We start from the raw sequence: 52123 nt of genomic DNA on the forward strand, positions 1-52123 counted from the left end.
AGAAGAAGAAGAAGAAGAAGAAGAAGAAGAAGAAGAAGAAGAAGAAGAAGAAGAAGAAGAAGAAGAAGAAGAAGAAGAAGAAGAGACCTTCTAAACATAGCAGGAGCTGCATGTGCACATATGAATTCACAGATACTATAACAGCATGCACTAGTCCTTCACAGGTCTAACTTCTAATACTGAGAGGAGAAATAGACAAAAGGTTCTATCCTTACACAGAAGGTATTTCCAATTAATAATCACTCACAAAAGAAAAACTAGTTCACCCCAAGAAAGTCTCACTGGAATCATAAACTCTAGATGGCCAGGACTAAACAAACTCAATGGTAATTTTGGAGCTTCTTCTCGTAATGGTTTCTCTAGGCATTTTTTTTAACCTTCCAACTCATTTACATTGATATTACACATATACGATATCATCTGGTTTTGTGTTTTTGTGAAATTCCTGTGTGTATGAACATGTGTATCTCTGCCTTTTTGGTTTTTATTCTTTTCCTTTTATCTTGTTTGTTTTTTTGTCCTATTATTTGTTATTTTGTTTTTTGTTTTTTTTTTTATTCTTTAGATGTTTGCTTTATAAGGAGAAACAGAAGTGTGCAGATTCAGATGGAAGAAGATCTTGGGGAATTAAAACTGTAACCAGAACATATTATACAACAAAATTCTATTAATAAAATAAAATAAAACATATCATTTTATTTGCATTTCTAAGATTGCACCTTCTACCACAAATATTTCCAAGTGTGCTTAGAAACAAAGTAAGTGAAGCTGACATACATGCACATATACATATATGTACACACACATGCTTTGAATTATTGTCTTAGAAATTATCTTCCATATTTAGTTCCTAGTCAAGGCATATATATCCCAAGTTAAATGTGAACTGATATTTCCATGGTACCTTTTCTATCAGTCATTGTCAAAGGAGATATGTAAACTATTACAGGTTGTCAGATAATTTCAATTTTTTGTTCTCAAATGGTGTGAAAAGGAGAATAAGATTTAAAATCTGACTTCTATAGCCAATGCTCCATGCACTTTTCTGGCTCCTCTTTTTGTAACTAGTGTTGTTCCCTGAAAACGAACCAGGATTTAATATAATTCCAGCAGAAACTTGACAGTCTCAGTCTTGGCTTTTTTATGACACTGCCTGTTTCTTCCATCTCTGGATCCTTTTGGAATGAGACACAGGCTAGGTCCTGAAGTTTCTGTAGAACGTACACCCTCTGTTTTCCAGATGGGAAATTTTTATTAATATGCACACCAGTTCTCTGTTCAACTGAAATGCTGAGGTACTTCTTTTGTCCTGTTTAATCCTTTTCATGCTGAGTATCATTACTGGTACTCCCTGGAAATAATCCCTGTCTTGTCCTTTTCCCCTGCAATGCCCTGCTCTACAGTGAGTTTCATGGACTTGGAGTAGAGGAAAAATCCCCTCTCTGTGAATCACATGAAGGGCTGTCATATAGAAAGGAATTTCAATTGCTACTTTGTTCTCCCTCTCCTGTTCTAGATCCCAAGTTGTGTAACTTCCTGGGCAAGTGATTAAGGTGGTTCATGAAAAGCTTTAGGAAGGTAAGGAACTCAGAAGTTGCTTAGCTGGGCACCACTGAGTCAGCCCAGTCTAGCCAGTCAAGATATGAGTGTGAGGCTTAACCTCATGTGCCTTCCTGGGGTGACAGGCTATTTCTAGGTGTTCATACCCAGGAGTCAGTGCTGATTCTCAGTCAGATGCCACTGTCTTTCCCCCACATCTGCTTCCAAATTGGACTATATAGGAGTCTTTATAACATGAAGAATGGCTTCCTCTGAATGAGTAATTCAAAAGCAAGGCACGTGCTGGAGGGCCTTTTGTGACGCCAGCAGGAAGTTGTGATTCTACTTATGACTTAGAATCAAATTCATCACATTCATCACACATTAGATTAAACAGACCAGCTGTGAGTCAGCATGGGGAAAGCCAGTCAGGGTATCAGTGTCAGCAGGTAAGGAAAGGTGGAGCAGTCATTTGGGAGTCCCACCACCATCTCGAATTCTTCATCAATTTGTTGCTCCTTTAGGTTTACATGAAATTGCTTGGTTAATTACATTTATAATTATTCATTTCTGTGTGTGCACATGAACACCCTGGTGCACCATGTTGAGTCCAGAAGAAGACTGAAGTGTGTCAGTCCATCCTGTTGCCATGTGAGTCCAGGGAGGAGCTCAAATGTAAGAACCTTTACCCACTGAGCCATATTTCTGACCTAAGATCTCTACTTTGACTTCCCCTATCCTGTCTCTCTTTCATTTTTGGAAACTTATTTCCAATTACACAATTATATGATGAAGGTATCTCTTTGGAAAAGATGTTTCTTGTTTTCCAAATTCTTATAACTTATATAGGATCAAATAAGGAGATGCGACTACATTGTTATCCATGTCAGTTGTATGGTTTTATTCCTTTGATTTCTTTTACCTAAGGCATTGCCCTTCCTTACATCTCTATGTGTAAATCATTGCCTATTTCTGAAGTAAGCTGAAGAAAGGAAAAGTCCTACGCATGCTATGTATGTGTCTTTATGCATCGTTCCTCCTTACTAGTTCCTGACTAGAACACCAGACACAGACCTACAAATATTAGTCAGTCAAAAACATAAATTAAATGTTCATGTGCTGACTGGAAAGCATAGCATCATAGTCCCAAAGTGTCATATTTTACTACTCTCTGTTCACGTGAAGTCATCATGCACAATATTCATGTTAACCAAAGCTCCCAGGATAATCAACCCTACCTCAGAAAGTTAATGAAGGGCATAAAGGAAGTGACTGTGGTCTGTTTCTATCTGGACAGATGTTTACATTCCATATGCAACACAAGGCATGAGCAAGTCCCTGGTGAGGTTCACTACTATGTGGCCCACAAAAAAGCATGGCTAGAACTGGTAAATACTGAGACTAATTTCCTAATCCCAGGATGGGAAGGTAGCTTGTATGTTCATGGGAGCAGAAGCCCATAAAGGCAATCAAGATGAGGTATAGGAAGGAAGAGGAACAATGGTCTATTCACAACTTTTTATTTGAATTTTTCTTTAATTCACAAAAAGCTCTAAAGTTCCCAAAGATGAATACAGAATCTGATTGAACTGTAGATTTATTTTAAATAACACATAGCCAAATTTTCTATTAATTAAACCATCATTTAATAATAAGTAATCACACAAAAGTCTGACCTTCGGTGTCTCTGAAGATCTGTCAACTGTACAGAAGAGAAGAGGCCTAACTGATCATACAAAAAATAATGAAAACAGTCTGTATTTTAAAGAGAAAATTCTACAGCATGGAAAGTGAAGGAGCTCATCTTTCTTAAGCAGGAGGGTCATGAAAGGGTGTGTGAATAGAAAGGGCTTTGTCATGGATCTGTGTAATTGTATTTGGATAAAAAGAGAAGGAAATGTGTGCAGGGAACTTAGAACAAATTTTCTCATTGTCAAAGCAGAAGAGAGTTTCAGGAGGAAAGAAACATTTTTTAAGGAAATTGAAAGTGAGTGAGTTTACAGATAGTTCTAATGACAATCAGGAGCCATTTGGGCACTTTTTTCTTTCTTTTTACATTTTCTCCTTTTATTCTGTCTGTATTGTTATCAGTCCTTTGTCTTGATTAATTTTTGTGTTTTTTATTATAATTCTTTATGTATATTGGACTCAAAACACTATAAGAATGGAGAAAGCATGAATCTCTGACATTTATAAAGTTTACATTTATCTTACATATAACAGTCACTTAAGCCAACTTAATGTAATTTTAAATTTGGAATTTTCTAATTCCAAACCAACAATATAAGGCATCCCTCTATAAATGGTAATAGACTACATTAAGTTCCCCAGGAGATAAGGAATCAGATGCCACAGCTGTCAGTCACTCTTGTCACAATAGTGACAACACTGATTACTTCATGTTCTAGCACATAAATGTTTCTAGATTTGATTGCTGGAATCCTAAGTTCTGAACAATATAAAATCCTAGCTAGTACCCATGACGCCATATCCTGTTACAACCAATCAATCATTCATAGAGAAAACTCTATTTAAAACATCGGAAGTTGGAGTGGGGATTTCTGGTTTTGTTGGAGACTCAGTTGTGTCATGTGATGTTTTTCTGGAAGCTGTCTTATGAGAGGTGTTTTGCAGAGAACAGACACATGGTGTTTTCCTGGAGGCTGCCTGGTGTAAGAACATGTGATGTTTTGCTGGGGATGATGCTTGATAGGACATGTGATTTTTTGGAAAGAGTATAAGTATAACCCAAGAGACAATGGATGATATTCTCGCATTGGTCTATTTTGCTGGTCTTCATCGAGCTCTACCGTGCTGGTCTTTGCTGATGATGCTCTGGCATTGGTCCACCTTGCTTTCTTCATGGATCTTTGCTTGTCTTGACTTCTAAAGGAGAATTGCACTAAATTACTTTTAGTGGTGTTCTGGCTGCTTCTTGATGGTTTGGCAGACTTGTGCCTATTTGTATAGCCTCACAGTTTCTTCTGAATTGCGCCACTGCTGCTGATTTGTGCTTGGTGTTTTGCTAATAGACTGGACTTCCAACAACAAAGACTGGAATTGTCCCAAGGAAAAATTCTAAAGAGGTCCACGTCCCACTTATCCTAGCCAATTTCCTCCTCTACCTTTGGTCAATGGACTGTGAGGGAGGTTAAAGGACTTAAAAACCATATTAAAGTTTGGTTTTTAAAATATAAGCCATCAGGGAGTGTTTATGATTGTTATGTTTATGTTTCAGTTTTCATTAGAAAAAAAGAGTCTATGTCTGTATTGTCTGATAACAGCAACTTACAAAAGGGAAGGGCTATTCTATTTCACAGTTCATCATGGTGGGAAAATTGAGGCAGCAGGAACCTGACACAGCTGATGTCAATTTATCCATGGTTGGGAAGCAAAGTCAGAGAAATTCTGGTACATTGCTTGTTTTCACCATCTTATTCAGTCCAGTTCCACTGCCAGTGGAAAAGAGCTACCCAGAGTTAGGACTGCTTGCCCTCTCATACTGTACATCAGCAAATAATACAATCTAGGAACTCTTTAACAAACATGCTTAGAATACTGTTTCCTACTTTATTCTAGATCTTTTCAAACTAAAAATCGGTATTAAATATCAAAAACTCTTACCAATGTAGATTCAAATCAGGTTTTTTAATGTCATGCATTTGGTGAACAGTGCCATAATATAATAAATAGGTGGTTAAGAACTAGGACTTTATCTCTCTGGAATCCCAGAAACAGGAAATGACTCATCCCTGGAGGACAAGTCAATATTCAGCTAACTCTGGCTCTCAGTTTTCAACTTAGAATTTAATCAGCATGTTGTATATGCATGTGACAATAATAATTAAAGAAGAAGAGGTCATGAATTTGAAAATGTATAGGGTGACAATGGAGAAGTTGGAAGGGTGATGGGGTAGGAGTAATGTATTACTCATATATGAGGATATCAAAAATTAAAATGCAGGTGGAAAAGTCTTTAATAAAACTTCTTGTTGCATACAGAGCTTTTTCTACTCTTTCTGGGGCTCATATCCTTCAGGAAAAGACCTGCTGAACGGTTTCATCTAGGATATTAACAAATGCTTCCCCCACACAAATTTTTATGTCCCTCTTGTCAAGAACAATGACTATAGGCTGAAAAGATGGTACATTTGGTAAATCTCTTGCTGCAGGAGCCTGAGGACCTAAGTTTGACACCCCTGTATACATTTTTTTAAAGCCAACATCGTTATTTGTAACCCAAGATCTCATTGGATTATAGGGAGACACAAACAGAAGTATACATGTAGTCCATTGTATAACTCCTCTAGCCAAGTTGGCGAGTACCAGGCTCACTGGGAGACGCTGGCTCAAATATAAAGTGAAAAAGCAATTTAATATGAGACATAGCATTAATCTCTGACTTCCAAAGATGTGTTTACATGTGTACATGTGCATGCATACACAGAAAACATACACACACACACACACACACACACAAATCTGACATTCATACACTCTCTAATTCTAATGAAAATGGTGGCCATTTATAGTAACAGTAAACAGTAGAATGCTGTTAAATGTTAGGTGAGAAAAAAACATGCAATTTTTCTGTTTGATGATGCCACAGGAGAAGCCCATCAGTACTTGGAGGTCAAGATACAAAAGAGGTCATATATGTGCTCAGGTCAGTCACCTTCTAAAAATGACCTCCAGTATAGACTTCCAGCCTGAACCATCATCTACTCCCCAGCCTCAACAGATGAGAAAGAAGCAAAGTATGAATTCATGGAATCCCCAAATTTCTCACATTCAAAATGAAAAATGCAATAAAATATCAGCTGAAACCTGTTACATTGAGGAATTTTCTCCTCAGTAATTTCCTAAATAAGCATCCATTACTTTTTGTTTATTGGCCTCTGAGTACAATACCAAAAATGATTAATGCAGGTTATGAAAGGCATGTATTCAATATGAAAACTATACTTTTTATATGTTCAGTAATAGAGTTGGTAGCTATAAAAGATGAATTCTTGACAATGGAAGAAATCAGAAAATACTCATATGACCATATTTTTGAAGAGTTGTTCTAGGAATGAAAATATCTGTTACACAAGGAGGAAGTAATGCTGATTACCAACTCAATTAATGGTTACATGCAAAGCAATACTACAATTATAGCACCACATCTTACTAAATTATCACTTACCAATGTGGCCAACAGGGATGTGTATTGAATGTATACTCCAGAAGACCCTGTAAAGTATATTGAGACATTCATTGTACTTGTTAATAATAACAGTGGATAGAATGCTTATTAAATAACTTCTGATTATCCATATTTAAAACAAATATTTGAGATGATAATATAGTTAAATTATATAACTACCCTATACAATACACCCCACTGCCCTCACTCCAGAACAGGAAAGGTTATAACAACTATCCAAAGACACATAGTATGACAAATAAAAGCAGACTCTAGTTCCAATTGTCTCGCTTCAGATCTTGTACTCTTGCTGTTATGAACAGATCTTGTACTCTTGCTGTTATGAATTGGCTTGATCTGAGTGCATCAGAATGCACATTGACTGCATGCATACATCACCACAATAGTGATAAGGATGATTAACAGACATGATTTGTTTCTTCATGCTTGAGGGCATTTTGAATTGTTTCCTTTAGTGCTAAGTTTACATCTATCCACATTGCACATCTGCCTACACATGTGTATATTTAGGCAAAGTATCTGTTAATCCTATTTTTTTTCTTTTTTCTTTTTTTCTTTTTTTCCTATTTCTTGATAGAGCCAACTCACAGCAGAAATGTGTTCAGTTTTCTTAATACCATCAAAGTAAGACAAATAGAATAAGGGGTGATTCTCTCTCCCCCACCTCTGTCACTCTCTCTCTTCTTCTACACTTCTCTGTCTTTCTCTCTCTGTTTCTCTCTCTGTCTCTCTCTCTGTCTCTGTCTCTGTCTCTCTCTCTCTCTCTCTCTCTCTTCTCTCTCTCTCTCTCTCTTTCTCTGTGACTGTATGTCTGTCTCTTTCTCTGTCTCTCTCCTTTCCTTCTTCTTTACCTTCTTTTGTTTCTCTCTTCTCCTCCTCTTTTTCCTACTCAAATATGTTTATTTATGTTCATAAATATACTTATTAAATGTTAAATATATTAAGAGATATAATTATTTTGAATTTTCTAGTGAGGTAAGATGGAATTAGATATAAGGTCTGGATATGTAAAAGTTGAGTTTTAAGGCAACATGAATTTGAAACCACGTTTTTCTAAAAGACATTATTTTGGCAACTTTAACCATATATCATTACATAAAACAACTTACCTCCAAAAATTTAATACTACACAAATATTTTTAAGGATTGGTACTCATTTTTAATTCTGACATAAATAAGACCCTACATGATTACACTATATTTATACTTTATTTAATAATTTTAAATAACCAAATAACTGATTGTGTTTTCTTCTCTGATTAAGTAGAGATGTACACGTACTAGCTATTCTCACATAAATAATAATTTTTGACTCAATATTCAATCATTAACTTTAACTTGTTCAATAAGCACTCATGTGATCATGTGGTGTGATTTACTGTGATATACACATTCCTCTTTGAAAATTCCATTTCTAGAAAGCATTCTAATTTTGACACTTTGCAAAATGCCTATAACATCTCCAAAACCTCATTTTTTGCCTTCTTAAAAATAGTATTTTATTTCCTGACTCTTGACATTTCATGAGAATTAAATGAGAAAACTGTCAATGAGCATACTGTCCTAATAAAAATAAGTACTATATGCTTGCATGAATACACTTAAATATTTGAATGAGAAGTGCCTTTGATGGTCTTAGGCATATAACTACTTGTGTGCCTATTGATGGCACTCTTTTGGTAGGTGTAGATGCTATGACTTTTCTAGAGGAGAAACATCACTAGAAGCCAGCTTGAGTTAACAAAGGCTTGCCTATGTGTCTTTTGTTCTCTGCTTCATGATTCTAGTTCAAGTAGTAAGCTCCCAGCTTGTTGCTCCAGCAAACACGCAAACCACTTGCTTCCATGCTGTATACTTTCCCAACCATCATAGACTGTTACACTCTTGTACCAGAAGTCAAAATAAACTCTTTCTTCCTTTAGTTATATCGGCCACAGTGTTTCATTAAAGCAACCTAAAAGTAATGAAAACTGAGGGCTGGAACTAAAGGAATCATCTTTCGAGAACTGCCTTGTGCTCTCAAGCACAAAATGATTTTCAGGCAACCTTGAAAAGCTATAGCTGAGATTACAGTTAAAAAGAACAAATCTACACCAGGACTGCGCCATGTCTCTTGAGTTGTGTCCCAATGGCAGTAATTTTATTTAAAAATAAAAAATAAAGTCTTGGGAGGAGGATGCTGGACCCAATTTTCTGTTCCCTTTCCCCAAATCACTACAAGAGCTTATGCCTCTCTGCTTTTTATCATAACTCACAATTTTAATTTTCTTACTGGCAGTAAATGAATCATTTACCCTACCATATTGGAGCTACCACAGACTGAATTTTGCTTAAATAACTAATACCTACTTAAATCTTATCCTTTTCCCACTTACATCTCAAAGAGTATAACAAGAAGAAATCAAAAACAAAAAGCTAACAATATGAAAGTAAAATAAAGGTGTAGAAGGCATATGGCAAACTGGAAGATACTCTAACTCAGAAACCGCACAGGAAATGCCTTCCACAGATGTGGGCTGGTGCTTTTAAACAGAATTATAAGAAGATTTTAAATTTGATGTTAGGAAAGGTAGGAAATATCAGAACTGTGATCAGAAGTGGTATAAACATCAAGATTCTTGACTTTAAAACTGAGTTCAAAATAAGGACATAAGTAACATCAACTAATAAAGGAAGTGAAGGTTTTCCACAGTATGTAATGGCATTTGAAATAGTACTCAGAAACATATGTAAATGACTGCACTTTATATGACAGCATGGCTAACATGATGGTCAAGGCAAGCACTTGCCTAAGAATGAAGCAAACTTCCTTTTCTATCTCACACAAACACCCTTTCATATGCATACTCCATAATGGCAAATTTAAAGGTGTTTCTTGCATGAGATTCATATTGCACACATTCATATACATGAAAAGAAAACAAAGACATCCAGAGATTTGAGAATACAATGCCCATTTACGGGGGTCCAAAAGAAGAAAGATCAGATGAACTCTTCCAGGAAAGAAAAGATCATTTGTAGGACACAATGAACAGTGAAATCAAAATAAGAATAACTATTTTCATAATAATGTAAAAATATATACAATGCACCATCTGGAAAAGAAGAGTGGACTCAAAAATTTACAATAAAGGAATTTATTTATTTTGGAAATAAAAATTTACTAAATATGTTTTAAAATATTTCTTTATTATACGTTCATGAAGTCAAGTTCAATTCATGATGTTGACATTTATAAAATAATATCAGTAGATGACCTGTAAGAAAATAAGAGTAGCAATTTGTATTTGGAAATAAAATCAATCTCCTGGTAACTTATCCTTGAATCTGCCACATTATGTAGGATAGCTACAGAGACTAAGACTGAATCCTGCAAACACCTTGACAGGCAGAGACCTGCAAAGATTCTACTAGAATTAAAAAGCAAGGAAGTAAATGTTCTATACTTTAAGGGGGGAAATAACTGGTATGAAAAATAAATAAAATAAAAGCAAAATATCCTTGAAACAGCCAAAAATCTATTCATCTTTTCAAATGTTTTTAGTAACAATCCAAAACCTTCTACTTGAACTTGCATTGTATCGTAAATAGGAAATTGGAGAATAACTTTACATTTACAGTCTGTTTTCCTAGACAAAGTCTTGGATACAAGTTTTATTGAAAACCTCAGATACGAAACAGAAGCAAAGAAAATGAGGAATGCTTCTTGGACCAAAACCTGAACAGAAAAATATTCAGATATAATAAAAGTCAACTTGAAATAGATACCTCCAATCACTTCATCTACACAGCCCTCAAGGAAAAAAAAATGCTACTATGAGCAATTACTTATAGGAACAATGAAGAGCATAATCAGAACAGGACGCTTTACAATGAAATACCACATGAAAGTATTGAGAAGAGAGTATCAAGAGAGAAATAAACACTGATTTGATAAAATATCTTAATAATGAAATCGATTATAGGAAATACTTAAGTTTATGAATCTCTGGCAGATTTATCCATAGAAGAAAGAAACTGCATGAACAGCATGAGGACAAAAATGAGGCTATAAACAATTAACAGAAGTGTAATGATGCAGAGGAAAATGACACAAAAGTTTTCCAGCTCTAAACATTTACATGATGCTGACTAATTCTTAAATAAACCTCACTCTGGAAGAATAAGAAAATGTGTCCTTCCATAATTATAGTTGTAATGAAAACACTGACAAGTAGTTAGAAGGGGAATAGGCTTGTAAACTAGCTTTTAGTTATCTTCTCTTTTAAAAGAAATTAGAAAAGAGAGATTGGTTAAAAAAAAATGAATTTACCTCTGCTTTGGCTAAACAGTAGAGAGAAAGACTCGAGTTTTGTTTTATGTTTTTGTAGCACTCTTACAATTTTATAGAGAGCATGAAACGTAATTCAAGTAATATGCATGTGTTAATTTAACTGTGAAATAAACTGCAATACTTCTGTGAAGTCGTTTTCTAGAAGGCAAGTACCTCCTTTAGCTGGTGGCATGGTTTTAGCCTTTCCTTGCTCTCAGCATGAAATTTTTAGAAACTTCTAAAAATTATGTGGAAATCCCTGGCTGACATGGAACTTGTTTTGAAACCAGGCTGGTCTAGAACTCAGATACTCACCTGCCTCTGCCTATAGAGTGCTAGGATTAAATGTGTGTGCCAAGACCAGCCAAGGTTATACTTAAGGGGAACTGCCAGGAAGACAGAAGAGAACAGGTTCAAAGACAACATAATCATAAAGAAAAAACATTAAAGAAAAACTATTACATGTGCATTTCAGTTAATATTTAAAAAAACATAACAAATGATCAGAAAGTTAAGTATAATATATCATCAATCATTTTTCTTTATTTTTAATTATGTGTTTGAATGTTTATCTGTGTATAAGCACATGTATGTGAATGTAGGTGTCTGTGGAAGTCAAAAGAAAGTATCCAATCCTCAGCTAGCAGAGTTGTATATTGTTGTGATCCACCTGATGTGGGTGCCAGAAACTGAACATAGGTCCTCTGCAAGAATAGCAAGTGCTCTTAACCACGTAGCCATCTTTCCAGCCCCTTCCATCTTGGTAAAATCAACTAATGTTCCACCATTTTGTTCTGAACACCTCAGGCACTACTAGGTAAACTGCTAGCTATATCTCTAGTTGAATGCTTTTAAAGAAATCTAGGAGTTCCATTGAAATTTTTTGTTGAATATTATCATTATGCTAGTTTTCATAACAGTATTTTACTTCACCCATACCATTTACTTTGATCCCTTTCATTTCTCATTCTCCTCTATTAACATGTTCCCACCTCCCTCTATTCATATTCCTTTCTCTAGGCAGGATTTTATCTAATTTATATCACTACCATGCTGACACATTTATCTGTGTATTTTACATATTTCTATATCTATGAATTCTATGTGCCACAAATGGGAAAAAAACATGAACTATTATTTTTGTTATTTAGTGGTTCATTATTTTTCTTAATAAGATGATCTCAAATTGTATGTCTTTCCCAACTAATGACAAACTTCCATTCTTTCTAATGGCTGAATAAAACCCCATTGCCTTATATGCACTACAAGTTATTTATTCATTTATCTACTGAAAGACAGGTGGAATGATTCTGAAGGTTAACTATAACAAATAAACACAGGTGTGTGAATGTTTTGTTGTATATCCATTTAGTCTTTGAGTTGTGTACTGGAGTAGTAGGTCTGGTCATCAACTAGCTCTGTTTTTAATTCTTGAGGAAATTTCATACTTATTTGCATCTACACAAATTCTATTCAAGGAAGGAATGGGAAAAGAGAAGAAGAATGAGTGAAGGAATTCAGAATTAAAGCGTACACGTGAAATTTTTGTTTTTGATTTTGAGGCAGTTTTTGTTTTGTTTTTCAGTAAATGTGTCTTAGTAGCCTATGAGGTTGAACTTTGGTCTTTAGCATCAGGTATTGCTTCATAGAACTTCCTGCTCCACCAGCTCCTAATTCTTGTTTTTTTGTTGCTGTTTATAATATGGTAGGTTATCTTTCTGCACCTTGATTTCAATATCTGATATTCTAGTGTTGCTCTGTCCATGTTTATTTTTACATTCATAGAGTGTCACTGATGCAGACCCGCACATCCTTTTGTTTTGTTTGTTTGTTTGATTGGTTTGCGGACGTTATGCATTTATTTATTTTTTACCGTCCAGATTTTATCCCTCTCCCAGTCCTCCCTCTGACTGTCCCATATCCCATACCTCCTCCCCATTTCCATGAGGATGTCCCCACCCTGCCATCCCCACCCTACCAGACCTCCCACTTTCCAGGGCCTCCAGTCTCTTGAGAGTAAGGTGCATCTTCTCTGGCTGAGTTGAGACAGAGTGAGACAGAGACAGAGACAGAGAGACAGAAACAGAGACAGACAGAGAACATTTCCTGAAGCTAAACAGCAAAAGCAACATGTTAAAGACAGATCTGCAAGCAAAGCAGATGCAGGAAGTCCTTGGGTATCTATATCCCATGTCATTGCTTGTTAAGACTGGACAGAGAAGAAGCAGATCCCAAGAGAATTTCTCCAACACTAGAGAAGTCTAGCCACATTACTAAATCCAAAGCCCCTGCTTCCACTTACTAAGAGAAAGAGACCCAGAGACCCAGAGACCCATGAGAGAACTTCATAGTAGGTAGACTGGGGTAAACTCAGAAGAGCAAGGATACTCATGCTAAAATAATGGGCTTAGGCAGCCTCACATCCTGGTGAGGTAGAGATATCTACTTTAAAGAAGAGGACTGCTGAGTCTCAACTCAGTCAGAGAAGATGCACCTTACCCTCAAGAGACTGGAGGCATACAGTGCCAGGAGAAGTGGATTATTTTTTATTCTTGCTGCCAAAAGAACCAGAAGTCCAAAATGAGGTCCAACATCAATACAGGAGGTTTATCTTTTTTTAAATTAAACTCAAGCTCCATGAAGAAAGTTTGATTCTGTGATAGTTCTTACAGTATCCTGAGATTCCTAAAGTAGAATAGAATGTTGACAGTGTATATGTATGTCAATATAGTGAGGGGGGGGCATGTGGTATCTCTATAATTGATTTCTATAGACAAAGAAGAAGAAAGTAAAACAAATTTGTTAATAATATAATATGGATGCTTAGGGTACACTAACTAGGAAACATCAAAATAGAGGTGCATCTATCTATCTATCTATCTATCTATCTATCTATCTATCTATCTATCTATCTATCTCCTTACTTCTCACTAATGATGTCTTAGTTTTGTACTCAGTCTCTAAAACTGTCCCCTGGGCTTATGCAGGATGTCCTTAGCAGACCCTTCTATGTGTCATATTGACTGCCATAACTCACATGACCTACGCTACAGATAGATGACAGCTTCAGTGCATGACAGTAATCTGTCTGATGTGCCAGCCAAGGCATAAGCTTTCTGCTTCATGCTTCTTATGGCCTATGATGGCCACAAGAAATTTGCTCAGACCTTTTACTCTTAGGAACAACCTCTAACCATTAGCTAAGGTAAACCTGAATTTAACTGCCCTTTGTTGAAACATTGGTAGATACTTGCTATTTACCCACTTTATAAGCTGAGATAGCCTAAGGTCACAGTGGGCCACAGTATATATGTGTATTTTATATTCAAATTTTCTATTCCTTTTACCTAGCTACCCAAGATAATTTCTCAATAATGCACCTATAATTTAAATCTCTATCTCAAGATTTTTAAGAGAAAGACAACAATAAAATCTAAAAATTCAAGTAAATACATTTCTGTTCTTAAGTTGTCACTTTTGAAATATTTGATCTTTCATATCCTCTATAAATTTTATTTTCCAGTTCTGTTTTTTTTAACCACATGCTCTCAATCTACTTTTGTTGGCTTCTAGTTTCTTCTAGTAAATTAAAAAACTCTTACATCTGTTCTAATGGATCTCCAAACTCTTTTTATGATATATCCATTTTCAGTTTAAGAGTTGCCAATTATTTATTGGGGACTACCAAATCTACCTCTATAGCTCATGTCTCTCTATACTTGCAGACACATATTTTCAGTTGTTCATTATGTGTTTCCATTTAGCTATCACCAAATTCAATGTATAGTACTCAAATTCTATAACTGATTTCATCCTTCCACACCACAACTATACACTTTCCTTTTTTATATGTTTTCTACATTAATGTGCTCCTATTATCCACATTCCTGACCATTATTGGAACTCTTATTTGTTTCTTCATTTTTGATAGAAATTAGCTATACAAATTTCATATGATCCCTCTATGAACATGCAAATACATTATACATATTCCATATTCCCATATTAACTTAATATTTAATGCATATTCTGTGTACATTTATATTTACAAATACATATATTTTCTATGGAATGTATATTTTTCATTGTAAAGTAATGTTACTCTCTGGCTAATTCTTACATCATTTCTCAACTGGAACTTTAGAGTATTAACCCAGAAGTCATATTGTATTAGGCATCCAGGGCATGGTAATCAGGCACTAAAATCAGAACTCATCATCAGAAATTCTGCTTGCAACCACGCAGCCGGACGTGGGCTATCTTCCCTTCCCCCTCCTTCCCCTGCCTCCTTTTAGTTCCCACAGGTTTTAAAGAATGATGGCAGCCAAAACTGCCCCAGTGTGATTTTTGTACTCTTTTTTTTTTCGATTTTTTAATTAGATATTTTCTTCATTTACATTTCAAATGCTATCCCGAAAGTCCCCTATACCTTCCCCCCACCCTTCTTCCCTACCTACCCACTCCCACTTCTTGGCCCTGGCATTCCCCTGTACTGGGGCATATAAAGTTTGCAAGACCAAGGGGCCTCTTTTTCCAATGATGGCCAACTAGGGCATCTTCTGCTACAGAGACATGAGCTCTGGGTGTACTGGTTAGTTCATATTGTTGTTCCACCTATAGGGTTGTAGACCTCTTCAGCTCCTTGGGTACTTTCTCTAGCTTCTACATTGGGGGCCCTGTGTTCCATCCAATAGATGACTGTGAGCATCCACTTCTGTATNTGCCAGGCACTGGCATAGCCTCACACGAGACAGCTATACTAGGGTCCTTTCAGCAAAATCTTGCTGGCATATGCAATAGTGTCTGTGTTTGGTGGCTGATTATGGGATGGATCCCCGGATGGGGTAGTCTCTAGATGGTCCATCCTATCGTCTTAGCTCCAAACTTTGTCTCTGTAACTCCTTGCATGGGTATTTTGTTCCATATTCTAAGGAGGAATGAAGTATCCATATGTTGGTCTTCCTTCTTCTTGATTTTCTAGTGTTTTGCAAATTGTATCTTGGGTATTCTAAGTTTCTGGGCCAATATGGTAATTATAATCTACTCTTCATATTATAGAGTCTCAAAGCATAATATTTTCCTGGATAATGTTAAACTAATAAAGAATTGGTATAACTTTTGCTGCTTCTTCTCAACTACAAGAAAATTTGTTTAAAATATTTTCAGTCCTTTTTATCCAGTCTATCCTGACCACTGTCCAAGAAAGGTAGTTAAAATACACCACTGACAAACCGGTAACACTTATCTTTTAAACAATGATTTTGTTTGTCTGTTTTGTGACAAAAGGCTACTTCCCTTGTAAAGGGAAAGGGCAGCTGCCTATGAAAGAACAGTGATTTCCCCAAGTGTGATCAAAGCAAAGTGCATTATATAACAATTCTGTGAAGGAAGGAGGTATTTCACGACTACTGGGTGATGTCACATGTGGTCTTTTGAAGGTTAGCAATTTTGTGATCTATATTATTTGATATTTCTAGAAGTGCTGCAATATCTGAATTTTAGGTAAATTTAATCTAAAATGTTATGTAGATCACTTTTCTGTGTTTTATAAGTAAAATTAATAGTTTAAGGCTGTATTTATTAATTTCCATTTTTGAAAGTTGTGAATTGACTAATGAGCACAGGCACAACCAAGAGAATCTACCAAAAAGGATAGTAACACTCAAAGGGCAAAATAGTGTATACAAATAAAACTCAAATACCTTAGCATGGTAAGCAAAGATGTAGCAACTGCCCACTGTTTGTGGTTTGTCTTCTGCACTTGCAACAAAACACTTAACACAGTATGATAAACATCCAAAATACTATGATTGTCTCAAAATATTCTTTACATATGTGTGTTATGATGTCAATGTCTTACTTCTACATATTTTCTGATGATAGATATATTTATTCATAAAGGTATAAAACACACAGTGTCCCACCCCCATCTTCTCTCTGACTGTATCCACCCTTGTAGATTAGAGGACAACAGGAAATAGTTGGTTCTCTATTTTCATCATGCAGGAATGAAATTTACATGGTCATGCTCAGCGACAAATACCTTTACTTGCTGAGCCATTTCACAGTTCCCAAGAAAGATATAGCTTGTTTATGAACATTTTAGGGACTACCAAAGCAATATGAAATTTTGCAAAGATTATTTGTATAGTCACTGTCATACAATTCACATATGATTATGAATTAAGAGGCACTCAATGTCTCATGGTATTTAAAGACAAGTTCTACAAATGAGTGTTAAGCTTTCCCCTAACTTGGATTACCTTTATGTTGATTGCTTATTCTAATTCATGAGGACCTTTATGGTTCTTAATTTTCCTTTATTTTAAATTTTATTTATCTTCACAAATCTCAGTTTAAAATTCAAGCAAGGATTAGGTTACTAGATTCATTTAATTCCTAATTGGTTTACAAATTATCACACTTGTTTACAGTTACAGTACTTATGATTGGTTAATTTAGATTGTTTTCTTTATTTCAACTATGTATGCATGCATGTGTACATGTAATATAAGGTTGCACATATATGTATAGATATTCTTTTTTATACTTTGTAGGTATGGAGGACAGATCCTGACAATGAGATGCCTTCCTCTAACATTCTCTATCGTAATTTTTGAAATAATACAAAGATGTCATCAGTATATCCCATCAAAAATTTCCATGACTTTCATGTTTTAAGATTTCTCAACACTTTAAGATGAATGACACATATATATATGTGTGTGTGTGTGTGTGTGTGTGTGTGTGTGTGTGTGTGTGTCATATATGTATTACAAAATGCTCCAATTAGTCTTTTAAACAGGATTCTTTTTTTTTAGGAGTGGTAATATGTATATTAAATTTCATTTGTATGCACAGGGGGAAGCCAGCCTTGCATCACGATCTAAAAGTTCAACCCAGAGACAATGTCAACGAGTTTCCAAGTCCATTTAAGACATTTAAGACAACAGAGGCTGGCTGCTGCCCTTTGTCATTGATTTCCTCCTTTTTGCTGGTGGTGGCCTGGTGGAACTGTGGGGAGACACAAAGGGGGCTGAGGGTCCCTTAGGAACAGCATCTTCTTTCAGGGGAGCAGCTCCGTTGGCAGGCTGCTGTGCTAACTGCTGCTTTCCTTTCTGTTTCTTTTTGGCTTTCCCAAGGGATGGAGCACAGTCCTTAGGTCTTGGGGCTGCATGAATTTCAGAGGGAGTCGGCACAGGAGGTGTCCCCCAGTCCTCACTCCTGGAAGGGGGGGCTCTTCTTTGGGACAGCAGCCTCCTTGGAGGGCTTCCATTTAGGTCCCCGCTGCTTCAGCTTCTCAGCCCTCTTTCGTTTCCTGCTCACATCGGCTTTCCCAGCAGACTGACTGGGCCTGGCGGACACTTGGGCATCTGGGACAGAAGGCTCAGTGGACAAGCCTGGCCCTTTGGCGATGCCGTTCAACTTCTGGAAGGNCTTCTTGGAATGTGGCTGTCTCAGCAACTGCTACTTTGCCTTCACAGCCCCACGGGCTTTCTTGGTGGGCTGACTACCGTTCTCAGACTTTGGGGTGACCTGATCCTTCAGGTTAGGCTCTGTAGGGGTAGCTGCTGCCAGGTTTCCTGCATGGGGCTGGGGAATAGAATTGGAAAATTTCTTGAACTTGGCGATAAAGAAACCGTCCATATTGTGAGTGTGAGGGTGGAAGCGTCGGGTGGAACGCAGAGTGGGGTGAAAGCGCCTTGCTTGGAAGCGGGTAAAACCTTCCTGGCCAAAGTCGAGGCCGGTGGGCACCAGCCGCACATTCCTCTTCTTCTCTTCCACCGTAATGGAACAGGTGCAGTAGACCAGGTAGCCTCCGGTCTTGGAGGCAGCGTTCACTGAGTCGATAGTTCCTGAGCAGCAGTTCCTTCTGAAGGTGGGCACAGTGCTGGATGTCTTTCTTATCCTAGTTCATCTTCACAGCAGGGTCTTTGGAGATGAGTCCTGTGCCACTACAAGGAGCATCCAGTAGCACTCGATCAAAGCCCCCCACCACCTTGGGGAACTGGCGCCCATCATAGTGGCTGATGATGGTGTTGGTGATTCCCAAGAGGTGCAGGTTGCCCACCACGCTCTTGAGCCGGTCTGCATTGGCATCGTTGGCAAGGATCACTCCTGTGTTCTTCATCAGCTGAGCTATGTAACTGGTCTTCCCCCCAGGAGCACAGCACATGTCTAAGATCCGCTCATGTTCCTGAGGTGTCAGGGCTATGATAGGCAACATACTGGAAGCTCCCTGCAGCATATAGTGTCCAGCGAGGTACTCGGGGGTAGTGCCAATAGGCACTGAAGAATCATATACCACAAGCCCAGACTTTGACCACTTCCCCAGTGGATCCAGATTAACCCCACGATTTATCAGAGCCTGAGCAAGGTCTCGGCGACGGGTTTTCAAGGTGTTGGTTTGAAGGGTGATTGGCCAGGGCACCTCATTAGCTTCTAAGAACTCGATCAACTCAGACAGAGGGAACAGCTCCATGAACTTGCTCAACAGGAAGTCTCCATAAGAATAGTAAGTGGCCAGGTCCTTTTGAAGCCGACTTAGATACTCAGCTCGAGACCGGCCTCTTCTCGCTGAGCTCCAAAATCCCGCACTCCCATGATGTCCTGGATCCGCTTGTGAACTCACTGCAGGTCTGGAGCCTGGCCATCCTGGTCCATCTCCCCAGCAGGGGGCAGCACAAAGGCTTCCTCATCTTCCACATTAATTTGCAAATCCCCCTCTGCTTTGTCATCCTTTCTGGGGTGGGACTCAGGGGACACACCATCATCATCTTCATCTTCATCAGTGTCCTCTTGACTCCACTGGACCCCAGCTGCGGCGTCCTGGGCTTTCTGCTTCAGGGCAGCTCTTTCAATAGGCAACAGCTTTTCCTCCTCATCCTCCAAATTAGAGGCAGCTCTGTAGTCATCCACCATATCTTCATCACTGTCCTCAGAGCCCCAAAGGTCCCCCTGGGTCACCACATCATCTTCCCCCGAGTCTTCCTCCTCGTCCCCATCACTGTTTTGAATTGGTGCTGGGCGCTTCTTACCTCGAGCCTGGACTGCTCCTTTGGATAACTCTCCAGGCAATGTTTTGATTACCCTAATCCCTGGTACCAATTTCTGCTTTGTTAGGGTTTCATTGCTGTAAAGAGACACCATGATAAAGGCAACTCATTTAATCAACAACATTTATTTGACGTTAACTTACAGTTTCAGAGAATCAGTTCATTCGTATCAAGGTGGGAAGCAAGGCATCATCCAGGCAGACTGGGTGCTAGAGAAGGAGCTTCTATTTCTATATCTTGATCTGAAGGCAGCTAGGAAGAACTTTCTTCTGCCCTGGGTGGAACTTAAACATATGACGTCAAAGCCCATTATCCCCTCCAGTGGTATGCCTCCTCCAACAAGGCCATGCCTCTTAATAGTGCCACTTCCCATGGGGCAAGCATATTCAAACTACCATAGGAGATTAGACAGCTCTTTTGTATTGGGTGATTTTGAAAGTTAAATCAGAAATTATTTAGCATAATGAAAAGATTGCATACACATACAAACTTAATCCTTACTAAGGACAAAATAAGCACTTTATAAAAATAACACAGTTAAAATAAATGTGTTCTCTTACATGTATAAGGACATGTTCTTTCATGTCCAAGTGATATGGGTATAATTTATTTCCAAAAGTAAGTAATTATTAGGATTTTATTACTAGACTAGGTGAAGCCAAACCTTGGGCCATGGAGTCCTGGCAAGTAAGGTTCTTTCATTAATCCTAAACAGATCAGTTAAATAAACACAAAGAACAGTTTAATCAATGTGGGTACCCTTTGAAGAGGAGCAGATATAAAAAAGAATTCCAGTTATTCCAAAATCCATCTTGGGGGTCCTGAAATGAGGCTTTGACTTAATTAGTGGCAAAAAAAAAAAAAAATCAAACCAAACCAAAGCAAACCAAACCAAAAAAACAAACAAACAAAAAAAAAACCAAAAACAAAAAACCAAAAACAAAAAAACAAACAAAAAAAGACAAAAGACAACAAACAAACCAAAAAAAAAAAAAACCACAAACAAATAAAACCAAACCAAACCAAACCAAAACACCCCAAACCCTGTGTAATAATGCACTCTTGGTCCTAGTGTTATCCTGCCCAACATCGCCACAGTTAATGTTACAGTTAATGAGCTCTGGTCTTTTCTGAAAGGTGTTTTGACAAAGTATCAGAACTGCTTGAGGTCTGTTTTCTGGGAGGCATTCTCCCTAACTGGCTAGGATTTTGGTCTTTTATTGGGATGAGAAATTTCTGGAGAAACTATACTTCTTTGGGTCTATCATTTCAATTATTTAACAATCAAAGGGAAAAACTTTAGAATATAATTTTTACCATGAAGTATACACTTTGTGTTACACTTTCCTTTTCACTTTTTTTTTTGAGGATAAAAAAAATGGCTCAAATAAAAAGGAAAAAAAATGTATTGGGCAACATGATTAAGTTGAATGGCATCATATCAAATTCATTAAAGAGTAATAGGAAACATTTTAGGGCTATCAGAAACCTAATCACCATAAAATATGCATTATCACTATGTATCACAAAATTCTTCCTTGGAGGCTTGATTGAGGGACTAAGCAGATGTATATGGATCAATTTTTTAAATCAGAAGTGGGAGAAACAAACTGTGTAGTTTTGCTTGTGTGAGCTTGCCAAGCAGTCAACTAGACTTCGGCCATATGAAAGAAAGAAACAAACAAACAAGAACAACGACAAACTGGACAGTCAATTAAAAAAAGAGTATAGGAACAGCTCATATGAAATTTACTGTTGATTGTTCCATTGACCCAAGGCCAAGAGGTAGATTATAGATGTAGAAGCTACCTTTGAATTGTGAGTTTCACTACAATAAAGTGATGGAAACAACAGATTTTGGGGGGATGATGGCCCTTCCCCAAGCTTCTGTACTTTTGCAAGAGTCTATGTATCTAGTATGGCTTGTGTTTTGGAAACCTAAGGGGAGAAAAATAGAGTAAAATAGTTTAAAGATTTGGGAATACTTGGAACAGAGGGAAGAAATGTTACAGTTAAGCTGCTGTGCAAACAATGGCCAAAAGTTAATGAATCCTTAGGGAGTTCTCAGGATAGATAAAGGCTACTATAGAGCCTTACATACTACAGGAGGTCATTAATGTAATGACTACATTAATATGTATAAAGTGGAAGGTAGAAAAAGGATGAATAAATTTACAGAGCTGGGGAAGGCAAAGAAAGAATCAGACATACTGCAAAATGATTAAATTAGCCAAGGAGTATTTTCAAAGGCATTACTTTTAATAGGTGGTAGGTTTTATACAGAAAACCATCTTTGATGACTTCAGATTATAGGAGGCTAAATAAAGCTAAATATAAAACAAATCAGCTGTAGGAGTTCTCTGATAGAATTTTGGGTGTCACTTATATATACTATTACATCGTCTGTAAACAGTAATACCTTGACTCTTCTATTCCAATTTGCATCCATTGATCTCCATTTGTTGTCTCATTGATCTGTATAGAATTTCAAGAACTATATTCACTAGATAGGAAGACAGTAGGAAACCTTGTCTTGTCCCAGATTTTAGTAGAATTGACTCAAGTTCCTTTCCATTTAATTTGATGTTGGTTGTTGGTTTGCTGTATATTGCTTTTATTATGTATTGCTTTAGGTATGTATCATGAATTCTTGATCTCTCCAAGACTTTTTTAAAAATTATTTAATCTCTTTTTTACACTCTGGATTTCATCCCCCTCCCAGTTCACCCTCTGTTCCCCATCCCATACCTCTCCCCCGACCCCTGTCTCTAATAGGATGTCCGCACCCCCCACCCTCACCCCACCCCTGACCTCAAGCTCTATTATAGAACAATAGTGATAAAAACTGCATGGTATTGGTACAGAGACAGACATGTTGATCAATGGAATAGAATTGAAGACCCAGAAATAAACCACACACTTATGGACACTTGACCTTTGACAAAGAAGCCAAAAATATACAATGAAAAAAAGAAAGCATCTTCAATGAATGGTGCTGGTCTGTATGTAGAAAAAAGAAAATAGTCCCATATTTGTCACCTTGTACAAAGCTCAAGGCCAAGTGGATCAAGGAGCTCAACATAAAGCCAGATTCACTGAATCTAATAGAAGAGAAAGTGGGAAAGAGCCTTGAACTCATTGGCACAGGGGAAATTTCCTAAATAGAACTAAACCCAGAATTCACAATTGAGGAATCCCTAATGGCTGAGAAGAACCTAAAGAAATGTTCAAAGTCTTTAGTGATCAGAGAAATGCAAATTAAAACGACCCTGAGATTACACCTTACACCAATCACAATGGCCAAACTCAAAACCTCGGATGACAACACATGTTGGAGAGGATGTGGATAAAGAGGAACATTCCTCCATTGCTTCTGGGATTGTAAAATGGTATAACCATTCTAGAAATCAATCTGGAGGTTCCTCAGAAAATTGGAAATAGATCTACCTGAAGACCCAGCTATACCACTCTTGGGGATAAATCCAAAAGATGCTCTACCATGCCATAGGGGAACATGTTCTACTATGTTCATAGCATCCTTATTTATAATAGCCAGGAGCTGGAAAAAAACCCAGATGTCCCTCAACAGAGGAATAGATACAGAAAATGTGGTTCATTTACATAATGGAATACTACTCAGCTATGAAGAATGAGTACATCCTGAGTTTTGCAGGCAAATGGATGGAACTAGAAAATATCTCAAAGACTTTTAACAAAAATAGGTGTGGTATTTTGTCAAAGGCTATTTCAGCATCTAATGAGATGATCATGTGACTTTTTCTTTGAGTTTGTTTACATGGGAGATTACATTGATGAATTTTCATATATTGAACCATCCCTGAATCTCTTGGATGAAGCCACTTGATCATGGTGAATGATAATTTTGATGTATTCTTGGATTCAGTTTGTGAGAATTTTTGCACTGATATTCATGAGCAAAATTGGTCTCCTTCTTTGTTGGGTCTTTGTTTGCTTTAGGTATCAGAGTAACTGTGAATTTATAGAATGAATTCACATTGATACAAGGTAAAATTTCCCTGAGCAGAACATCAATGGCTCAGACTCTAAGATCAAAAATTGATAAATGGGACCTCAGGAAACTAAAGATTCTGTAAGATAAAGGACACTGTCAATAGGACAAAAAAGTAATCTATGGATTGGGAAAAGGTGTTCACTAACCTTACATCTAATTAAGGACTAATATCCAAAATATATAAAGAACTCAAGAAGTTACACTCTCAAAAGCCCAATAACCCAAATAAAAATGAGGTACAGAAGTAAACAGAATTCTCACCCAGAGGAATATTAAATGGTGGAGAAGCATTTAAAGAATGTTCAACATCATTAGACATCAATGAAATGCAAATCAAACTGTCCAGGAGATCCCACCTTACAACAGTCAGAATTGCTAAGATCAAAACTCAAGTGACAGCACATGATCGAGAGGAGATATAGAAAGAGGAACAATCATCCATATCTGGTGGGATTGCAAACTGATACAACCAATGTGGAAATCAATCTGGAAGTTCCTCAGATAATTGATAGTAGTTGTACCTGAAGATCCCCTTATACTGCTCTAGGGCATATACCCAAAAGTTGTTATATCATACCACAAGGATGCATGCTATACAATGTTCATAGCAGCCACATTGGTAATAGTCAGAAACTGGAAGCAACACAGATGTCCCTCAACCAAAGAATGGACACAGAAAATATGGCTCATTTACACAATGGAATACTATTCAGCTATAAAAATTGAGAACATCATGGATTTTGCAGGTTGATGAAAGTAAATGGAAAATATTATCCTGAGTGAGGTAACTCAGACCCAAAATTACATGCATGTTATGTACTGATAAGTGGGTATTAGTCAAAATTACAGAATACTCATAATACAACCTACAGACCATAAGAAGATGTTTAACAAGATGGAAGGCCCAACAGCAGATGCTTCAATCTCACTTAGAAGGGGAAACAAAATAATCACAGAAGGCAGAGGGACAGAGGAAAGGAGGGAGGGAACTGTTTGGGAGAAAGGAAGAGGGAGAGACAAAGGGGACAGGATCAGGTATGGGGGAGGAGAGAAGAGAGAAGCTAAGAGGACCAAAATAATAATGGAAATATGCAGCAGCAGGGGTGGGTATAGGGCTAGGGGGAACCTCAAGAAATTCACAGAGACCTGGGATATGACAGGTTCCCAGGACTCAGTGGTGATGACCTTAGCCTAAATGCCTAACAGTGGGGAGATGGAATCTGCAGAGCCCACTTCTAATAGATAGAAAGAGGCCCTGTGGGAAGATGGTGTCACCAACCTTCCTTCAAAAATTTTGTCCCAGAATTGTTACTGTCTAAAAGAATTACAGGGACAAAATTGAAGCAGAGACTGAAAGAAAGGTTATCCATTGACTGGCCTAACTTTGGGTCCATCCCATGGGCAGGCCCAAACCCTGATACTATTACTGAAGCTAGGTTGTGCTTCAAGACAGAAACCTAGCATGGCTGTCCTCTGAGAGGGTCTACCAGCAGTTAACTGAGACACATATAGATAATTATAGCCAAAGATTGTATTGAGATCAGGGACCCCTATGGAAGAGTTGGGGGAAGAACTGAAGGAGCTGAAGGGGATGGCAACTCCATAGGAAGACTAACAGTGAAAACTAATCCTGATTGCTGGGAGCTCTCACCAACCAAAGAGCATTCTCAGGCTAATCTGACACCCTTGGAACATATCGACCAGCCAAAAGTATACACAGGCTAGTCTGAGGCCCTTGAAACATATGGAGTAGAGGATGGCCTTGTCTGGCCTCAATGGGAGAGTGTGTATCTAATTCTATAGAGGCTTGATGAAGAGAAGCAGGGTACCTGTAGGTGTGTGGGTGGAGCACTCTCTCATAGGCAAAGGGGAATGAAGATGGGAAGGGAGACCTCAATGGGGAACAACATTTGGGATGTATATAAAATAAATAAATAAATAAATAAATAAATAAATAAATAAATAAATAAAATTTTGAGGTCTGGACATGAATAATAATACCTAGATTATTACTAGAAATATCTCAACATAAAGCAAAAGGAATAAAATTTCTAGAAAGTCCTGTTAACCTACAACTCATTCAACATGGAGAGGTTGAGCTGGTGCCTACATAGAAACTTCTTCCCCATTTTCTGGTTGTCTCTGACATGGGATGGTACTTTGCGGGCTACCAAAGAGAAATGTAAATGCCAACCCAAGCACAAAACCTTTGATCTACAGTCTGCCTATCTGTAAACTATTCTAGGACAATAGTGGCACAATAGGGTATAGGAGTAGCCAAAGTCTGATTTTTCTTAAGGCCCACTCCATGAGATGGAACCTGTTGATACTGCTTGGATGGCCAAGAACCAGAGACTCGACATCCCAGTAACCTTCAGTAAAATCAAATAAGACTGATCTACAAAAGAAAGTGACATGGGGGAGGGGTAACCTAATGAGAGCGGGGAGGTAGAATAGAAAAGGGGAACAGAATCAGGTATGGGAATAGGGGACAGGAGTGAAGCCCAGAGGGCAAATGAATCCAGATAAGCAGCATCTAGGGGTATGAGATTGGAGGACTTTCTAGAAAGTACCAGAGACCCGGGAGGTGAGATACTCTAAGGAATCCATGGGGGTGACCTTACTCAAAATGCCCAACATTGTAGAGAGGGCACTCAAAGAGTCCACCACCAGTAAATAGACAGGGGCTCAAGAGGGGGGACAGGGCTACTAACTCACACTCTCAATTTCTGACCCAGAACTATTCCTGTCTGAAATAACTGTAGAGTCAAAAATGGAGAAGAGACTGAAGGAAAGGCAGTCCAATGACTGGCCCAACTTGGAATCCATCTCAGGGCAAACACAAAGGGCTGACATTATTACTAATGCTATGATGTGCTCATAGACAGGAGCCTGGCATGGCTGTCCTTTGAGAGGCCCTGCCAGCAGCTGACCGAGAATACACAGATACTTAGCACCCAACCATTGAACTAAAGTTGAGGACCCCTATGGTTCAATTAGGGGAAGGATTGAAGAAGCTGAAGCTGGACCCCATAGGAAGATCATCAGTCTCAACTTACCCGGATACCAAACAGGAGTGTACACAAACCGGTCTGACGTCACTGGCACAATTATAACAGAGGTCTGTCTTGTCAGTCTTCAGTGGGAGATGTGCTTAATCCTTGAGATCTTTGAGGCCCCGGGGATGGGGAAGGCCTGGTGAGGGCAGAGCACACTCTCAGAGGCAAGGGGAAGGAGGAATGGGATGAGGAACTATGGTTTCCCATAGGGGAAGGAGGGGAAGGGCAATTACTAGAATGTAAATATAACAACAACAACAATAATAATAATAATAACAATAATAATAATAGAAAATAACAATAAAATTACTTTAATGATATTCTGTTGTACTCAGAGATTGGTACCTTATTCAATTATCATCAGAGAGGCTTCTTCCTGTAGAAGATAGGAACAAATCCAGACATACATTATGTCCACAGCTAGACATTATGCAGAGAGAAAGACCTTGGAACACACAGCTTTAAGTGAGATGTCTCCAACAAACACCTCCCCTCAGACCTAAGGGAACCCTCAGGAGAAGAGTCAGAAGAATTGGAGATAGAGAGGATAGGCAACATTGGCGGAACAAAGCTTGTTAAAGTAACTGAGCAAATCTTATATGAACTGTGAGTGTCTGATCCTTGGGCTCTTTTACTTTTCTATTTCCTTGGCTTGTCCAATTTCTTTTTTTTTTCTTTCTCTTTCTTTTTATTAGATATTTTCTTCATTTATATTTCAAATGCTATCCAGAAAGTCTCCTATACCCTCCCATCACCCTGCTCCCCAACCTGCCCACTCCCAGTTCCTGGCCCTGATATTCCACTGTACTGGGGCATATGATCTTCACAAGACCAAGGGCCTCTCCTCCCATTGATGGCCAACTAGGCCATCTGCTACATATGCAGCCAGAAACACAAGCTCTGGCTAGTTCATATTGTTCTTCCTCCAATAGGGTTGCAGACCCCTTTAGCTCCTTGGGTACTTTCTCTAGCTTCTTCATTGGAGGCCTGTGTTCCATCCAATAGATGACTGTGAGCATCCACTTCTGTATTTGCCAGGCACTGGGATAGCCTCACAAGAGATAGCTATATCAGGGTTCTCATCCAATTTCAATATGATTATTTTTTCTTAATATATCTAATTTTGTTATGTTTTGTTATCTCTTTGAAGAATGTTCTTTTCTAATGGGAGACAAATAGCAAGTGGATTTAGTTGTGAAGAACTTGGAGGAGTAGAGGGAGGGGAAATTATATTTAACTACATTGTACAAGAAAAGAATCTATGTTTAATAAAAGGGGAGAAAAGAAAACTGTGGTGTCTGGTGGATATAATATGTGAGTAAGTTTTACGTTTTTTTTTTTTTCAATAGATGCAATGAAAAGACTTGTTTTGTTATTTTTCTATAAAATATTGCAAACTTAGTCAATAGATTGAAGTTAGAATTATTTTTACTTAGATTATTTTTAAATGGAAGGCTGAGATGAATACAAATAGCAGTTAATTATTGGATTTTCCATGTCATGGTGGTATTCCTGATTATGTCACATCAGATGTCAGCTGTCACCAGGAAGCAGTAATGACTCACTGTTTCAAAGGCTTTATTTTTACAGAGGAAACCTACTTTACCTATTAGCACAATCTGGTAGTAGATCATGAGCCAAGAAATGAGACCTGTTACACTATCCAGGACAGACATAACACCACACCTGAGCTATAAATAATGTCATTTAACACTCGTAAGGATTTGAATATCCATAAATGTTTGTTTTATGAAGTGATACAAAGGAAGCTGTGGTAGATAAAAGACAGGGGGCACATGAATAGACCTCTGAAACATACTATTTGACATATTCCTCCTGGTTCTTACATTTATTAAGCACATCTAGTTATGTTTTAATAGTGTGTATAATTTAAAGTTGCATAAATAGGTTTTTATTTGAAACGATTTATCTACAGATTTCCATTGGAAAGCACACATGTGTTCACTTAAGGAATTTTAGCATATCACTAGTTTCCAAAAGGATAAGGAATGCTATTTTAATATTTGAATCTTTATCCCATAAAGGAATTTGCTTATTTACTTAAAGATCCAGTCCAGAGAACATTTGCCTCTAGTGACTATTTCCACTAAATTCTGAAATGAGTAAATGTGTGAGATTTAAATACAGGAAGAACTCTGGAAGTGCTTTTCTGAATGGAGACTCTTTAATACATAATAAAGACAATTATGTATATCTTACAAATATTTAATAGAACTCATTCCTTAATTCATCTAATCCCTACTGAATGTGCAATGTATACTAGAATTATTTACATGCTACTGTATTTATTATTGGAAAGAGGAAATTTCATTTCTTAAAGCATTTAAGGAAAGCACTTTACAAAGGTTGATTAATTTTGATCATTATTAGTATCATTATTATCTCTCAAATTACATTAATAGATTGTACTGCCATAAAGTAAAGGGGAATTTAGTTATTTTTAAATTTCGTTACATTTATATGTTGTGTACATTTGCACACACAGTACACATTTGCACAGGGAAGAGATAGAGATAGAGATAGAAACAGAGACAGAGATGTATTCATTCCATGATTTCTCAATTCACAAATGTACCAGTGGTTCAACAATTTCCATTTCAATTCTTCATTTTAACATATAAAATCCAATATATCTTCTCTTAATGCAGAGGCTTAGAATTCAAACTAATTTAATAAAGATTTTAAATGAAGTTGGACTAGTCAGTGACTCATAGGTCACAAGTGGGTGGCAGGTGACAGAGGGGAAGGCCTCCAGGCAGAAAAGAGACTCTTAGTACTTGTTCTCCAGTCAAAATGGAATGAGATATTATGAGGTATTACTTCCTCTGTTATTTTAACCTACAGCGAATGCATAAGTCACATTTCCTAACACTTCTATACATGAAAGTAATACTTACAGAATTTGTAAAAAGAAACTTGCCAAGTATCCTCCCTCAATACCAACAAAACTGAAGGTTAAATATTTTTTTAAAATTAAGTTTATGCTTATAGATTCAGGGTGATTCCCTCTGTTCATTTTTTCCCCATTACTGAAGGAAAGCATTTAGCTGTCTACTCAGGGTTCTGTGTTAAAAGAAATCTTAGTCATTTTATGCAAATGTTAACATTTTTGATTGATCACCCTGAGTAATTTAGAGTAATCAGAGCAAACAAGAAATCTATTTAAACCTATATTATATCAAGTCAATGATTTTGCCTTGCTAACTAGACACGGTCACAGATGAATTGATATCTAAACAGGAAGTTTGGGACCATGACTTCAATACTATTTTCTCATCTTTACTCTAGAGTGAGTTAGCCATACTTTTTAAGGCAATGATGTATTGAAATCCTCAGATTCTAAGCATTTAATAATAGTACTCATATTGTAAATCTGCTTGTTTTTTCTAAATACATTGAAGAACAGACTTACTTAGAATTGAAGCACAAAGATCATAAAGATAGTAGAAACATGGGAGTCTAGGGAGATGTTGGGCGGTTAAAGATTCTGATGCTCTTGTAGATGACCTTGGTTCAGTTATCAGGACCTGTGACAGGCTGCTCAAAACTGTTTGTAACACCAACTGCAGTTTCAAGGAATCCAACACACTCTTCTAGCATCCATGATCACCCAAGACCCATGCTAACACCCTCATCTCTCTCTCTCTCTCTCTCTCTCTCTCTCTCACACACACACACACACACACACACACACACACACACACATGCACATACATACATACATACATACAAATTAATTAAATCTTTGTAAAATTATAAAAAGTTGCATATGTAACAGAGGATGGCTTAGTCAGCCATCAATCAGAGGAGAGGCCCTTGGTCTTGTGAAGATCATATGCCGCAGTCCAGGGGAACACCAGGGCCAGGAAGCAGGAGTGGGTGGGTTGGGGAGCAGGGCGGGGGAGGGGAGGGGATATGGGGGACTTTGAGGATAGCATTTGAAATGTAAATGAAGAAAATATGTAATAAAAAGTGCCTTAAAAACTTTACAAAATTTTAAAAAGGTATAAGTTTGAAATTATTATGTCATTCTAAAAGGACAGACTTAAAGTTATATTTTTATTTTATTTTTTAGAAATTATGATCTTAATGGTCCACATGTAAAATTGAAAACAAATCTATACAAGATAAATATTACTAAATTTATTGTGTCAATTTGTTTTTATAAGCACATTAGGATGATAAGAGTTAGATAGATGGCTCAATGGTTATGAGCAATTGCTGATCTTGCAGAGGACCTGAGAGGTTCCAAACACTCATATAGGAAATCTCTCAACTGCCCATAACTATAGTTTAAGATCCAATGCCTTCTGATTTCTGCAATCAACTTCATGCACATAGTACACACACATATATCTATGCATCCTCCCATATATATATAATTTTTTAGGTATCTAAATTAATAAATACTTTCAAATGAAATAAAAAGTTAGTCTGTATAAGGGTGAGAGTAATTAGCATAATTCTATCTTATGAAGTAATGCTTATAGTTAATAATATTAAAGAAATTCTATATGTTAATATAATTAAATAGCTTGCATGAGTGAAGGACATAGGTCTCAATCACTTAGTTTACTAGCTAAGCTCTGAATATACCTCAGGGGGCTCAATAAAAATATGGTTTCCTTCTATCATCCTGATAAAACTTGTGAGTAAAGATGAGTTTAAAATTTAGTGATTAAAAGACATGAAAAATTTTGCAAAATCTGGAAAGATCACATATATCATGTGCAATCACAAATATACCTGGAACAAAGGTTAGATCTCAGTGCCAAAAGAGAAATGACTAGCTTTGTAAGGAGAGGGGAGCGACAGGAATAATAATGTCAACTTAAGTATGACCCTCATGCTGAAAAAAAAAAATTCAGCCATGAAGTGACCGATTAATTGCTGAGTAGTACTCCATTTGTATAAATGTCCCACATTTTCTGTATCCATTCCTCTGTTGAGCGACATCTGGGTTCTTTCCAGCTTCTGGCTATAATAAACAAGGCTGCTATGAACATAGTGGAGCATGTGTGCTTATTACAAGTTGGAACACCTTCTGGATATATGCCCAGGAGAGGTATTGCGGGATCCTCTGGTAGTACTATGTCCAATTTTCTGAGGAACTGTCAGACTGATTTCCAGAGTGGTTGTACAAGCTTACAATTCCACCAACAATGGAGGAGGAGTGTTCCTCTTTCTCTACATCCTAGCCAGCATCTGCTGTCACCTGAATTTTTGATCTTAGCCATTCTGACTGGTGTGAGGTGGAATCTCAGGGTTGTTTTGATTTGCATTTCCCTGATGATTAAGGATGTTAAACATTTTTTCAGGTGCTTCTCAGCCATTTGGCATTCCTCATTTGAGAATTCTTTGTTTAGTTCTGTAGACCATGTCTTAATATGATTATTTTATTTTCTGGAGTCCAGCTTCTTGAGTTCTTTGTATATATTGGATATTAGTCTCTTATCCCATTTAGGAGTGGAAAAGATCCTTTCCCAATCAGTTGATGGCCTTTTTGTCTTATTGATAGTGTCTTTTGCTTCATAGAAGCTTTGCAATTTTATGAGGTCCCATTTGTTGATTCTTGATCTTACAGCAATTCATGAAATTCTTAGGCAAATGGATGGATCTGGATGATATCATCCTGAGTGAGGTAACCCAATCAAAAAAGAATACACATGATATGCACTCACTGATAAGTGCATATTAGCCCAGAAACTTAGAATATCCAAGATACAATTTGCACATGAACATATGAAACTCAAGAAGAAGGAAGACTAAAGTGTGGATACTTCACTCCTTCTTTGAATAGGAAACAAAGTCCCCATGGAAGGAGTTACAGAGACAAAGTTCAGAGCTGAAATGGAAGGAAGGACCATCCAGAGACTGCCCCACCGGGGGTCCATCCATATACAACCACAAACTCAGACACTATTGCATATGCCAGAAAGATTTTGCTGACAGGATCCTGATATAACTTTTCTCTTGTGAGGTTATGCCAGTGCCTGGCAAATACAGAAGTGGATGCTTACAGTCATCTACTGAATGGAACACAGATCCCCTAATGATGGAGCTAGAGAAAGTACCCAAGGAGCTAAAGGGGTCTGCAACCCTATAGGAGGAAGAACAATATGAACTAACCAGAGCTTGTGTTTCTAGCTGCATATGTAGCAGAGGATGGCCTAGTTGGCCATCAATGGGAGGAGAGGCCCTTGGTCTTGCGAAGATCATATGCCCTAGTACAGGGGAATGTCAGGGCCAGGAATTGGGAGTGGGTAGGTTGGGGAGCAGGTCAGGGGGAAGTGATATAGGGAGCTTGGGGGATAGCATTTGAAATGTAAATGAAGAAAATATCTAATACAAAATATGAAAAAGAAGACAGTGACCAATTAAAATGTTTGTAGTTTTTTATTCTTGGGATATGGGAATGTTCTGTGACAAACAGTAGAACAGACATGGAAATCAGTGGAATAGTGTCTGGGATCAGGTATTGAGAACTACAAGCCTTTAGTGAACAGTGAATGATAAAAAGCAAAAACTAACCCCAGATATTAAAAAAGTAATAATAAAACCCCACAGTGTCATACTGGGTGCCATGCAAAGGACAGTGAAGAAAGCCTGGGACATAGAAATATGAGAAAATGATATCTTATAACTCCATTAAAGTTGGGAAAATATTGTGAGGAAGCAATTTCTTGACTTTTTAGGGATGCACTTAATTTACCAGTGCCCCTACCTCAGTTTAACACAAGGATCATAGCTATTTAGTTCAGTGTGTATTTCTGACTGGACAATAAGAACAGTAAGAGTGTGTGCAGGAGATGAAGGATGCAATGCTACTGGAGACTTTCATAGGTAGAGTTCAGAATTTAGGAAATAGTTATGCTTTTAGAAACAGCAGGAGCCTGGTATGTAATTAGAAGGTCCTCTGAGCTAAAGATTATAAATAAAAGATGTTCTTAAAGATGAACAGGAATATGTTCTAATAAGGCCCAACAGATGCATAAAATGTCAAGGTAGTCTAAAATATCAAGTTGAGTTGTCCTTGCTGCCTGTTGAGACCAAACAATCTTTTGTAATCTTTTCCTAGTGTTTTCAGAATTCTGTACGAGTGGAAGAAAGAGAACTTTGGTTACATAGTTGAAATGTTGCTTTATAGCAAGGACTAAAAGCAATAGAGACATCTCTACAAGGTTTTAGTATAACTAGAATTGTTAAAAAGTAATAGAATAAATAGTAGGGTCAGATGTCTGAATATCACATATATTTGAGTAAGCCTCAAAGTGAATTACATAATAAAGGAAATAAATTGGACACAAAAGCTGAACAAATTATACTAAATATCTTCAAGAACCTCATAGCACAGCAGACTCTTCTTCAAAGAATGAAATGAAACAAGAATTGACATGGATTGAAAATAGCCCTGTGGTGATGTGAGAGAAGTTAAAGCAAGATTCAGTTGGCAGAAACAATAATTGATATATTTCTTCAGAACTAAAAGAAGATGGAAGGCAGTTCCATATTTTAAGGAGAAAAGAATAACCTGAGTGGGTTGGTGACATTTGTGGGATAAATGAAAAGGCTGCGACAATCCTAGGCAACTCATGATGCCAACCCATAGATGGAGTCTGCTAGATTTATAATGCTAGGCTCTATCTTTCCTTTGCTTCTGATTGCCTGACAGCAAAAATAGAATGGGCAAGCAATGAGGAAATAGATGCTCAGGGGTGATGTATAGGAATTCAGCATCATCTTTGAAGATTAAAAGTAAAATGAAGTAATTTAAAGTTAGATCACATACATAAATAAAGCGAAGTACAGCACAGCAATTCTGTTTTGTAATGAAGAGCATTAGAATGAAGTGCTTTCAAGAGGAATGATAGGCATAACTCTTTTCCCAGAAGTTTATGCTCATGTCTTCCATGTGCTCTGTTCTTCCTCCAAGTTAAATCTCTCTTATCCTCTCAGTTTCACACTGGGTAAGTTCTTTACACATGCTGAAATGTCTATTTCATTGCATTTAAAAAATATTATAACATTGCCAATTACATTTCTCACTTCACTTCTTTTCTTCCCAAACCTCATACATGCTCCTTGCCACTCCCTTTCAAATTCATGGCTTCATTTTTTACACTAATTTCTACTTCATGCACACACCTATGTGTGCATGCACACATAGAGACACACAGATACACATCCTCATATACATGTACATGCATGTGTGAGTATACATATACAAATACACACACCCACACATACACATACACTTAAATATTACTTAAACACATATTCCTAAAGATGCCCTACTCAGTCAGTATAATACTACTTGTATGTATATTTTCAGTACTGACCACATGGCACTAGTTTGGCTCGCTTGAAGAAGACCACCTCTCCTGCTCACAAGTCTTCCAGTTGCCTATATTTCTCTGTGATGGTTGAGGCGTCATGAGCTTTTCTACAACCACTTTGACATGTCTCTTTGTGCTTAAATTAGGCAGTCATATTAGAGCCTTAAAACCTTTTTGTTTTCATGCTACAATACTTTTCAGTGTAGAAGCTAAGTGTGTTGACTCCATCTGAACAGAAAGACCTCCTCAGACTACTATAGACAATAGAATTGGGTTTTGCCTTCTGCTGCTGATGCCCCTGCCATCTTGATTAGTGGTCTATACAATGATAGAAGCACTCTTTGTGCATTGCCTTCCCTGTGGCTTAGCAACTCTACTCTTTTGGTTTTACAGTTTAACTTGATTGTTTCTGATTTCTCTTCCTCTTCCTATCTCATTTTCTGTTTTGTTTTACCTTTGATTTATGGTCAGACACCCACTTAGTGTTTATAGGAATATCACTTGTCCAAAGATTAGTCTCTTTAGATGCCCCTTTCCTGTGTCAAGTGTTCATGGTTGAGTTGGAGGACATCAACATAAGGACTGATCTGTTCATGTCCTAAGCCACTCTTTTGCCTGAAGGAAAGTTCCTCAAGACCTTGAGTTGAATCAGCTTTGAGGTGATAATCAATGATGTGAATGTTCTTTTGTTGTTGTTGGTTTTTTTTTTTTTGGTTGGTTGGTTTTTTTGTTTTTTCATTTTTTGTTTTTTTGAGACAGGGTTTCTCTGTGTAGCCCTGGCTGTTCTGGAACTCACTCTGTAGACCAGGCTGGCCTCAAACTCAGAAATCCACCTGCCTCTGTCTCCTGAGTGCTGGGATTAAAGGCGTGGGCCACCATGCCCGGCTGATGTGAATGTTCTTAACCAATGCACTCTGACTTTGAAGAACATCAGTAATAATTTTATTCTCAGCTCTCTTGTTCCTAGATGTACATGTTGGCTTTGTGAAACTTTCTACTTCATGGTAGGTGAAGCTTGGGGCACTCTGTCACTGTTTTGTCACATTTTTTTTCCCACAGGCTTCAACTTATACCTGCTGAGATTGATTCTTATTTTCATTTATAAAGTCTCATTAAGTGGTATTCATCTTTTAAAACAATTATAAGTAAATACAATGATATGTATACTAAGACATCTCCACCTTCACCTGTTGAATTTTCTGCTTTTGTCTTAAAGAAGTAAATGTTCTACCTTATTTCTACTTAGAGATATTTACATTTGGAAGTGCAGACATTAGATTAAGGACCACTTAGTGTCTTCATGATATAATGAATACTATCAGATAATACTCGAACTTAATGTGAACATAACAGTACATTCCAATAAGCAATGCTTTTTGAAGTTGGATGCACAAAGATTATGAGTTAATAGCCAACTCTGAATCTACACAGCAATTTGGGAGTCAATCTAGATTACATAAAATTGCCTCAAAAATATATATTATACTAATTTTAAACTAAGAATAAATGTGAATGAAAGCTACAAAATCATTGGGTCTTTTGGTCTCTATTTATGTATGGCTATATAGTTATATATGTACCCTACTTGTTTACATATCATTGTGATGTACCATGAGCTTTGATTTAAATAGAAAGAGAAGTGGGTTAACAGCTACACAAATTCCAGAAGTCTTGGTCATGGCATGGCCTTGCTTTCTCAGTACTGCAACATAACATGAGAGAATGAGCTCTTTCACTGCGTAATTACTCATACGTCCGAGGGAAGCTTTGCCTTTGTGGATATCTGCATCTATATAGAGGTTGCTTCTCAGAGAGACTCTGCTGTACTGGAATTCAAGGTGACTACAAGTTTAGGATAATGACTTTTCATTCTGCCTTCAGCCTTGGAGAAAGATAAATCAAAGACACATTCTCTAAGTAATAACATGCCTGTGGAGAGGCAGACAGGATTATATCTAAAGTAAAGGAGACAGACATGAAAGGATGGCTAATATGCCAGACCTCTAGCCTGGCTTTAACCTTATGAACCCATGTGAGTCAGTTCCTCTTAACAAAAGTAGGTTTTTGTGGAGAGTCAGAGCAACCCAGTGTTTTCTCAGAAGTCCTGATGATAGAACAAAGGGAACCTAGTTCTGTGTCCTTGCCCAGAAGTAGACTTGGCAAAATCTGGTCTGAGGGGCCTGGAAGAAGTTATGATTTTGGCTCCCAGGTACTTGGCTTTTCTCTCTTAAAGAGGCTGATGTTCTCAGTCACACAGCACCTGTGTGTTGGTCTGTTGTGTTTTTGAGTTATCCTGTGTTTTCATTGTGCAGCATTGCTTAATTAGCTTTCTGATGATTTTTTTTCATGTATTTGCTTCTGGCAAATGTATCTTAAACCTAAAGCTAGTTAGTTTAAATTTGTTGGAAAAAAAAAAAAAGAACAGAGTCTTTAGGACTATTAGCAGATGTTGCCTGTGTTTATAACTTAGGTTTCTAAGATAAGGTGTGTTTCCTGGGTCTCAAAGAAAACCTCCTATGTCTGTAGTGAAATATAAAGAAAAATTCTGGTTTTTTTGGAAAATGTAAAAATTATACAGGAACTATTATAATAATATATAAGAAAAGAATCATCATCAAGTGGAGAAAAATTGATATAACACTTTAGGTATGGAAATATGTTTTTAACATATATGGTACTTTTAATGATTTATTTTCATTTTGTGTTTGTGTGGGGGTGCATGTGTGTGTGTGTGTGTGTGTGTGTGTGTGTGTGTGTGTGTGTGTCTGGGTGCATGTGCATCTATATGTGTGTGTGCACATGTGTTGTGTATGTGTTCAGCTACCCATGGAGACAACAAGATGTCTATTGATACCCTGGATCTAGAATTATAGGTTATTAAGAGTTGCTAAACTTAGGTACTCAGATCTTCTTTAATAGTAGTACACCTTCTTATTGTTGAGTCTGGTTACCACCCTCTAAAAAAGGATGTTAAGATATTTTGTACCATTAGACAGTACTGTCTAAGAAAAAAAAAGTTGTTTAAAATGATAATAGAGAAATCAGTGCAAAACCAGAAAGCTTCAATCCATGAAGCAGGAATAGAGAGATGGCTCAGCAGTTAAGAGCACTGACTGCTCTTCCAGAGGTCCTAAGTTCAATTCCCAGCAACCACACAACCATCTGCAGCAGGATCTGATGCACTCTTCTGGTGTGTGTTTGAAGTCAGCTTCAGTGTACGCATATAAATAAAAATAAATCTTTTAAAAAAGAAATCCATGAAGACAAAATGTACAGCTCTTATTGATCAGTGCTTTGCTGAATACCCAATGGATGCCACTGATGAGGGCTCAATGGGCCTTCCTCAATCTGTGCTAATCAGAGTCTTGGACAGATAGGCATAGAGTTGGTGAGAATTGACAGACAGACTCAGACACAAGAGAGTGTGTTGGATCTGAGTGTAATATCACAAAGTGAACACCAGTCTTATATAATACAGAAAACAAAGGGGTAGGATGTCACAGCAGGCAAAGTACATTGAAGTTACCTGACACAAAACAAAGGAATGACTTCAAAGGAACTTACAGGAACCAGGTAATATTTACAGTAAAGATAGAACAGCCCTGCCTAGGGTCAGCTAATGACTGGTAAGAATTTCACACCCTAGTCATAATTTGTGCTACTCCTTTGAGCCTTGTGAAAACTAGCACCAGGGGATTCTGCTCTAACAGACCTTCTCATGAATAATGTAATATCACAACCCCCCCTATTTTCTAGGCCTTGGTAAATTCTTGCATATGAAGGTAACTTGGCTGTACTTTTAAGTATTTGTAGGGAAACTTCATTTGTCAGAAGAATTCACCAACTTACTTCTAATATGCAATGTAGCCTGCTATACCTGGCTGTACTGAAGATTCTAAGTATGCTTTGCTAAGATTGCCCTGAGATTATTAACTCTTATCCAGTAAAATACTGTAAGAAAGCATGCAAGACCCTCCACCATATTGCAGGGACCAATCTGGCGCATTTTGGCTATGGGGATGCCAAGGTTCCAGAAGGCTGAGTTTCCTTGAAACTCTTTGCCTCAGGACTGCTTCCAGGTTTCCAAACCTGTAATTCGAGTCACTATTGGAGTGGATGTAGCAAATGGAGAAGGTGCTTCTTTCAGTAGATGCTAATTAACACAGAGACCACAACTGTATAACATGCAGAGATTTAGAGTCTTTGGAGCACTAAGCCCTAAAGGGGATATCTGAATCACCCCTCTCCACTCAAGGTTCAGGGATTTATCCAAAAGACCAGGTTGCCAGGATCAGAGGTGGTAAAGAACTCAAGGATGTGGCATTTTTTCATACATAATAGGACTGAGGCACAAATGAACCCACAGCCTATGACAGCATGGATAAGAACTATACAAGTTCAAACCTGACAAAATCTGGCAATGAAGAAGGATGAGGGGGTTGGCAGAAAATCCCATCACCAACCAAGAGACTGTTTGTAATTAATAGCTGCTGGGAGATGGAAAATTAGTTTTCTTCAAAGGAAAGACACTGCAGCATGCCAAATACACCCCAGGGAAAGCAGATAGCTCAGGAATTTCTGGCTAACACAAATGACACTCCACATTTCTCTAGTTTGGCTTTTGTTTGTTTTGTTTGGTTTTTTTCTTCTATATTGTTTTGTTTTGATTTTTAAGAAAGAATATGGAGAAGGTTGAATAGAGAAAGTGGTCATCAGAGGTTGAAATGGAGAAAATGACCAAAATATATTTTAAGAATTATAAAAAGAAGATGTAAATAAATAAATAGCAAAGAAACATAAAGATTGAAAATGGTATGAATAATTTCTAGGTTAGGTCGCCTGTTAATCTACTCTCCATCTTTAGGAGAAAGCTATTAAAACAGATGATGGAAGCCCAAACATCCCTAAATTTAAATTAAAATTCTGCTTTTGGAGTATTAACAATGGGAATGAAATAGTGGCTGTTCACAAATGCTACAGACTGACAAAGGCACAAGAATGAGCCTGAGAGCCAAGCAGTGGAGAATTGCATAGATCCCTAGGCAAGCAAAGACACCACCACAACCTCTGCCAGAAGAATAGAGATTCTGAGAGGCAAGTCTTGTTGTGACTGTACAAATTCTGGAAACTGAGAAAGTGCCTTCAGCAAGACTCTAAAAAGCTGAGCCCTTGTTCCCTGTGCAAAGGGAGAAACCATTGTAAGAGACAGTATCCCATCCTTCGTGGGAGGAAAGGACATTAATCGCAGTGTTTGCTGCCCCTAAAGTGTCAATCTGCTTGGGATTTCCTAGTGAAGCTTTCTCTCAAGAAAAGAAGCATACAGGAGTTTCAGGTAGCTTGAAGTAGAAGGCAAAATATTAATTTAATTTTTGCACTAGGACTTTGTTCTATGTTTAAACCAGGGCTCCCACCTAAGTGTTTTTGTGTAATAACATTCTTACTTCCCTGTTGTTATGAAAAAATACCTTGGCAAAAACAACTTGAAGGAAACATTTATTTGGGCTCATAGTTCAAGGTGAAAGGTGACATCCTTCCTGGCATGAAGTTGAGCCAGCAGGACCTTGAAATAACTGGTTACATTAGGGCCATAGTCAGGAAGAAGAGAGCAATAAATGCTATGCACAGGCAATGTTTTCCTCCTGAGACAGTCCAACATCACATCCTAGGGAATGGTACCACCCAGAGTGGGGTAAGTGGGGTATATTCTTAACTCAATTAAGCTAATCTAGACAATCCTCCACAGGTGTTCCTAGAGGCTAATATAACCTGCATAATTATCTCTCATAAGTATGTTTGGAGACTTCTTTCCTGGGAAATTCTAGATCTTTAAAATTCCTGATTAGAAAAAAAAAATTGTTTTGTTTTTGTTTTTGTTTTTTCTAGACAGGGCTTCTCTATATAGTCCTGGCTGTCCTGGAACTCCCTTTGTAGACCAGACTGGCCTCGGACTCTGCCTCCCGAGTGTGGGGATCAAAGGCGTGTGCCACCACCGCCCAGCTAGAAAAACTTTTAAAGACAAATGATAAGGTATTACATAGAAAGTCCTCCTTAAATGTTGAGGGATATTCTGAGAACCTAGCATGCTTCCCTGGCTAAGCTCTGTAGCATATAGATGGCCAAGAAGGGTACAAGTTTTAGTAGCAAAAGCAATGACAGGTGATTGGACCACAGACAGTCTCTGATAACTCTGTTACAGAAATAAATGCAAGTTTCATCTTATACAGAAGCAAGACATGATTTCCTTTTTACATACAACTGGAGTATGGAATCTTAAATTTTCTGAGAGACTCCAAGGAAATATGAGTCTGTTGCCCCAAGCAGATCAATACAAAATTATTAAAAGACTTTGTGACTCATGTCATGTGGGACTTTAACTATTCTGGACACCCATGCTTTTGGAGAAAGAACTAAAGTAGACAGTTCCACTGGTAGTAATACCTATCTCTTCTTTCCTTAACTGAGAAAGGAGAACCAAGCCACTGCTTTCATGGAATCTAATAGAAAGGAGAAGCATTCTTCAGGATAGATGAAGATGAAAGTCTACACATATGCCTAGCTCTCAGGGATATAAATAACCTCCATGTTCCCTGCCACCATCTCAGAGTGGATAGAGGGCTGGCCTATTGTGACTAGAAAAGTCTATAAAGTGTTTCTATTATAAAATATGAGTTCTACCTATTATCATCTAAACAATGACATTCATAAAGTTACACTGTGTGTCAGATCTCACTTGAGAAGTTTATTGGAGAGAAAGACTTCTGGAGGGAAGTAGTCTGTCAATTTTTATATGTTAAGAGTTGGGGCAAGTTGAAGGAAGAGAATATAGAAACAGAAAGCCCAAAAGTTAGATTTTTTTGGATTTGTGCTTTATCAGGTGATGAGTTCTTCTTTCACAAATCCTGGAACCCCTGGGGTAGGATGTGAGTTGGATAGAGAGTTGGGTGTTAGGATCAGTTCAGGTGTAAGCAAAATGTTTTTTTTGTTGTTGTTGTTGTTGTTTTGTTTTTTGTTTTGTTTTTGTTTTTTCTCAGTATCAAGGAAAAAGAAAAAATTGTCCTTCAGGCCCAGGACTGAGAAATGGGAGATCCCTGGGGGGGGGGGGGAGGGAGAGATATTGGAAAGTAGTATATAAGGGTTAGGTATGACAGCATAGATGGGGACCACTGCAGAATTGACTAGCCCAAGTTCTTGAAACAGGTGGTGTACTGGCTGGTTTTATTTGTCACCTTGACACAGGCTGGGGTTATCACAGAGAAAGGAGCAAAGGAGCTTCAGTTGGGGAATTGCCTCCACGAGATCCAGCTGTGGGGTATTTTCTTAATTAGTGATCAAGGGGAAAGGCCCCTTGTGTGTGGGACCATCTCTGGGCTGGCAGTCTTGGGTTCTATAAGAGAGCAGGTTGAGCAAGCCAGGGGAAGCAGCCAGTAAGGAACATCCTTCCATGGTCTCTGCATCAGCTCCCTGCCCTGCTTGAGTTCCAGTCCTGACTTCCTTGGTGATGAACAGCAATATAGAAGTGTAAGCTGAATAAATCCTTTCCTCCCCAACTTGCTTCTTGGTCATGATGTTCTGTCCAGAAATAGAACCCCTGACTAAGACAGGTGGTATGTTCCAACTGCTCACAAGCAGGCTTCTAACTTCAAGTATAGGGATGTTAATGGGAGGAAGATACTGGATGAAGCAATGTTTTCTTAAGAGGCCATAGATAATATGCATAAGTCTTCTAAGGCTCTGCAGGGAAAGTGGGTACTGAGCATGGGTGATTTTAATTGGTAGGGTCCTGTAATTGGAAGACAACTGGAAATGGTATTTAACAAGAGAGAAGTTTTGGACATGCCATACTTTGGGTTCCACATGGGAGGCTGTCAAAGGAAATGACTGATGTGTTAGAACCAGTAGAATGAGTGGTAAGGGGAAGAAAGAGAGGGGATGCTGGTAAGTGTGGGATAAGGCCCAGGTGGGAGCAATGAAAACAGAGGCTCCCACTTTGCCTTGAAGATCCCTCCCAATAAGAAGGCAGGACAGGTTAGCACTACTAGAAAAGAATGACTGAGACTAATATCCTAGAATATGCAAATGAGTTGTGAGGTATGGCAAGGTATGGTGAGGCTGTACCCCTACTCCACCAATAGGGAAACCAATAGAGGTGGGTCCCCAAAATCACATCAGGATTAAGTGGCCCCAGTGTCCAGGAGGAAGGAGATGGTTTGTCCTGATATCACAATGACAATGTGGGACTCCCTGTGAGAGATGACAGTGGTCAGGCTAAGGGAGCCCAGATCCTTTCAGTTGCCTATATCCAGACCTAGAAGGTTGACTAGACGGTAATCTTGGGGTGATTTCCCTGTACCACAAAGGACACAGGGACAGTCAAGAGCCCAATGTCCCTCTTGATGGCACTTTGGGCATGGCTGGGATAGTTTGTAGGAGTTAGGGTAGGTTCAGGCTCAGTGACATTCTTGACCACATTTGAAGCAGGGACTTGGTGGTCCTCCAGTCTTAGGAGGCAAGGGAGCAATTGCCAAAGGTTGTTGAATGGCCTTGAACAGTATTTGGTATTTTTGCTTGCAAGCTTTGTTCATTTCTCTCATGGTTCAACTTAAAAGCCAACACTAGCAATTCTGCCTGTAGTTAGGGGTTCTCTCTCCAAGTGCTTAATTTTGGCCTTAACATTTGGAAAACTCTGGGAAAAGAAATACATCACAAGGAAGTGTTTACCCTCCTGGTTTTCAGGGTCTAAATTGATGTACTATAAGAGGGCCATTGTGAGGTCTTCTAGGAATTGGGACAATTTTTAAGTTTGTCCTTGAAGACATCTTGGAGTTTCTCATAGTTTACTGATTTAAGGACAGCCTTATAGAGACCAGCCAGGAGGTAAATTATAAACTGACTTCTAGCTAGAATACCCCTCTGGGATATTGTAATTCCATTAAAAATTCTGGTAGAGGATTGTCCAGCCCCTGCCCAGTTTGCTACATTAGTTTGGTGGACTTCATTTGTATATGCTGTATCCTGTTTCCATACTCACCTTTGCTCTTCAGGGCATAGATTATTAGTTAGAATCATACATATGTCATAGAAGGCGAGACTATAGGAATGGGTAACCTATTGGAATTATTTAATGAAAGTAGAGAAGTTAGAGATAGGGGATCCTGGTTTTTTTGTTTGTTTTTGTTTTTCTATTTGAGAGAGATCACTTAATAAAAAGGGAGATGTTCATTGGCCAGGCCATCCACCCCAACAACCTTGCATAAAGGGAGAATTGAGGCTAGTAAGATTGGGAGAGACAGAGGTGTCCCACAGTAGAGTGGAAGTGAGTAGTGGGGGAGACTGAAGGTTGCCAGTGGAGTGAATGTGGGTGCCAGAGTGGGACAGAGTGGCCTGTTGCTGGAGATGGAGAAGAGGAGACTGAAGAAGCCAGAGGGGGATATGGAGCTGTGTGATAGGACTAGTAAGGAGGGGGTTCATTGGCAGGATCAAGGATAGTATAGGTTTCCTCTGGTTGAGATGTCATAGCTAGAGGGAGCTGAATTGGGTAACAGAAAGAAAAGAGGGAAGGATTGGAGCAAAACAAAAAAAGACTTGGACATAGGGGGCTGCCTATCATACTCCCGATCGCTGGGAGTAGTAATAAATGTCCCATATAGTATCCGGATCAAAGTACAATTAGGCAGACTTTGGAATTGGTTATCTAAGGGGTATTAGGATCAAGTTTGGCTGCAAAAGTGTATATGTTTAGAAGTGGTTAGGTTAAGTGCTAGTTGAAGAGGTCTGAGGATCTCCAAAGGACCTCCCATGGATGAGCTTGAAGATACAGAGGAATACACTGTTCCCATGAGTGAGAAGTCACAGGCCTGAACCCAAGGCAAAGGACATTAGGGAACGTTGACATGAGAAGGCACAAGCTATCCAGTCTGTCATCACAGCATTGGGCAAAGGGCTGAGCTAAAAGGCCAAACAAACACAGTCCACCTAGTACTAGAATTTATCAGAGAATGAGAGGAACTATGCTGGAAAAGTACAGCTTCACCCAAGGGAACAGGTTACCTGTGGGGGGTCAGCAAAGAAGATGAATCATTGCTTTAAAGACTGTGGCTGAAGGTACTTTGATTTCTAAGAATATCAGAAGGGTGCCAGACATTTAACAGTCACTCCCTTGGATCCAAGGAAGCTTTTATGATGACCAGGAAGCAGGGATTTACCAATCATCAGTGTTGAATGTGCACCCAGTGATAGGTTAGATAGAAAAGTGAGCCTGTTGAAGGCAGTCTGGAAATAGAGTCCTGGTGTGTGGATTTAAGAGGACCACAAGCATCAGGAAAGCCTACTGAGTCACTGGGCACCAATGTTATTATTTAAGCTACAGACACCATAAAGTCACACTATACAACAGATCTCACGTGAGAGGTTTTTGGAGAGGAGTTATACAGAGACTGCCTCTGGGTGAGGGTAGATGGAAAAAGAGATCAGAGAGAGGAGGGACTGGCCTTTTATAAGGGGATGTAGGGCGTGTGCAGGGAGAGGATATGTGACTTGTCTCAACAGTAGGAATGTGTTGTACCTTGACAGCAAGTAATGATGCATCCTGCCTTGCCTGGGTCTCTGAGGCAGGCTGTGAAGACGCCTTATTGCTAACACCTACTGCCTCAAGAATATCCAAAGGTTAAGCCTGTTTATACCTGTAAACTGTTAAAAAGATTTCAAAAAGTCTCTTCAAACAATAGAAAAGACATTGGTTTATGTACAAAGATAAGTCCCATTTGTAAGTCTATCATAAATTGTATCTGTATATGGTTCTTTTAAATGGCATCTTTTTTTTTTCTTTTTGATTCTGTTAGTATAGTCACATATATTCAATGAAGACAATAGCACACGATTTCCATTTAATCTGCTCCAGCAATGGGTAATTTCTTGGAATTATTCTTTCAATGCTTTGCCATATTCTCAGGATATAACCATTGGTATGTGTGTTTTTCACTGTCTCATTTCTAAACTTAAATGTTAAAATAATGAGGACAGCCATCTTAGAAAACTGAATGGTCCTGAGATAATGACAGGAACACAAAGGAGAACCAGTGCCATTATTAGAGTGCTGTGTTATACATGACAACTGGGATGATTCGTCTTCCATTCTCGAAATCTGCATACCCAAATTAAATCTGTGTCATAGTCTGCTTAAATCCTTTTGTGATAAGTAAGAGCATGGTTTTCAAAATTCATACATACATACACACACACACATACACACAACACATACACACATAGATCCCTTTTATCTTTGTTGCATAATATCTGAGTTTGACCTATGCCTCCACTGCTGACAAACCTGTGCTTTGCCATTGAAAAATCTTTTAAGAATATTGTTGTGTTCATAGTCAAAGCATGCAAACAACAAAGAAATGTCTACTTCTCAGAAATAATTTAAATTGACCAAATTTGTATATGCAAACTTGAGGTGGTTTGAATGAAAATGGCCCCGTAGACAGATATATGTGAATGCTTATTTCCTAGCAGATAAACAGTTTATGAAGGATGAGGATGGAGTCTTCATAGAGGCTTTGTGTATTAAGAGTAGGACTTAGGGTTTCGTTTTTTTTTTTGTTTTTTTTTTTTCGAGACAGGGTTTCTCTGTATAGCTCTGGCTGTCCTGGAACTCACTTTGTAGACCAGGCTGGCCTCGAACTCAGAAATCCACCTGCCTCTGCCTCCCGAGTGCTGGGATTAAAGGCGTGCGCCACCACGCCCGGCTAGGACTTAGGGTTTCAAAACCTCATGACAGGCCCGGTGTCTCTTTTTGCTTGCTATCTGTAGATCAGATGTAAGTTCTCAGTTATTTATGTAGCATCGTGCCTGCTTGCTTGCCACCACCCTTCCTGACATAATGATAATGAACTAACCACTGAAACTGTAAGCAAAACCCTCAATTAAATGCTTTATTTTATAAGAATTGCCTTGGTCATGTTGTCTCCTAATACCAATATATATCACAGACACTAACTATAACCATGGCTATTGTTAATAAATCAGTAAGTATATCTTTCTATTGTGAAAGATATATATATATATCTTGGAGGTGTATTGTCTCTTCCATAAGTTTGTTTGTTTCTCTGTCTTCTGTTTCTTTCCTTTTCTCTCTCTTAATGACCATTTTTAAACCCATGTTAAAAACTTTTACTAATGAATATATATATATATATATATATTTATATTTATATATATCATATATTGTTGGGAGCTATTAAGACAACACTATTGTCCTGATCTCTGAATTGGGCCGCGGGCCACCGAAGTACTGCTCTGAGAACAACCACAGATTGTTCCAGCCCTAAGTCAGTGCTGGATGTCCTGACCTCAAGATGTACCCTGATACTGCCAAGTTCCTGCTTCCCCGTGTAGTCACCAAAAGAAAAATTTCCGCTGCCCCATTCCTCCTGCTGAGAAGTACTTCCCCTTTTGCTTGTGCATTTAAACCTTGAGCCTTGCTAATACAGTGAAACCTTGATGCTACTCAGACTGCTTCCTTGTGTCGTTCATTGCACAAGGTTCTCCTCTATCTCTAACCCCCTTTTGGTTCTTAGGAGAAGGTCCCCTCGAGACCCTCAAATAACTGGACCTGCTGGATGGGTCAATGTATTCTTAATATATATTATGATTATAATTATGATAAAGTTCTCAATAGTATATTTCTGGCATGAATCACATCTGTTAATAGAGAATTCCAGAAGTGAAGTAAAACAGCTTCAAGCTTACTTATGAAGTTCTGCTTCTTCTTGTTTTAGTGCTCCTTAGACTTTAGAAAACAACTCCCGGGATCAAAATGGAAGTTGGCCACCAATGCTAAAATTCTGAAGTGGGCCTTGCTGCTCTACTTTGGCTTCTCCAGGTCCCCTAACCAGGATCCTTAATGCCAAGATCAAGAGTAGAAGAAGCCCTCCTATGAACAAAGATACAATGACAGAAGACATGTATAATCTTTTCCATTCACTTTAGTTCCAAACTACAAACAAACTGTACTCTGTGGGAGAAAGAAATGAACTCTAAAAGGAAAGCAAATGATACAGCTTTCATAGACATGTTGGATTACAAAAATAAACAAACACAAAATAAGTTCTAGTGAAAAATGTGTTTTCTAGCTATATAATAGTCACTCATGTTAATTCATGATTAAGAAAGTAAAGAAGCTAGATAGCATAAACTGGGCCAAGAACCTGGAAATCCAACAGCAAAAATACATTCATTTTCCTTTTTCAAAATAGTCTTCTATTTTATTTTTTGCTGTTTGTCTCCTTCAAAGCTCAATGGCTGTCTTGAGAAATCTTGTTTTCTATAAGCAGACAACCAACTTGTTATCTAATTTAATTTCTCTCTATCCAAATCCTTCATAGCTTAGCATTTGGGTGTTTTTTCTTCAGGGAGATAGAGGCAAACTTCTTCAAGAAGAGTTTGTGTTAGGAAAACATTCAGCATTTCTTATAACAAAGCATTACACAATGAAACCAGACTTCAGGGTACATGCACATACCAGCACTTGGAAAATCTGAGTCAGATTGATAACCATCAACTCAACCAAGGCCAGCATAGGTGACATAATGAGTCCACAGCCAGCCTTAGCTACAAAGGGGTACGTCATAACAAACCAAGAGAAAAGAAAGAGAACTTCACAAAGAAAGTGGCGTGGAGTCAGTACCCAAATTGAGTGTTTTCAGCAAAAGGTTTTCTTTAAGTTTTTAATTATTAATAGCATGCATTTATTATGCCTAATAGTTGGTTTTATACTGACTTTTTAATGCATGTCTATATGTATTCTGATGGTATTCACTCCACATTGTACTCTTGTCCATGTCCTGCTCTAGCTGACAACCTGACCAGCTGATCCTCATGCGTTTCCAAACCAGTCCCCAGTCCTTTTTCTACTCTCTTGTGTTTGTTTGTTTGTTTATTTGTTTCTTTGTTTGGTGGCCCATGGTGTTTCATTTGGGTTGCTCAGCAAAACCACCCTTCAATAAATACATGCTAAAGTATCAACTCAACTTTTTTCACAACAATTACCATTAGTTCTGGGGTAGAAAAACTAGTTAAGAATACTTAAACGTACAAAATTAATGGATTCCCTTTTTTTGAGAGAGTCCCCAATGTATTTTGGAGTATTATAGTTTTATATGTATATTCTCTAGTTAACCATTTTTGCCCAATATTGGGAAACTGAAACTGTCTTTCCAGCTTTTAGGTAATGCCAAGTGAAGTAACTAACATAAAGTATTAGCTACTCCTTTACAGAAGAAAGTCACAAAACCAAGTAGCACACTCCAGCCCTCAAGACTCTCCCTGCACCAGGGATTTAGTATCTAACAAAGGGACAATGTGTGTCCTATTTCTAAGTTTCTATCAAAATCAGATTTATCAGTCCTGTTCAAAAAGACATGACTAGTTCCATAAAACTCATTTTTACTTAAGAAAAAAATTGCTACTAACCTCCCCCTCTTTCTCAACTCTGATCCAAGCAAGAAGGTTGTTTAAATTGGATCCTCACACTTGAGTCAGATCTTTATAGGAACACAGCAAGACAGGAAACTTGTTCTCTGTGAATCATATCTTCAGCAACTGTGTTAACCTGTAAATATGGCGAAAAATGATTGAGTGCATCCTACAGAAACATCAGGACAAATCCCTTTCATAACTGACTTCAGAGAAATTCATTTTACCTTTAAATGTCTTTGCTTTGTGTTGAATATTGCTTCAAGCAAGGAGCCCCTCAGTTGTGGAAAGAAATATTTTTTAAAAATGAACACTTGAAATGTGGTTGAATTTTTAATAAGTTCATAACCCTATGCTATAACTGTATTGTATATCCAAATTGATATACTGAAGTCATACCTTTCAATGGGACTAGATTTGAGATACAACTTTTAGGAGAAAGTATAGTTTGATGAGATCAAAAGGGGCAGTGGGGCCCTGACCCAAGGATCAACGGCTTTATAAGAGAGGAAAGAGAAAATTCGTTCCATGTATTCACTGTAAGGTAAACTTACAAAGGCTTCCAGCATGTCAGAACAAGAGCCCCTGCCTGCCAGGGCTTAACCATGTTGGCATCCTGATTTCAGATCTACAGCTCCAGATTTGTGAGAAGACTTCATAAAAAGCACTTAGACATCCAGTCTATGGAATTTCCCTATGGCAACCTGAAATAGCCACTGCATCACCCAAATTCAGTTGCTCCAAAAATCACAAATTCTAAATTGGTCTAGACCCCAAAACAAAATCTTTCATCATAAACAAAATTATAAACTTATAAATTCTGTGGTAGCTTTTAAAGATTGTAGATACATTGGTCTATCCCATGGAAAGTTACTATATTCTTTTTTTGTAACTGCAGAATGTTGAGACCTAGCTGCAAAGATAATTACATCTTCATCTGACACTTTGTGGAAGTAATTTTGATTCATGAGAAAACTCAATAGCTCTTAAGATAGCAAAATTAATCATAAATTGATTTTATTATAGAATGATTAAGCATGAGGATGAAGTCATCATTACATTACTAATTTATACACTACAAAGATACAATTTATGTTTGTGATTTTTTTTATTTTTGTAGCATTTTATTAATATTTTAAAATTATATTTTTATTGTTTAAAACAGTTTTAAATTCAAATATATTTTGATTATATTCTCCCCGCCAAGTCCTTTCAGGTCCTCTCCCCTCTATATCCACCCAACTTTAAGTTCTTTCTCAAGAAAGAAACAAAAACCAAGAGACAAACAAAACCAATACAACAACAAAACCCTCCAAACCAAGAAAAAACAATAAAACAACACCCACATAAACAAAACAAAACAAAACAAAAAAAACCCCACCAAATTGTAACCAAATAAAATCAGACAAAAATGTGTGGAGTCCATTGTATGTTGGTCAGCTATTCCTGAACATGACACCTACCCTGAAATGGGTGATGTTCCCAGTAGATCTGCCCATAGTAGAGATGACACATAAATAGAATCATTTGATATATAACCTTTGTGATTGGCTTCTTCCATTTAGCATGATCCTTTCAAGGCTTTTCCACGAGCTAGCATTTATCAGTAGTTGACCAATTTTTATGTTTGAACTATATTCCAGTGTATGGATATGCCACATTCCATCAGCTGATGAACTTTGGGCTGTTTATAAATTTGGCTATTTTGAATATTGTTGTCCAAAATATCTGAAGATATTCAGTTGATTCTTTTGAGAATGACAGGATTATAATTTACCACCCAGTTGTTTTCTTAGGAAGTTGACTCATTGCATATTCCTTACAGAAAAGCACAAACACTTCACTTCTCCATATACTCACAAAGACTCCTTGATTTATATTAAAAAAATTATAGCTATCCTCAACAAAAGCCACTGAGAATAATGGTTTTATAAATTTAATGTATGCTAATAAATTTATAGCTCTAGTGGTTGTAAGTTCACTGTTTATCACACTGTGTGGTCTTGCTATGCACTTCCCTAATGGATAGTTTCATGTATTCATCTGTATTTCTTGGGCATTGTGTTGATTCAAGCCCTTTGTT

The 52123-nt window shown here is 37.9% G+C and overlaps 1 pseudogene across 1 annotated transcript; it reads right to left on the reverse strand.

The window, feature by feature from the left end:
* Nucleotides 1-18001: 18001 nt before the first annotated feature.
* Nucleotides 18002-49195, reverse strand: LOC110306780 (annotated as a pseudogene). Its single transcript, XR_002379313.1, has 2 exons — nucleotides 49088-49195; nucleotides 18002-20171 (listed from the first exon to the last, which is right to left on the reverse strand). The product of XR_002379313.1 is annotated as a probable 28S rRNA (cytosine-C(5))-methyltransferase pseudogene (transcript).
* Between the last annotated feature and the right edge of the window lie 2928 nt (nucleotides 49196-52123).

Source organism: Mus caroli, chromosome 2 (assembly GCF_900094665.2).
Source record: "Mus caroli chromosome 2, CAROLI_EIJ_v1.1, whole genome shotgun sequence".
Classification (NCBI taxonomy): Eukaryota; Metazoa; Chordata; class Mammalia; order Rodentia; family Muridae; genus Mus; species Mus caroli.